The sequence below is a fragment of the Oncorhynchus clarkii genome, chromosome 13 (genome assembly GCF_045791955.1).
Source record: "Oncorhynchus clarkii lewisi isolate Uvic-CL-2024 chromosome 13, UVic_Ocla_1.0, whole genome shotgun sequence".
NCBI classification, from domain to species: domain Eukaryota; kingdom Metazoa; phylum Chordata; class Actinopteri; order Salmoniformes; family Salmonidae; genus Oncorhynchus; species Oncorhynchus clarkii.
This window is the reverse complement of record NC_092159.1, coordinates 16140706-16212794: the sequence shown is the minus strand read 5'-3', so window position 1 is coordinate 16212794 and position 72089 is coordinate 16140706. Positions and strand designations below refer to the sequence as shown.

Sequence of the window (72089 nt, the reverse complement as noted above, 5' to 3'; positions counted from 1 at the left end):
AATAACAACTCACTAACTCATCATCATCAACACACTCCCAGTTCCCTACTAACAACTCACTAACTCATCATCACCATCAACACACTCCCAGTTCCCTACTAACATCTCACTAACTCATCATCATCAACACACTCCTAGTTCCCTACTAACAACTCGCTAACTCATCATCATCAACACACTCCCAGTTCCCTACTAACAACTCACTAACTCATCATCATCATCAACACACTCCCAGTTCCCTACTAAAAACTCACTAACTCATCATCATCAACACACTCCCAGTTCCCTACTAACAACTCACTAACTCCTCATCATCATCATCATCAACACACTACCAGTTCCCTGCTAACAACTCACTAACTCCTCATCATCATCAACACACTCCCAGTCCCCTACAAACAACTCACTAACTCATCATCACCATCAACACACTCCCAGTTCCCTACTAACATCTCACTAACTCATCATCATCAACACACTCCCAGTTCCCTACTAACAACTCACTAACTCCTCATCATCATCAACACACTACCAGTTCCCTTCTAACAACTCACTAACTACTCATCATCATCAACACACTCCCAGTTCCCTACTAACAACTCACTAACTCCTCATCATCATCAACACACTCCCAGTTCCCTACTAACAACTCACTAACTCATCATCATCATCAACACACTCCCCCTTTTCCCTACTAACAACTCACTAACTCATCATCATCATCAACACACTCCCAGTTCCCTAATAACAACTCACTAACTCATCATCATCAACACACTCCCAGTTCCCTACTAACAACTCACTAACTCATCATCACCATCAACACACTCCCAGTTCCCTACTAACATCTCACTAACTCATCATCATCAACACACTCCTAGTTCCCTACTAACAACTCGCTAACTCATCATCATCAACACACTCCCAGTTCCCTACTAACAACTCACTAACTCATCATCATCATCAACACACTCCCAGTTCCCTACTAACAACTCACTAACTCATCATCATCAACACACTCCCAGTTCCCTACTAACAACTCACTAACTCATCATCATCATCAACACACTCCCAGTTCCCTACTAAAAACTCACTAACTCATCATCATCAACACACTCCCAGTTCCCTACTAACAACTCACTAACTCCTCATCATCATCATCATCAACACACTCCCAGTTCCCTGCTAACAACTCACTAACTCATCATCAACACACTCCCAGTTCCCTGCTAACAACTCACTAACTCATCATCAACACACTCCCAGTTCACCACTAACAACTCACTAACTCATCATCAACACACTCCCAGTTCACCACTAACAACTCACTAACTCATCATCATCATCAACACACTCCCAGTTCCCTACTAACAACTCACTAACTCCTCATCATCATCATCAACACACTCCCAGTTCCCTACTAACAACTCACTAACTCCTCATCATCATCATCAACACACTCCCAGTTCCCTACTAACAACTCACTAACTCATCATCATCATCAACACACTCCCAGTTCCCTACTAACAACTCACTAACTCCTCATCATCATCATCAACACACTCCTAGTTCCCTACTAACAACTCACTAACTCATCATCATCATCAACACACTCCCAGTTCCCTACTAACAACTCACTAACTCCTCATCAACACACTCCCAGTCCCCTACTAACAACTCACTAACTCATCATCATCATCAACACACTCCCAGTTCCCTACTAACAACTCACTAACTCATCATCATCATCAACACACTCCCAGTTCCCTACTAACAACTCACTAACTCCTCATCAACACACTCCCAGTTCCCTACTAACAACTCGCTAACTTCTCATCATCATCAACACACTCCCAGTTCCCTACTAACAACTCACTAACTCCTCATCATCATCAACACATTCGCAGTTCCCTACAAACAACTCACTAACTCCTCATCATCATCAACACACTCCCAGTTCCCTACTAACAACTCACTAACTCCTCATCATCATCAACACACTCCCAGTTCCCTACTAACAACTCGCTAACTTCTCATCATCATCAACACACTCCCAGTTCCCTACTAACAACTCACTAACTCATCATCATCATCAACACACTCCCAGTTCCCTACTAACAACTCACTAACTCATCATCATCATCAACACACTCCCAGTTCCCTACTAACAACTCACTAACTCCTCCTCATCATCATAAACACACTCCCAGTTCCCTACGAACAACTCACTAACTCCTCATCATCATCATCATCAACACACTCCCAGTTCCCTGCTAACAACTCACTAACTCATCATCATCAACACACTCCCAGTTCCCTACTAACAACTCACTAACTCCTCCTCATCATCATCAACACACTCCCAGTTCCCTACTAACAACTCACTAACTCATCATCATCATCAACACACTCCCAGTTCCCTACTAACAACTCACTAACTCCTCATCATCATCAACACACTACCAGTTCCCTTCTAACAACTCACTAACTCCTCATCAACACACTCCCAGTTCCCTACTAACAACTCACTAACTCATCATCATCATCAACACACTACCAGTTCCCTACTAACAACTCACTAACTCATCATCAACACACTACCAGTTCCCTTCTAACAACTCACTAACTCATCATCAACACACTCCCAGTTCCCTACTAACAACTCACTAACTCATCATCATCATCAACACACTCCCAGTTCCCTACTAACAACTCACTAACTCCTCCTCATCATCATAAACACACTCCCTACTAACAACTCACTAACTCCTCATCATCATCAACACACTCCCAGTTCCCTACTAACAACTCACTAACTCATCATCATCAACACACTCCCAGTTCCCTACTAACAACTCACTAACTCCTCATCATCATCATCATCAACACACTCCCAGTTCCCTGCTAACAACTCACTAACTTCTCATCATCATCAACACACTCCCAGTTCCCTACTAACAACTCACTAACTCATCATCATCATCAACACACTCCCAGTTCCCTACTAACAACTCACTAACTCCTCATCATCATCAACACACTCCCAGTTCCCTGCTAACAACTCACTAACTTCTCATCATCATCAACACACTCCCAGTTCCCTACTTACAACTCACTAACTCATCATCATCATCAATACACTCCCAGTTCCCTACTAACAACTCACTAACTCCTCCTCATCATCAACACACTCCCAGTTCCCTGCTAACAACTCACTAACTCCTCATCAACACACTCCCAGTTCCCTACTAACAACTCACTAACTCCTCATCATCATCAACACACTCCCAGTTCCCTACTAGCAACTCACTAACTCCTCATCATCATCGACACACTCCCAGTTCCCTACTAACAACTCACTAACTCCTCATCATCATCAACACACTCCCAGTCCCCTACTAACAACTCACTAACTCATCATCATCAACACACTCCCAGTTCCCTACTAACAACTCACTAACTCATCATCATCAACACACTCCCAGTCCCCTACTAACAACTCACTAACTCATCATCATCAACACACTCCCAGTTCCCTACTAACAACTCACTAACTCCTCATCATCATCAACACACTCCCAGTTCCCTACTAGCAACTCACTAACTCCTCATCATCATCGACACACTCCCAGTTCCCTACTAACAACTCACTAACTCCTCATCATCATCAACACACTCCCAGTCCCCTACTAACAACTCACTAACTCATCATCATCAACACACTCCCAGTTCCCTACTAACAACTCACTAACTCATCATCATCAACACACTCCCAGTCCCCTACTAACAACTCACTAACTCATCATCATCAACACACTCCCAGTTCCCTACTAACAACTCACTAACTCCTCATCATCATCAACACACTCCCAGTCCCCTACTAACAACTCACTAACTCATCATCATCAACACACTCCCAGTTCCCTACTAACAACTCACTAACTCCTCATCATCATCATCATCAACACACTCCCAGTTCCCTACTAACAACTCACTAACTCCTCATCATCATCATCATCAACACACTCCCAGTTCCCTGCTAACAACTCACTAACTTCTCATCATCATCAACACACTCCCAGTTCCCTACTTACAACTCACTAACTCATCATCATCATCAATACACTCCCAGTTCCCTACTAACAACTCACTAACTCCTCATCATCATCAACACACTCCCAGTTCCCTGCTAACAACTCACTAACTCCTCATCAACACACTCCCAGTTCCCTACTAACAACTCACTAACTCATCATCATCAACACACTCCCAGTTCCCTACTAACAACTCACTAACTCCTCATCATCATCGACACACTCCCAGTTCCCTACTAACAACTCACTAACTCCTCATCATCATCAACACACTCCCAGTCCCCTACTAACATCTCACTAACTCATCATCATCAACACACTCCCAGTTCCCTACTAACAACTCACTAACTCATCATCATCAACACACTCCCAGTCCCCTACTAACAACTCACTAACTCATCATCATCAACACACTCCCAGTTCCCTACTAACAACTCACTAACTCCTCATCATCATCAACACACTCCCAGTCCCCTACTAACAACTCACTAACTCATCATCATCAACACACTCCCAGTTCCCTACAAACAACTCACTAACTCCTCATCATCATCATCATCAACACACTCCCAGTTCCCTACTAACAACTCACTAACTCCTCATCATCATCATCATCAACACACTCCCAGTTCCCTACTAACAACTCACTAACTCTTCCTCATCATCATCAAAACACTCCCAGTTCCCTACTAACAACTCACTAACTCCTCATCATCATCAACACACTCCCAGTTCACTACTAACAACTAACTAACTCCTCCTCCTCATCATCATCAACACACTCCCAGTTCCCTACTAACAACACACTAACTCCTCCTCATCATCATCAACACACTCCCAGTTCCCTACTAACAACTCACTAACTCCTCATCATCAACACACTCCCAGTTCCCTACTAACAACTCACTAACTCCTCCTCCTCATCATCAACACACTCCCAGTTCCCTACTAACAACTCACTAACTCCTAATCATCATCATCAACACACTCCCAGTTCCCTCCTAACAACCCACTAACTCCTCCTCATCATCATCAACACACTCCCAGTTCCCTACTAACAACTCACTAACTCATCATCATCAACACATTCCCAGTTCCCTACTAACAACTCACTAACTCCTCATCATCATCAACACACTCCCAGTTCCCTGCTAACAACTCGCTAACTCTTCATCATCAACACACTCCCAGTTCCCTACTAACAACTCACTAACTCCTCATCATCATCAACACACTCCCAGTTCCCTACTAACAACTCACTAACTCCTCATCATCATCAACACACTCCCAGTTCCCTACTAACAACTCACTAACTCATCATCATCAACACATTCCCAGTTCCCTACTAACAACTCACTAACTCCTCATCATCATCAACACACTCCCAGTTCCCTGCTAACAACTCGCTAACTCTTCATCATCAACACACTCCCAGTTCCCTACTAACAACTCACTAACTCCTCATCATCATCAACACACTCCCAGTTCCCTACTAACAACTCACTAACTCCTCATCATCATCAACACACTCCCAGTTCCCTACTAACAACTCACTAACTCCTCATCATCATCAACACACTCCCAGTTCCCTACTAACAACTCACTAACTCCTCATCATCATCAACACACTCCCAGTTCCCTACTAACAACTCACTAACTCCTCATCATCATCACCATCATCATCAACACACTCCCAGTTCCCTACTAACAACTCACTAACTCCTCATCATCATCAACACACTCCCAGTTCCCTACTAACAACTCACTAACTCCTCATCATCATCAACACACTCCCAGTTCACTACTAACAACTAACTAACTCCTCCTCATCATCATCATCATAAACACACTCCCAGTTCCCTACTAACAACTCACTAACTCCTCCTCATCATCATCAACACACTCCCAGTTCCCTACTAACAACTCATCTAACTCCAGTTCCCTACTAACAACTCACTAACTCATCATCAACACACTCCCAGTTCCCTACTAACAACTCACTAACTCCTCCTCCTCATCATCAACACACTCCCAGTTCCCTAGTAACAACTCACTAACTCCTAATCATCATCATCAACACACTCCCAGTTCCCTCCTAACAACTCACTAACTCCTAATCATCATCATCAACACACTCCCAGTTCCCTACTAACAACCCACTAACTCCTCCTCATCATCATCAACACACTCCCAGTTCCCTACTAACAACTCACTAACTCATCATCATCAACACATTCCCAGTTCCCTACTAACAACTCACTAACTCCTCATCATCATCAACACACTCCCAGTTCCCTGCTAACAACTCACTAACTCTTCATCATCAACACACTCCCAGTTCCCTACTAACAACTCACTAACTCCTCATCATCATCAACACACTCCCAGTTCTCTACTAACAACTCACTGACTCCTCATCATCATCAACACACTCCCAGTTCCCTACTAACAACTCACTAACTCCTCATCATCATCAACACACTCCCAGTTCCCTACTAACAACTCACTAACTCCTCATCATCATCAACACACTCCCAGTTCCCTACTAACAACTCACTAACTCTTCCTCCCGTTCATCATCAACACACTCCCAGTTCCCTACTAACAACTCACTAACTCCTCCTCATCATCATCAACACACTCCCAGTTCCCTACTAACAACTCACTAACTCCTCATCATCATCACCATCATCATCAACACACTCCCAGTTCCCTACTAACAACTCAATAACTCCATCAATAACTTCCCTTTCCTTCCAGGTCTGCATGCAAACAGCAGACTAAGGTGATGTGAATGTTTAAAGATACTGTACATCTCTATTGAGAGTTTCAATATTATAATCTAACTCCTTCCGATTCACCTTGGTGAGTTAAGCACCATCAATGCTTCATATTTCCCCCATCAACTGTGAAAATAGGCCCAGGGCTGAACCACTTCTCAAACAGAAAGCCTAAGGCGACAGAGACCCTAAAACCCTAAAGGTAGGACAATGGGTTGTTATGACGAGCTTGTCTTGACGGACACCCCGCCACAGTGCCACTGTTGAGCAGCATGTAACAGGTAATCAGATTTAAGTCAATTAATCAAGTGGCAATGGAGTGATTTTAACACCAATTGTAAAATATGTGACTTGTGTGACTTGGTTTGTTTATGTGTTTCTTAATGGTTTAACACTGTATTAAGTCATTTGTTTACTGCAGCACAGTACAGCACCTAAAGTAAGTAGCATTATAAACAGCTACTCTATTGCAAGGTGGTATATTATGTAGCGACACAGTATTAATTTATGAACGGAATCGTTTCCCTCCACCTCTTGGCCTCCCCATTAATACATGGGCATTAACAGACTTTATAAACACCCTGTTAATTGTTAATTGTTATTAATTATTAATTGTTGTTTAACATGCTGCAGGCTGGCCACGGTGGCTTTTCACGGGGCAGAGACCCTGCATGTGTCCCAAGTGGTACACTATGTCCTACAGGTCTCTGGTCAAAGGTAGTGCACTATACATGGAATAGCATGACATTTGGGATGCATAACCTGGATGTCCGCAGGTGGCCGTGGATCCGATCCCCATAAGCCCCCTTCCAGATCATCAGGCCCTGGAAAGATGATGCCCTTGAGGACAGGACAAATGGATGGCCTGCATTCACATCCATAAATTCACAGCTTTTCTAACTATCTCATTCATCATACGCCACACACTCTCTCTCGGCAGCGTCCCAAAATCCCAAAATTCACCTTGGAATGCCTGAATCGCTTGGCTGAGGGAACAATATTGTCTCTCCTATTCCCCAAAATAAGTGGTCAAAATAAGTGGACTATATAGAGAATAGGGTACCATTTGGGAAGCTTCAGCATATCTCCACACTTCTCCTAACGGGTTCTCTAGTCCCCATATGTTTGAATTTAGTCAGGTATTTAGAGAGATAGGCTAGAGAAGCAAACGGTGCCATATTGGGTTTTCAAATAATTCACTTTCTGTGTGACTGAGGATCCAAAGAGAGTCCAAAGGCAATGCAGAATACATTATGTCTTCATCCCAAATGCCATCGTATTTCCTAAATAGTGCACTACTTTTGACCAGAGCCTTATAGGCCCTGGTTAAAAGACGTGCACTATGTAGGGTATAGGGTGCCATTTGGGATGAAATCTAAAGCAACACCTGGAGAGGGAATGTAAGACACAAACAGGACAAGGTACAAAACACCGGTTTGGCGTCAAGGTGCAGGTTGAGATACATATGATGATTTCATTGCATAAATGTAATGTCTCTTTTTTTCTCCCTTGATCTCTTGTTACTTCCTCTCTCCCTCTCTCTCTCTCTGACTGCAAATTAATTTATGGACAAAAGACAATAGCAGACGGTCTGAATAAAGTAAAATGTATTTCATTTCCACCAAATTTTATGTCATTTCATCCTATTCCACCATTTCAATATTAATTATGTTATCTCTGAAATCCATCTTAATTAGTCTTTGCAATACGGGTCTGGCAGCTGGCTCATAGAATATACTGAAAGAAGGTCCAGCCTAGTGTTTAGTGAAAACGAGACAAGGACAATTGGCTGTCTCACGACCGCCCCCAAGTGGCTGCTGTGTGTATTGCAGCAAAGGGAAGTTAAAACGGTGGAAGAGGAGCATCAATTGAAGAGACTGATTCACTACCCATTTATCATATGATAAGACCGCACTCTACTTTCCATAGTCATGAGATACAGTTGGACTGGAGACAACATGAATGCCAATTTCATACCCTCTGAATGCAATAGCAAACTAGATATTGTATATGAATATATTACCATGAATTTTTATATGTAGAATATTTGAATAAATAAAAAATGTGAATAACCTTCATAACTCTTCCTCAACCTGTACACAAACACAACTGACTTTGACCCTGATTAACGTTGCCACGGTAATACAAGATGACGAACAGGTCAAACGGTAGCAAGGTTTACTAAAGCTTCCCTCACTTCATTTATATGTGTTAAATTTAATGTTTTTCTCGCTAATGCCTCCAGGTTCAAATAAATGTGCAGGATTTAATACCACCGGCCATAATGTGCCATTCCCACCGTTGTATTACGGCGCAGAAGTACGTTTTAGTCCCCTAGGCCGCGCTGCGATGATGACATGTACAGGTACTTTGGTATATTGTCAGAGGAATAAGAAATAAGGTGTGGTGGTGCAGGAGACAAATGTTCATAGATAATGCTTTGACGCTACTATGATGAACTGTTTTTAGGAGAACTGTGTTTGTTGAGAACGTGGAAGGAGCTTCCTGTTATTTCTGGTTAACTTCCTTCAGTAAATAATACCATAGAGAACTCCCAAAATACTTTCCAGAACTCTCAAACGTTCAGATCCATATTCATATGCGTACAGAACAGACGTCACAAACCCAGGCACGGAAACATCTCAGTGCTGAGTCTCTTTTATACCCAGATAAAGGAGGCCAAGATAGCAGACTTTTTGTTTCAGTATTAATGTATTCCATTTGTTGCTCGTATGAGTGCAAATCCCTCTACTGGCATTCTTATGGGTGCTGCTCCCCACGACATATGGTGCTGTGTGTGTCTGCCATCAGGGGTTTCCGACCTCTGGCACCCAAACCCAGCATGTGGTTGCAGGGGCGCGTCATGGACACCAAAGATCTGAAGGGTCACAAAGCTGTGGCCCCCGTCCATAAATTGGGGAATTTTGTATTTTTCAAACACCTGAAACAGCCGTTTCCTGCCATCTAGAGCCATAATCGTTATGCTTAATTCTACGTTTTAAAAAAAATGCATATTTTTCTGCATATCGAAGCATACCTCATGAGCGGTCTATGTTTCTTTTTTAAAGAAACTACATTTGCATCTCTGCTAAAGTCTGGGTAAAAGATTGAAAGGAATTTCATTTGGGGAGTTTCTCCCATTCTTCTCTGCAGATTCCCTCAAGCTCTGTCAGGTTGGATGAGGAGCTTTGCTGTACAGCTATTTTCAGGTCTCTCCAGAGATATTCGAAGTTGAAGTCCGGGATCTGGTTGGGCCACTCAAGGTCATTCAGAGACTTGTCCCGAAGCCACTCCTGCATTGTCATGGCTGTGTGCTTAGGGTCGTTGTCCTGTTGGAAGGTGAACCTTCGCCCCAATCTGAGGTCCTGAGCGCTCTGGAGCAGGTTTTCATCAAGGATCTCTCCGTACTTTGCTCCGTTCATCTTTCCCTCGATCCTAACTAGTCTCCCAGTCCCTTCCGCTGAAAAACATTCCCACAGCATGATGCTGCCACCACCACGCTTCACCGTAGGGATGGTATTGGCCAGGTAGTGAGCAGTGCCTGGTTTCCTCCAGACGTGACACACTCTTTGGCATTCAGGCCAAAGAGTTCAATGTTGGTTTCTTCAGACCAAAGAATCTTGTTTCTCATGACCTGAGAGTCCTTTAGGTGCTTTTTGGCAAACTCACCCGAATACGCAATTTGACTGGGCGGCCAGCCCTTGGAAGAGTCTTGGTTGTTCCAAACTTCTTCTATTTAATAATAATGGAGACCGCTGTGTTCTTGGGGACCTTCAATGCTGCAGAAATGTTTTGGTACAGTTCCCAAGATCTGTGCCTCGACACAATCCTGTCTAGGAGCTCTACGGACAATTCCTTCGACCTCATTGCTTGGTTTTTGCTCTGATATGCAATGTCAACTGTGGGATCTTATATAGGCAGGTGTATGCCTTTCCAAATCATGTCCAATCAATTGAATTTACCACAGGTGGACTCCAATCAAGTTGTAGAAACATCTCAAGGATGATCGATGGAAACAGGATGCACCTGAACTTAATTTTGAGTCTCATAGCAAAAGGTCTGAATACTTATGTAAATTAGGTATTTATGTTTTTTATCTTTCATAAATATGCTAACATTCCTAAAACCCTGTTTTTGCTTTGTCATTTTGGGGGTTATTGTGTGTAGATTGATGAGGGAAAATGTATTTAATACATCCTAGAATAAGAAAAGGTGAATGGGTCTGAATACTTTTCGAATGCACTGTATATCCCTTTCATACTAAGATGTTTTTCTGCCAAGTTTACCATACCACCAAACGTTCTTTATATCGGAAAGGTATTGCCGGTATCAAAGACAAAACTTTTATTTCCGCCAAACAAGCTAGCAATCATTTCGGTAATGTTGAAAAGTGGCATGCACTACCCTCTTAAACTCCTGATGGTTGCTAGGCAGTTTTACCATCGTCCTGGCAGTTCTAAACTTTGCAAAGCATGTCACTTCGCCCATCTATTCACATAGCCCACCACTAAGCATTCACTGTTTCTTTTACCTCAACTTGATGGATCCATAAAGAACTAAAGACGAAAATATTGGAATAAAGTAGGCTAATGCAATTGAAGGCATGTATTCATTTCTTTGCTTAGTGAAACTCCCAGTCATCCAATCCACATAGTGTGGTCAACTAGATTATCATTTCAGAACCGATTTGATTGGGACAGAGTCATTATGCTGATTTGTGACAAGCATGAATATAGGTTAGGATATTAGCTAGGCTACAATTAGGCCGGGAAAATGTTAGTTCCTGATCATCTTGTCTAGTAGGCTCATTTTTTAGAACATTTTGCCACGTTATGTATATTTTTCTCATTCTGCTTATATGCCCCCTGACTTGGTGTGCAGGGAGAATACTGTAAGAACGGCCCATGTTCTGAATACTGTTGCTGTACATTTCAAAAGTGCTGAACAAATAGTTATATTGACTACGTCTGTCCTAGCTCGCTCATTAATGTCTTAATCGAAATTAGGGATTGCCTCTTATCCACTCTTTGTCTCCTTATGCCACAGTTTGTACATCTCAATTGTCAGTAGAAAACACATTTGTTTAAGCAAATCAGCCATATCAGCTGTTTTTTTTTAAAAGCATTAAATGAGGCTGAATTAACTGTTTCGCTGCCAGACAAGGCTCCGCTGATAGCCAGGTGTAGCAGTGGTAAGGTGTTGGGACTGCTGTTGGGACAGCTTTATGTAGGCCCTAACAGTTTGTGGGAACCGTTTGTCACCGTTATAGTGCAAATAATATATTGTTTAGTGTTGTGGCTTTGTTTTACCCCACCAAGATTTACATGCTAAAATCGCCATTGGCAATAATGCAGCCTAAATCAAGAGTAGGCCTAAGCCTATTATTTTGCTCGACAGGCAACTCCAAAATCCTGCAGAGGTTGTGAAATATGAACAAGAGACTCACATGCTTTTAAAAATAGGATTGCTATTATTTTGTAATGGTATCATGACAAATATATGACCAAATGCCTGCTCCCTAACAAAGCGGAGTGAGGGGAGGAAAAAGATGAACCGCGGATCAAAAAGGCATGGGCTTGGACTCCGTTTCAAAAGATCATTTATATGACAGCGATTCCACACGTTACAGCCAAAATACAGAAAATCCTATGTGAAAGCAGTATTATTCAGTACATTTAGTTATTGCTTGCATTTCTAAAGTCTACCAACCTTACCAGCAGGCTTGCCAGCTAAGATAGTTAGACAAGCTACTTACACTAATTTGATTGATAGCCTGGTATGGCTTCTTGGTAGCTAGTTATGAGGTTGATAACCTATCTGGGATAGCTAAAGCCAACTTCATAAAATTGCTAAGCAGCTAGTATTTCTTTTTTTTTACAGGACAAATCTGAGGGGCCACGTGCCTGTGTGGTTGGTTGCTATTGTGCTCAAACGGTCCCACGTTGGATCACAGCATACACCAGCAGCTGGGGGTTTCATCATTCCTGATTTCATGGTTTCTATTGGTCCTGCCAAAACGTTGTGGAGTTTAGCTTCCAGGTCAAGAGAGAACGAAGAGTTCATTGCGAGCAACTGATTATAATAATACACTCGATACTTTGATAAAGCCAGGAAGATAATGACTCTTTAGTTGGTTAATATTTTCTGTGAGCAATAGGAGAACGGACCCTGTATCCACCTCCAGGATGACCCTGGACTTCTCATCGTGGCCTTGTCATGAACATGCACCCCCTTGCTAAGTGGTGTAAAACCCCTCATCTCTCTTTATCTCTCTCTCTCTGAGCTTGGACACCCGTGTCGTGTCCCAGCCCTCCCTGGGCTTCAAAGCAAAACAGCAACAAAGACTTTGGTTGTCCTCTTTACGGGGACCAGCGCATAGTGCTGTGAACCCATGAGGGAGCAAGACAGTCTCTGTGCACTTAGCCCATATAACATTGTCATCGTGCACTGTGTGCTGCTACCCAGCACTTTGGCGCAGATGCATTAGCTGTACCCTTCTACACCAAGTCTGGCGTAGGCTGCTAGGTTCACAACAAGCGGGCTCTGGGGTAGGAGAGGTTGGGATGTCTGTGTCCCATCGGTGAGGTAAAGTGGACAGCGACAGATATTCCACATCGTGTCGTGGGAAAGTGCTGCTTTTAGCTGTAAAAATATACACCAAGGACCAAGCCACCAGACGATGCGGACAAATGTCAAAGATTTGTCCTTTAAGAAAATAAGGAACTCATTTTATGGGTGCCTTTGCAGGAGACTGGATCTAGGGCTTTTTGTTGTGCTCCACTTTCAATGAATCCAACACAAGTTACAACAAACTCATTACAGTACAGAAACATCATCCATTCCCACTGGGGCACACCCTTCCAAACCATCCATGAATAGGAGCACTCAATATTTCATGGAATGGCAGCATCGTGGAGCAACACACCTTCTGCAGTAAGCATGAGGGACTTCCATTGGAGCTGACTTGAAAAGACCTGCCATGATTGACACTTTCAGACAGTTGCTTCCCATTTCCCTCCAAGTCTTCCTGCCTACCCAGGCAATCAGGCTATTTTATTTCCTTGACATGACCAGACCAGGAAATCCTCCGCCGAGATACAGCGTATATAACCAAGGACCCATATACAACTGATTCAGCCTCACTTGATGCTAGTGAACAAACGCTGGACTGAAAGTCTACTTTGCATTACAAAATATGCCTGTTTCTTGAAACTGTAGCTTAAAATGCTTCGGAAGAGGTAGAAAGCTGCTCCCTGCCTGCTCACACTAAGTAATTACTACAGTGCCCGAGGGCAAGAGAGGGAAGGTTTCAGACTTCATTTAGTGTGAATCCAGTAATTCATTATCCACATCTGGGGCAGCTATAATGGGGGAGGTCAACCCTCCAGACGCATTTTCAGAATTCAGCTAAATAATTGTGGAGGCCACAACTGAATCCCAGGAACACTGGCTCAAATTGCCATCTTGCACCGACACAGCTTAACTTCAAGATTGATAACAGACATCTGAATACTGTGCTCTGAATACCACACCGGAAATATACTGAACAAAATTATCAACACAACATGTAAAGCGTTGGTCCCATGTTTCATGAGGTGAAATAAAAAAAATCCCAGAAATGTTCCATTACGCACAAAAAGGGAGTATTTCTCCTTTGCCAAGATAATCCATCCACCTGCCAGGTGTGGCATATCAAGAAGCCGATTAAACAGCGTGATCCTCAGGTGCACCTTGTGCTGGGGACAATAAAAGGCCACTCTAAAATGTGCAGTTTCGTCGCACAACGCCACAGATGTCCCAAGTTTTGAGGGAGCGTGCAATTGGCACACTGACTGCAGGAATGTCCACCAGAGCTGTTGCCAGTTAATTGAATGTTAATTTCTCTACCATAAACTGCCTCCAAAGTTGTCTTATAGAATTTTGCAGTACTTCCAACCGGTCTCACAACCGCAGAACACGTGTACCTGCACCAGCAAACGACCTCCACATACGGCTTCACCTGCAGGATCGTCTTGAGACCAGCCACCTGGATAGCTGATGAAATTGAGGAGTATTTCTGTCTGTAATATAGCCCTTTCGTGGGGAAAAATCATTCGGAGTGAGTGAGTCTTGAGTGAGCCTTGCCCACCCCTGGCTGCACACTTTCTGAGTCATAGAAACCCATATATTGGAGCCTAATTAAATTATTTCAATTGATTTCCTTATATGAACTGTAACTCAGTAAAATCATTGAAATTGTTGCATGCAGCGTTTATAGTTTTGTTCAGTATATACAACATGTAGTATTGGTCCAATGTTTCATGAAGTGAAATAAAAGATCCCAGAAATGTTCCATATGGACAAAAAGCTTCTCATTTTGTGCACAAATGTGTACATCCCTCCTAGTGAGAATTTCTCTTTTGGTAAAATAATCCATCCACCTGAAAGGTGTGGCAGATCAAGAAGCTGATTAAACAGAATGATCATTACACAGGTGCACCTTGTTCTGGGGACAATAAAAGGCCACTAAAATGTGAAGCTTTGTCACAACACAATGCCAGATGTCTGAAGTTGAGGGAGCGTGCAATTGGGACATTCCTGTAGTCAGCATGCCACCAGAGTTGTTGCCAGAGAATTTAATGTTTATTTCTCTACCATTAGCTGCCTCCATTTTAGAGATTTTGGGGCCTCAACCACAGACCAAGTATATGGTGTTGTATGGGCGAATGGCTCACTGATGTCAACGTTGTGAACAGTGACCCATGGTGGCAGTGGCGTTATGGTATGGGCAGGCATAAGCTACGGACAACAAACACAATCACATTTTAAATCGCTGGCAATTTGAATGCAGATACAATTACGAAAGATCCTGAGGACCATTGTCGTGCCAATTATCTGCGCAATCACCTCATTTCAGAATGATAATCCACAGCCCCATGTCACAAGGATTTGTACACAATTCCTGGAAGATGAAAATGTCCCAGTTCTTCCATGGCCTGCATAGTCACCATGCATGTCACCCATTGAGCATGTTTGGTATGCTCTGGATCAACGTGTTCCAGTTCCTGGCAATATACAGCAACTTCACACAGCCATTGAGTGGGACACCATTCTACAATCAACAGCTTGATCAACTCTAGGCGAAGGAGCTGTGTCGCGCTCCATGCGGCAAATGGTAGTCACACAAGATACTGACTGGTTCTGAACCACGCCCCTACTGTTTTTTTAAAAGGTATTTGACCAACAGATCCATCTTTGTGAAATCCAGATTAGGGCCTAATGAATTTATTTAAATTCTCTGATTTTCTTATACGAACTCAGTAAAACCTTTGAAATAGTCATTTATATATTTGATCAGTATAAATAGACTCATTCGTCATTCTCAATGTACCAATACATAAAGAGCTTTTGACTGTAGCAATCTAAGACAAAATACAAAGTCCAGTCCACTGGATTTGGTGTTTTATTTTGCAGTTCTTTACATTTTAGAAAAAGAATCCAAGAATTTTCCCTCCTGTGTGTTTTCGTCTGGCTTCTTCATGGTCCATGATGCCAGCTGAGGTGGTCAGCACGATGTATCTGAAGAAACAGACAAGGTGTGTAAGACATGAGTTTATAAAAACACTCACGACAGGCAGACTTAAATTAATTTATGGCAAGCAGTAGGGAAATTCTAGAACAAAAGTACATTTAACATTAATAGACTAAGACCATGAAACACCAGGAACAGCTGAGACAAATCCAGTTGAACCCCTTCTAAAGCAACAGTCACTTCCATTGATGCCATACAACACTTAAACAAGCATTTCCTAACCTCATCCTTCAAAAACCTGCTAGAAACCAATTGCAGACCATCATTACCATATCAAGACAACTTAAGGTACTGTTTTGCTCTCCACTCCTGAACCACTTTTCCGCAGTAATTACGTGGCCTCCATTTATATTGTATGGAGGCCATTATGATCCTAAACATTCAATGCTTTTCCAATCAAGCAATGTTAGCAATGCATGTGGCTGTACAGATTGAAGCCTATCATAACAAGAAATGCATCACGGCGGTAAAACTATTCCTGATAGTGACTATCCAAATCACATTCAATCTTCACTTTAAGAGTCATTCTCTTAGAAAAAGCTAGATGCAACAAATGTTATGAAGTCATACAGGGGGACTGGAATAAAAGCCTGTACACCCATTAGCTCTCCTGGAGGATGGTTTACCACCCTTTATGAAAAACATTGCAACCAAATACATCTTGTGCCCTTTGAAATAATTTGCTCATTCAACATATCAAATGGCTATGTAGGCTACTAATCATTTTATTAATCTGAATCAACCCCACAACATTTATTCAGGAAATGTAGCTTTCAAGTTGTCATATTTATCTTAGAAGTGTTTACTTTGCAGGCTGTCTAGCATCTATTGAGTTTCAATGTCCCATACATTGGATGCCCAAATCAACTGCAAGTATATAGAAAACAAGTTCCTGAAAATAATGTTACGGGTTCACAAATAATCTTGATTTGAATCCCAACTAATGCAATGGCAAAGTGAATCATTTGTTTCTGCAAAAATAATTGAAATGAAACAAATTGTTAAGTGAATCAACTTTGCATGGCCTTATTCGCAAGTGTCAGAGAAAAGTTTTTTTGAACATGATAAAAACATGAATACACGCTATCCTTTGCTAAACCGTTAAGAGGGTACAAGATGTTTGGAATTGGCTACCTAGTCTGTTCTCGATCATATTTTATAGACTAGGCCTACCTGCTGCTGCAACAGCCCACACTTCTCGCACATGCAGGCGATGCTCGCAAACACGCAAGTGTAATTCTGATCCTGTCTGATGTAGACTTTTTGTGAATTGATAAAATATTTACACCATTCCTAAACAAATGACATTATCAGAAATAAAACTCAAACTTGCCCTAAACTTTTAGGATCCTGGAAAACACCATTTTAAAATGCCATGACCTTCCCAGGATTTTCATGACCATACGAACCCTGATCATGTCATCAAAATTCAGTTCCATCTTCAATAGTGCAAACCATATAAGTGCGCTAAGTCACATCAAATAAGCACCAACCAGGTCCAACAAACCCCCCCCCCCCCCCCCCCCCCCCCCCCCTCACTGGCCTGGATATGGGGTAGTTTATAAATGCATTAGACTCATGCAGGACCTAGGTTGACATGCTTTGGCTCTATTTAGCTAGTAATAGAGTCCATTTGGTTATGATGGCATATAATAAAAAGCTGTGCAATATAATGTAGCAATGCAAGACATTCTATTCTTTAAAATTGCATTAATTAAATAAAATGTTGTTTCTAAAGTACATCAATTTAAGGAATAGGACGTTGCCCCTTTAAGAGGAGGGCTTTCAAAAGAGATTGACACGGCTACAACAGGCCAGCCCAGACGAATGCTAGGTGTCTTTTTGTAGCTTTCTTTTTGCAGACCATCAATTGGTCGCCATTAGCTAACCTATTGCAATTTTTGCAGTATTGAAAGTTTACTTTAGTATATCACTTCTCCTAAAACAAGTAAGTGCAGCGAGTGGCTTGATAAATGCTTATTTTTACTCGACAGTTTGTGTGCCATGTGAACGCCTCAAGTACGGTGGAGTTCAAGAAGTTGCGAGTTGAAGTTGAATGAACTGCCAATTATATTGCTCAAATACAAATAGCATGACTCTTCCGCCTGTAGCCTCCAAAGGTTTTCTATGGCAGACTGACACGGGTAAACGCCACAGATGGAATGCCAAAATGCGCCAACTAGATGGGTTAGCTGACAACAGCAAGAGAACGATGCACATGCTTTAAACGGGGCAGAAGTCCAAGCATTGTTGTGGATGGCCAGATAGCTAGCAAGAATGACAAGAAACTGCCCTGTGGGGAATCGTGACATGTTTCAGCTAGTTCATCTCGTTCTTGATGCCATGTCTTGTTTTGACTGATTTCACCTCATTGCTAATGGCTAAAGTTTGCTAGCTAGCCAACCACTGTAACAATGTATTTGAGACACAAGTGCTTATTGTGCAAATTTAGTTTTTCAAGAAACAAAGGAGACGAAATACAGTCCCATATGTCAACAACCTAAGCCAGCCCCGTCGGTTTTTCCCCATAGTTGCGGACGAGTCATTGTGACACACCCATTAGATTTTATCAGTCCACACATATCAATAAATCTGTGACCGTGCCCTCACCACATCCACCATTGGACTTAAGTAAAGCTGAGAGCAATTTCATGCGCATAGTGATATTGTCAGTACATACTCAATCAACCATATTCACCCCCTTTCCTACATGCAGGTCAAATCCTGTTCAAGAGGTTGCAGCAATCATATTCCCATGGATGCATTCAATAGAAAGTGGGAGCACACAGAGTACACTCAGTCCCAGGGACCCAAGTTGCCCATCCCCGACTTATGATACAAGTTTTAGTTCCCGTTGCCTAGGCTGCCCTCATCTTTTCAAAGAAAGTGCATTTCAAGGACTGTTCCAATCTCCAACCCAGCCAGCTCCCAGCATCTATAAATACTAGACTAATGCTGCATTTGCTTGCTCTCAAGGCTATCGGAAGCTGAACATTCAGGCACAGAAATAAAAGGTGATTAGTTTACTTGCTTTGACATCCAAATAAACGTTCAGAGATTTAAAGTCTGTGAAACCCAGGGCACAATTTTATACACCCCAAAGGAGCACATTAACACGACATCAAGAGATGCCTTCATACGTGAAACACCGTAGCAAACAAAGTCGCCACTGATTAATACCTCCCTGTTCACAAAGTTCCACTGCACAACCGTGATACGGCCACTCCGACATTCATGCCACCATTAGGGTGCTGCTGACTGATTCTCACCCGAACTGTCTTGAGGGCAGGAGGTTGTTCTGCCATTTCTCCAGATCCTTCAACTGGAGGTCAAAACGAGGGCTGATCACACCACACTGAAATGAGCAAAAGAAAGATTAGAAGTGCCAGGTGCAAATATACAATTACGCAGGTAGGCTGATAATGCCACAATGCAGAATATGACCAAGAAAAAAACATGTCGGAGAAGATGAGCAAAACAGAGGGGTCAGAGTCTATCAATCTACCCCAATACAAAAGAGTGAAAATGAAGTAGAATGGCACTCAAAAGGTCTGATGGTAGTCCTTGTGATGCAGTATATTGAACGTTTTTTTTTACCTTGTTCAGCCTGCCAGTGAGATTGACAACAATTTTCCCAGCTCTGTGGTCGTCGATGATCTCAAACTCACCAATGTAACCTAGGGAAACAAGGGAGGCAGGGAATCAAAACCAAGTACAGACACACAGCATTGTCGACAGGATGTTACAGGGCTTGAACTCAGATCCCTCAACCGGAGGCAAGCAATTCCCCTCCTGGAGGGAAGTGGGTTATGTAGTCTCCTGGTCCTACCTGTAACTGACACCTGCACATCTTGTTGACCTCCCCCTTGACTGGACCCATACCACTTACAAAACAGGTGATACATTTCAGTAACTCACCGTGCTTCATCATGACGGTCAGGAAACGTACAATGACCTTCGAACACGGCCGGATCAGAACCTGGCGTTTCCCACGTTTCTCAGCATTGTTGATGCTTTTGAGCGCATCCGCAAGAACGTTCATGCGCACCATGATGCCTGTCGATCAGAGATACATAAAAAGTTAAATTAGTTGAAAGGCAGCCAACTACTGCTCAGCTAACTAGTTAATAGTAAACAGTCGAATAGTGGTTGGTTCTCCTAATAACATGTCGTGAAACTGGCAAGCTAACGTTAGCTGTCTAGCTAGCTATTGACTTGACAAATAAGTCGGCCAACAAACTGACTGTAAGCTTGCTCAAATGTAGGTAGATGGACATCATTGAGTATGCAATGACAATTTGAGTATAGGCTTACCTAACGTTAGCTAAGATATTGCATAGCAAAGTATTGTCCAACTAGCTGGTTAGCTAAACGTTACGTGGTTACTTTGGTGAAGAAAATAGAAGGCTACATACTAAGGTAGCAACCTCGATAGTGTGAGGTTAATAGGCATTATGCTAGCTATCCAAATTACCTGGTTAGAGTGAACCGTCTACATTTCACTGGCCAAGACATAACATTCGAATGGCTAGCGCCAACACCAACAATTTCAAAACTGGGACAAGCGTTAGGTCCTTGGATAAGAAATTAGAAGAGGTTTGCACGGCCATGCAGACACGTTTAACCACCACCATCGTGACTGTCTACCACGCATGGAAGGACTACATGTACGGGCCAAGCTAGCTAGAAGAGTTGGTTGGCAAACCAAACTGTACTGCTCAACATTTATACCATATATTGACAATATAGAAAATGTGGCGACTACTTAAGAACAAAACGTAATTAGCCTAACAGTATTGTCGGGTTTTATTCATGTTCTAGCTACCAATACAACACACTAGTAAAACGGACAGTGATGGGGACTTTACGAATCACAAGACAAAACACCAACATCTCACAACATATCGACACAATAACCATTTCATGACATTAGTACATTATTAAACGTGTATATAATTTCATAAATTGTGTTTTAGACGGCTGGATGGGTTAGATTTGGGAAAGATTGACAATGAAATTTTAGAAGGGGCCCTTACCGGTTCTGCAATATGGCGGAAAGAGGAAGTAGGAAGACCTAGCGATGCATTATGGGGAAAAAACTAAGGTTTTTTACGACTAGTTCATGCGATCACCAGCTGAAAACCACTGGGTTTATGAAAACAAAATAAGCTTGATAATTATATATATATATTATATTTATTCAGACAGTGATTTAGATGCAAATGCATCCTTATTTTACAGTCTCATTACTTTATTTACCCTTTAGTCTAATGCAAACAAACTTCCAAGTTGATAAAACAGAAGCATTCAATTCATATTGCTGATTATATTTGTGCAAGAAATAGAGATTTCTAAATTAAAGTCAAATCTACCAAGATATTTTAAATGTGTCGGTAAGCAAAATGCAAATGTAAACGTCCAAAACATATTACAGTCTTTCTGAAACATCTCTGGTGTCTCTCTTTTCATATTTACAGTAGTAGTTGGGGAGTCTGTAATCCCTTTTCAAACTATAGTATCTTATGTGGGGCTTTGTTTTAAATCTAAAGATCGCCAACTAGTGGTTGGAGTGTGGGAAATAAATACAGTATGATGTTTTACCAGTAGGTTTACCGAGTAGATTATGCTTTGTTGAAACCTGGGAATTTTCTCTTTAAATCTCAGAGCCTTAGAATTTGAGGACGAATTTGAAATATTGATTTAATAACAGGAGGTTCAATCAAAGAAAAAGTAACAAAGCTCACTCTGAACAGGGTTTCAAGGATAATCCAACCTTTTATTTATTGTTCTGTATTCAATTCAACATACATCCACTATATAATGCCTGTCAAGTTATAGTTCTGTTTACAAGGTAAATATTTCAAGCAAAATAGGGTTCATTACTACATACAATTTAAAACAGTAGCAAATCAAACAATTCTGATTATAATTACCATACAATAGATTAGATATAATCACATTAAATGATTCTTTAATGATGTAAATTATGTAGATATTACAGTACATGACACACTAGCTGAGTAGTATCGACTACAGTGTTTTTGAAGAGGAAACATCACTTAAAAGGGTCCATGGGAAGATACATTAGGTTCAAACACACTTCACGGTAAACTCAAAGAAAGAAGAGATGGTCACAACCTTCTCTTGATAATATAAAATATTAGAAAGTATGACAATTGCTCTTCATTTGGGCCACTTTTGTAAGATCAAACATCCCTTACTCCACATGCATATCAAATATATCTATATATATATATATATATATATAAAGTCAACGTTGTAATTGCAGCAGCAGTAGAAATGTGGGCAATATAAACTGTAGGATGTGTGTGTGTGTGTGTGTGTGTGTGTGTGTGTGTGTGTGTGTGTGTGTGTGTGTGTGTGTGTGTGTGTGTGTGTGTGTGTGTGTGTGTGTGTGTGTGTGTAGAACACATTCAATAAAAGTTAGAGAATAGTCTAGGCACTGCAAGTGTCCTTGCTTCATTCTCGGGCAGTGTTTGAGCTTGGACATGGATCTAAAACAGCAGACTCATATAATATATCCTTCCAGTCAACCATCTACATTAAAATGTAAATTTCCTCTGTACCAGTCCTATGTTGGCAAGATGATAAAATGTGCCAATAGCTTATTCAAAAATCCTCAAAAGCAGTACGTTTCACTTCACAAAATGTTGTTGAAGTTTTTTATAGTACATGTAGTTGGGTGAAAGTGTGTTGCAGGTTTGGTGTCTGACTGGTTAGCTACAGGTACCTGGCACTCCTCGTTCTCTCTTGAATCAAATCAAATGTGAGACACAACCCAGGGGTAAACTGGAATCACTCCCCTCCCCTCTTTAAACTGTCCAGGAGAGTGATCCTGGAGGCAAACTGTAACGTTACAGACAGACATAGTGTAAGCCCAGTGACATGCCCACCGGTCAAGACGGCATGGTAACAGTGGAGCACAACGGAATGGCTGAGCGGCACAACAGAAGTAACCAGATTCTGTACCTTTCATGGTTACGTCATAACTCATAAAAAAATGTCCCTTTACTAAGCCAGAGAGTGGGCTTCTATACTCCTTGGCTTAGCCACCGTTACTGACCATGCTAGTTATAGAGCTACTGTCCCTCCTGAGGTCCAGGCCTAGTTTCTGGAGGTCCAGGCCCATGCCCACTAACATCTGGAGCAGGGTGAGCTCCTGCTGGGTGGCCTGGTCCACCAAGGCTGGGCAGGTGGGGTTGCACTGGGGCCAGTGGCAGGTGTCAATCAGGTGGAAGGGACAGCCCTTCAGGGGGGTCTTGCTGTTACGGTTGGCTTCTTGGAAACTCTTATCCCAGCACTGCAGAGCCCGGGGCAGGGAGGTGCCTTTGACTTGAAACGTCATCCAGTTACTAATGTAAAGAATGATGGAGAGAAGGAGAAGGAGAGGGAGAGAGAGAGGGAGAGAGAGAGAGAGAGATAGAGAGAGAGAGAGAGAGAGGGAGAGAGAGAGAGAGAGAGAGAGAGAGAGAGATAGAGAGAGAGATAGAGAGAGAGAGAGAGAGAGAGAGAGAGAGAGAGAGAGAGAGAGAGAGAGAGAGAGGGAGAGGGAGAGAGAGAGAGAGAGAGAGAGAGAGAAGGGGAGGGAGATAACAAGAGGGCAGGAGAGAGAGCGAGAGAGAGAGAAAGAGAGAGAGAGAGAGAGAGAGGGAGTGAATGGGTGCCAGAGAAAGGGGAGATGATTGAAGTAGGTAACTGTGAGAAGAGAGAGAGCGTGTTGGGCCACTTGAGCTCTGTATCTTCTCACAAGCAGTTTGCCTTGGCAGGCTGCGTCTCAATTATTCCCCAGCTGTGCCCTCCTTGTGTCCAGCCTCCAACACCACCACCATATCTACCATCAACATAGCCCTGCATTAGATTACAAACTGTGAAAATATGATCCACCTACCTCACACTAGTATGATTAGGCAACCAGCACCTCCACTACAACCCTGAGCTAATCACTCCTCCCATCTCCAACCCTGCCCTTTACCGTAACATAGGCCCCACCTTCTGCCCTGTCACTGACCCTATGTCCAGCTGGAGAGGCGTGTGTTTCAAGTGTGCGTGATTTTATGAGTGTGTGTGTGTGTGTTCACTTTTAAGTGTGTATGTGTTTGCTTGCTTAAAGGGCTGAGTTTGTTTGTGCACGTTTGTGTGTATGTAGGTGGGTGGGTGGGTGGGTGCGTGTGTGTGTGGGTGTGTGTGTCCGTGCGTGTGTGGGTGCGTGTGTGTGGGTTTGTGCGTGCGGCTGTGTGTATGTGTAAAGCGTGCTGGGGGGTTAGTAAAAGTGTGAAATGTCATTCAGTGACACGCAGAATGCGGTTTGATGAACGAGCTACACAAAAAGAGTCGCATGAGCTCACTGGGTAGAGATGGGTCAGGGTAGGGGCGAGGGGTAGAGGGGACAGTGGATGTGCTTTTCAGGGCCCCCAGGGAGTCAGATGTCCTACCTTTTAGTGATCAATGTGTGGGACAGGCAGGAGGGTGCGAACACAGCCCTGCAACACACACCACAGCATAACGTCAGCACTGAGCTGCGTGACACATTTCATAGTGTTGGGGACATGTGGAGAATATTGCTGTTGATTCATTTTTGCTAATTTCCCATTTCAGCTGATCAATAGTATACACTGACAGGAGAAAACATTAGGAACACCTGCTCTTTCCATGACAGACTGACCAGGTGAATCCAGGTGAAAGCTATGATCCCTTATTGATGTCACTTGTTAAATCCACTTCAATCAGTGTAGATTAATGGGAGGAGACAGGTTAATTACTTTTTTGAAGCCTTGAGAAAATGCTAACATGGTTTGAGTAAGTGTGCCATTGAGGGTGAATGGGCAAGACAAAACATTTGAGGTGCTCTTACTTGTTTTGATCACGAAACGTAGGTTTTGTGAATTCTTAGCCTATATGTCATGGATCAATCCCAAGCTCAGCTGTCTACCACATTCCACGGTCACGTCTGTCGCTGCAGCTACACACTTACGTGACATCTTTGAGTGAGTTCTTGATATCCTTTCCCAGGTTCTGCATGTAGGTCCACTGCTGTTCTGACAGGGTCTGACCCCCCAGGTAGATATTCTCCACTCGCAACTGCTCCTCATCAAACAGCCACTGCACCACAAACAGAGGGGCTATGACACACACACACACACACACACACACACACACACACACACACACACACACACACACACACACACACACACACACACACACACACAGTACACACACAGTTCACACACAGTTCACACACAGTTCACACACACACACACGCACACACGCACACACACACACACACACACACACACACACACACACACACACACACACACACACACACACACACACACACACACACACACACACACACACACACACACACACACACACACACACACACACTATGAGAACAGAGTTGGGGTGTTGCTTGTACCTATAAGTGTTTTATTGAGTAACATGAGGGACGTAACATTTATTGGTATCTTGATGGGTAACACGATGGACATAAAGTTTACTAGCGTTCTGATTCATGACCCTTCAGCTTTGATAGATGAAAGACACATTCTTACAAGATGATGGTAGGTAGTAAAGACACTCACAGGTCAGGGAGGAGTAGAGTTTGTGGCTGAAGAAGCACTGCCACTCCTCTCCTTTCTTGTACTGCTGCCGACACTTGTCTGGGACCACCCCGTTCCACAACCTAAGGAAACAGCCATTGGAGAAAAATGGCTTCCAGTGCGCATTGAACATAGACAGGGCAACTGTTATATGCTAAAATGATTGGTGCACTTCAAACCAATGGAAATAAAGCTACACGTGTGATGAGATGCAATGCTTTGTTCAGGGCATCTGTCATTATAAGGTCATAGAGACATGGATAAGCTGAAGGGAGAGAGACAGATGTGTTTTACTTGAGTCCTCTCTTGATGGCGTCTACAGGTGAGCAGGAGACACTGTCTGGGCAGTCAGGAACCCTCTGCTGTTTACTCTCCAGAAACCAGCCCGAATCCACCAGGCCTCGAACCTGGGCCTCTGCCCCCAGCTGCTCCAGCTGACTGGACACCCTCTCAATGTTCAGCAGCACTCCTGTCCCTCCAGCACTGCAGGGGAGCAAAGAAACTGGGTATAAAGTCTGTGTCTGTGACCGTTTCCCAACATTGGCACACTGCCAATTGGAGCCAAAATGGCCGACAGCTAGCCACAATAATGCTATGCTGTCACAGTCAGACTTAACTGTGTGTTCTTGTTTTAGTCCTCAGGGTGTCTCACCAAACATGTTGCTAACCTGGGAAGAATCTCCAGAACTGTGTCATCCTTTATGGAAGAGGCCCCTAATAGACATGATGTCATTGTCCCACACTCTACGGCCAATACAGGACAGCAGGGCTCGTAAACATCTTTATGGTAGACAACAGTAACAGGACGTCCTAAAATAGACTCACTCTGTCAATGTGTGTGAGTGTGTGGAGATGGGTAGCGGAGACAGATGGTGCCAGACAACGGGGCAAGATTGGGAACAGACCCAAAGCAGAGGAGAGGAACTCACCTTGTGCCAGCCAGCATGACAACCTTGGCCTGTTTGATGCCTTTAGGGACTAGGTCTTTGATGACCTCACGGATGATCAGGGAACCCATGAAGGTATACTCAACTGGAGGGAAACATAGATATGCAATCAATAGAACAAACCACCGTATTGAAATGGCTTTGGTGTTGAGGAAAATAATGAGGATCTGCTGGTGGTGAGAGGACCTACTGGCATCTTTCTCCTTCTCTTTTCCCGGGCCTCTCTTCTCCTTGGTGGCTGTGGGCCCTGTGCCACTCCACACGTCGCTGGAGCAGTACGGGATGAATCTGCAGAAGAGGAGATACACAGCTGGGTCAGAGCCACACACACACTCACACACACCCACACACACACACACACACACACACACGCACGCACACACGCACACACACACACACACACACACACACACACACACACACACACACACACACACACACACACACACACACACACACACACACACACACACACACACACATACGCACGCACGCACACACGCACACTCTCACACGTACTCATGTACATATGTAATAGTATTAATGGGACTCCATCCCTCATTGTGAAGCAACCTGTCATGTTTGATATTCATCATCTCAGCCTGCAGTTGGCTTCTTCAATCACACAGATCCTGAGAACTTTACTTAGCAGTGCAGTATGAGCAGTACAGTATGTAGGACAACATGTACCGGTAACATACAACAACCAGCGTGTTAACAAGCATACTTACACAATATTACTGTTATACCAATGAGGGTTTTCTTCCGCCTGGGCTGACAATATTCCACTTCCTGTAAAGCAACCAATAGAAAGTCAAGCAGAGACAGTGGTGACCTCTCATTGGATATACAGTAGGACACAACATTGATGTCATATGACAATCAACAACCCATGACACAATGTATATTGGGAATGGGACCAAACATGGACGCCCATGTAAAACATGTATGATGAATGACGAGGACGCATTCTAAAACAGTACTTACCTTTGCGCGTTTGGGGCCAGTCGGATGAGGTCATGAGTCGTGGGATATTTTTATATCTGGTATCGCAGGAGTCTTTGTTGTAGCAGCACCAACCGCCTAAAAATAAGACACTAATATTAGCTTCTCACATCCGGTTTCAGAAGCTCAGAAAGGGAGACCCCCTTGTTAGCCCATTTCAGAGGCCTGAGAGGAATGGGGGTTGGGAGGAATGGGAGAGGGAGGGTAACTGAGGCATCCACCTGCAGCTCCATCGGCTAGCCTCTGGCCAGGCTCCCGAACTGAGGGAGTGTCTGTGGGGTCTGATGCACATGTATGGCAATGGACTGTTGAATAGAAACGGCAGGGATATAAATTGGTGGCTGTTATGTGACTGCTTCCTAAAATCCCACCTGGGGTCCATTAATGGTTGAGTTATAATCTTAACCATACCTATGCTTATATGCATATTTAACATGTAAATCAAATGTAAGTCAAGCCTTTTGGAGCCGTACCACCTGCTGAGAAAATAAACAAATGAACAAACTGTGGCATTTGTGACCTAATCAGATACTTGCCCTATAAAAGAGTGGATATCTTGGTACACTGATGTAGGATATGTACGCTGTGACATTTCAACCTGCTGAAATGTTTGTTCTTAGAGGATGTGACACATCCGGTTCTAGGTCTCAGAATACACGTGGGATGTCACAACGCAATCCTCATAAATATCCCATAGCGACGGAGGGGCGAATGCCAGAGGAGGTGTCCAATCAGAGTGACAGACAGTCGCCGAAAAAGACGAAAAAGGGAAAGGAGACTTACCACCGGTCCAGATGCCGATGAGGGCGTCGCGCAAACATGCCACGCGCTGACCTCTCAAGATCAAATTAACCAGAGGAGTTTAAAATACACACCTTCCAGAAATATCAGCCATCTCTTACTCCCTTTGAAGTCCTTTAGGTAAAACCTGTGGACCACAAATAAACATGGATGAAGGGCTGTGAATGGTGAAACCTAGAGAACACTGCTGTAGAGTGTCATGTGTTGGCCGATCTTCCAACCATAATCACTCATCATTGTAACCCCTTATCAACACAATGATTCTAAGTACCATAAAGTACGTGACAATTCCTGAATTATTTATTTCCTTCAAAGTTCAACCACAAACTCTAATTCAAAGTCCTTTGATAGTAATTAAAACCATTTACCCCTTGCCGTCACCAACTTAGATAACTGAGGACTAGATTACTACTTTATATAATATCAAAACACATTACAGTGTAATTACAGCTGTAATAGCACTGACAAATACAAAAAACATGAACAACTGATTAGTTATTTCAGTGTTTTCACGGCACTATATGATTCCTTATCACATCCAATTTTGCTGAAATTGATAGATTGTCTTATGTCCTGAGTACAATCTCTAGAGCTTTTTTGTTATCTAAACAGCCATCATTTGCCTCCATAAATAGTTTTCCAGAGCATCTTACCCTGCCGCTGTTCCATCGTTGCATGTGACCTGAGTATTCTTGAGGACATGCAGCTTCATATCATCTGAAGCCTTGTTGTTCTGTGAAGCTGACTGCTGGGCTGTCGCCCGACCTCCAGAGTTACCCTCCCTGCCCGACTCCACTGGCCCAGAATGAGGCTCATCTTCTGGGGCCGACTGGGCTGCCTCGGCCCCCTGGTTCTGGTTCCCCTGGTTCTTCTTAGATGACTTGCCACTAGGTTTGGCATTGCGGTTGTTCTGGCAACAAATCCCTCCTATCAGCAGCAGGAAAACCACATGGCCCAGGATCTTCATAGTCAATCCAGCCTAAGAGTTTAGCACAAAACATGCTACATGAAACACTCAACTCATAGACACTGAAACACACCATCCTTACTCAATGGTATAGGCGAGAGTTAGGTTTAGAGTAATTGGGCACCAGCATTGCAAAACAAATGAAGGTTAATGATATGTTAGGCAAATTGACTTAAAATACCAAACATCCTTCTCAAAAGTTAAAATAGATTAAAGAAATGATCAATAACAATCAGGATCCATTAAATGCCACAGAAAATCAACATACCCCTTTCAGTATCCAGTCCTGAAGAAGGTCACGTGTGAGGAAGGATCTTGGGTAAAACAGAGCAGCGATGCTACTGAGGAGACAGGTGAGGAGAGACTGTAGGTGAATGGATGCTGGCGTTGAGGACGGCTTGGCCAGTTTTTTGGTGAAGGCTCGGGGTTGGCGGTGCACTTTATAGTGCCACCATATGGATCCTATTTCCCAGCATTCCCTTTGAGCTGCCGCCAGGTTCTGACTGTGCGATGTGACGACACGCTAAGGGTGTTGGATGGTTAGTGGCGAGGAGAAAAGATAACACACGCTCTGCTGAACATATTTCAAGCGCCCCCACCAACTCCCGACTCACACCCACACATCCACCCACCTGACCCAGTCCCACAACAAGAAAAAACTATGCCTCCCTCATCCCCTCCTCTCATCCACCCCTCTCCCCTCTGTTCGCCTGTGCTTTGATTTAAACACCTACATGGCTGGCATATCTGCAGCATAATCCTTTCGTGTGCCGTGTACCCCGGAGGTCAGTAGAGCACAAAGCTCAGACACACTCCATAAGACCGCCCCTGTGTGTTGACCTCACGTTGAAAGATCCAGAGGACACACACAAAGGTACAGAGTGGTTGATACTTTGGGTGGAAAACGCACGTGGTGGCTGTCTTGTTGAGCGATGGGTTTCCAGCTTAATGATATCAGATAGAAGCTCCAAATGAATGTTTATCAAGCTGCACTTTACCCCTTGTGCCGCAAATGTTCAATTTGCCAACTGAAGGAAATGTGTTGGTAAACAAATGACCTCAATAACAGTTATGTGAAGTATATGTGTTTAAAACGGCAAAATCAATCCACTACAGTAAAACGTTTAGACATAACAATAAGAAAGTGTGTTGAAGGAAGGCTATTAATGTTAATATATAAAGTTATTATAAATACATTGATTCAAAGTTTACAATTTGTGCAATTGAATTTGCTATGTATGTTTTTTTCTTTTAGTCAAATCCATCGTCATTTTATGACAGAATTCAAATGCAAAAGCCTCGAGCTAAAGCCCTCCAAAAAGCATTGCGTGCAAAACACCGCCATCAAAAACCTTTTCTAATCGTGAAGGGTTGTTCATCTTCAAACATTGTCTGGCTTGAAACACTCTAAATGCTTGAAATATAACTGTCCAGAGTATAAATCATCGTTGCTGTTATTACTGCACCTGCTGGGGTAGCCTATATTGTGTGAGACTTGAATAGGACAAGTGACAGTTAAAACCGTTAGGAAATGACTCATACGAATGATAAAGACCCCCCCAGTAACCTATAGTACAACAAATATAAGGATAATCATCAGGAAATTGAGAGATAAAACCATTGAGGGTTGTGGATTATTTTATCTTGTATCCGGCTCTGTATTTACATATAGATAACATAGGGTAAAGTTATAACATTATTGTTTACTACTAATAATAATCATTTGTTTCTTTGGGATTCGTTAAAGCAAGAAACGTTTTGTATAATTTGGTAGTTACCAAATCTGTTTACAGAAGCACCAAAAAGTACCCACTGTGACCGCAATATCTTAGTATATCATTTCCAGGCAAATACTTGTTGAAAAAAATAAAGCATCACCAGTAAAATACCCAAATCCCCTTTACACCCTATGCAATATATTCTCAAGATATATATTACAGATCTCAGCATACGCACAGTACAGAAGTAAATCCAAGTTCTACACGATGTGGCGGTAGTCGACCGGCTGCGAGCTGCTTTACCTTTCGCTGTGCTCCTGCGGGGGCCAGGTTGGGCTGGGGGCTCCTGGACAGGACAGAAGGTTTGCCACTGAGGGAAGAGGCAGGGTATTTGAAACCAATCTCACGTCCCCCCTGGGATAGCTGTGGGGTGACGTACTGATCAGTACAGAAGAAGTTCACGAGCCCGGCCTCTAAAATTCTCATCAATGAAATGCACACCATCCTGACGTGTCAATCAAGTCCCTTAACGAGGCCCTGGGACTGGGAGAGACAGCAGAGAGGCTGGGGTTAAGGGACTGGGATAGGGGCTAGGGATTTTGGGGACTGGGGCTAGGGACAGGGAGGGAGGCATGGGATAGTTGCATACGATACTTGACACAAAAGCATTGATCGCAGCACTAGGCAGCCTAGACCATTAGCGTTTCGACTACCTACAAAACACTCTCACTATTCTTAACTGAGCGTCGGGCACCTTCATCTAAATGGCTACGGGTTGTGCTATGTTTGGACACTATACACCAAACAGTTACAGCAGACAGTAATCCAGTTGTATCTACAACACAGAAATTATATCCAGAAATGTTGGTATTTTGGTACTGGTATTTATTAGGATCCCATTAGCCGCTGCAAAAGCATCAGCTACTCTTCCTGGGGTCCACATAAACATGACATAACACATAGTACAGGACATTATTCGTCAAGGACATCAATTATATCCAGAAATGTTGGTGTGTTTAGTCTCGTAAATGAAATGTTATGTATAAAATCAGACATTTATAGTTAGTGTTATTGCTTTGGCACGTTCTAGAAAGTGTTTAAAAAAAAAAAATCTCATTCTGATTCACATTCTCACTTCTCAATAGAAAGCTTCTTCTAAAGCATTTTTTTTTTACTTTCAAGTTATGCCAGAAGGAACATACGTGAAAATATGTCTGTGAGAACGTATGTGTCGAAACAATAAAGTGAGATCTAATGACACTGCTATTCTGAACTTGATCTACTGAGCTGAACAATTTCTTCATTCCTTCGGTCGTCTTGAAAGCATGCACACAACCATCTGTCTTCCCAGAAATCAATGCAACAATCTGTTTAACAGATACCTCAAATAGCTGAGAAACGAAAGAAAAAACCTGTTGTAAATCTATCACCTTTTCGCTAGAACGCCTTGAGCAGAGCGCTCGAGATGGCATTGCTGCTATTTTGTTTTCTTTGATATGGGATTCGACAGATGATCATTTTTTTTACGCACCGACGGGCTTCAGATCAATAGCGAAAGCACATTCAATGTTCTCGGCTCCCCATGTTGGTTTCAACTCTCTGAACCAGCTAGAGGTCAGGGGCCAAGCCTCTACAAACCACCGTGAGGACACACACACATCTCCGAGGTCCATTACCTACTGCACTTTACTTGTACAGAAAAACATTTAGCATAACCTCACACAGAATGTGCCGAGGCCGTAAAGACCTTGCTGAACTTAACACTAGCAGGGTTAGAAGCTTGACCCCTGAGCACATAAGAGGCATACTTTCTCCCTGTGTTGTTTTTCTCTCACGTACCCTACGCATCTTCAAGGTCAGGCTATAGACACCTAAAGCTTGGGTGGTCCAGGGCACTTTGTCTGCTGAGCATGTGTGTCATCACCAGTGTCAGGGAGCTGATGGCGAGCTAGAATATCTGTCGGCAGAGAGCATCAAAGAATTGACATACACCACATTTTATGGGGACACACCACAACACAGAAAAGGTTATGACCCACTGGTAACAACTTCAAAATGAAGCACACGGGCGGGCATTAAATTACCACCATATGCTGGCCACATGGGTGTCCGTCGGTGAACAGTATTCATAGCAGCTTGAAGTCAACTTGTAAGAGGACAGAATACAGAAGCTCTGTGGGTGTGAATACTGGCCGCAGTGACATATAAACCACACAGGAGCTTAAATTGGCAATCTGCTACCACATCACCCTGATATCAGGGTTGTCACCAGCGTTGTAGGGCATCGGTGAGGGGAGAGGGCCCGTGACTGATGAGCCAGGAGAGTGGCATGTTTACGAGCTGCATGAAAGCCGGGCTCAGCGGAGAGCAATGGAGTTCAGTGAGAAAAAGCATTGCCAGGACACACCCTTCAATCAGCCCAGTCGACAGAAGGGACTTGACCGGGATTGGTGCAAAGTGTGAAATGGCCACTAAAGAGGACTAACAGGTGGGGTGGGCAACGCCCTCGACTAGAGCCAGGTGTTTAGAGGCCATGCGTGGCAACCTTCTGCAAACTGTCAACCAGTCAGCGTGATGGATGGAGAGGACCGATAGCAGTGAGAACGGGATCGGCTTCAGGAGCAGGGTAATGTAACGGCCATAGACACGGTGGCATGACATACTGTAGGCCCATAGGTATGGTGGGTCCGCGAGAGGCCACAGAGGGGTGCATCTAATGCTCCCACCTCTCAGCCCATCGTCGGCGTGCCTGGCGCATCTTTGCCAGAACAGATTTCATCAGTAGATGAACTGCACAGCCCCTATCCTCCAGCTAGCAACTGTAGTGCGAGTAAAGAACGAGGCAAGACAGAGAGAGGGGGTATAACTCCACGACTTCAGAAGAACAGGCCTCTTTGGTCTCATGCAACATACACTGGAACCTAAATGTGTGAAAACAAATGACATTTTGAAAGCAAATACTTTTGTCAAAAAAAAAGGTTCAAAAATGTATCAATTGGGTCTTGAAAGGAGCCCTGTGGCACACCGTTTACCAAATAACACCCTATAAACCAAAACAAACTCAATGAAAACACAATAAAATACCAATTTTGTCTGACGCAACATACACTGGACCGAGCCCTGTGGCACACATAGTACCAAAAACACCACATTAATCGGAGAAATTGTAATTGCAAACTTACTAGCAGAGTATTGCAGAGTCCATGAACGGTCTCCTGTTGCCCAGGTCATTGTCCTCTTGCCAGGGTCCCAGGGGGGCCTGGGGACATGCTTCAGTGGATAGCTTGAAGAGTCGTTGGGGCTCATGACACGGAGGAGCAGCAACGTGGCCTGGGAGTCATGCTTGAGCGGCCGAGCACCCAGCCTGTCACTGTGCTGATGTATGTGCCCGCAGGGTCACGCTACGCTCAGAGGGAAGCAGGCAGCAGGGCCTTGGCCCTCACATAAGCCTCTCCCCAGCTGATCCACAACGCAGGGTGCCAACTGCCAACACAGCTGCCCAGGCCTGGCTGCTGAGGACAAGCACACGTAATGATTGCTACCACCAATGAATAAGAGAGCTATCGGAGTCTTGGTAGTTAATGTTAATGTCCTGAATCTGTAAAAGTAGATTCATGTTAATATTAAACCTAATTTTCACATAGTCATCCACTATGACTATGTGACCCTGCTAAACGCTTCATAGGCAACATATAACCCAGATACAGAACATGACCTTGGCTGGATTTCTCTGGATCTGGTAGGTGGCGGTCTTGCTCATGTCGGGGCGGCAGTAAATCAGGGATTCCTGCTGAGGTGATGTCAGTCCTTTACATCATGTGTTGTGGCTCCCCACTGTGTGGACACGTGGGCACAGCTTTTCTAGAGCGCTTTCACAGGGGGAGGGAGGGGACCCACCAGTCTGACCATTTACTGGAAAGAGAAGTCAGTTTATATATGTGTGTACGGTATGTTTCAAAAAACATGTGAGCCCCGCTTGTCATCTTTCACTCCCACGTCCAGCTAAAACAGGCAGTATAGATAAATGTTTTTTTTTATTTTTTACTTTGACAACCAAATTTGTGTACAGAATTGGCCACTGGCCAACACCATTGTGTTCAGTGCTGCACTGGCTCAGATCAAGCTAATGGCCCCTCGCTTCTCAGAAGCTCTTATAAAGGTTAAATGCATGAATGCTGTGACAAACAAGAACAGAATTCAAACATACAAACACTGCGTAGGAATTCTGCTTGAATTTATGGTAACGTGACAGCTAGCATCTGCGCTAGTACGCTCTGATAATAAATGAGGGACTCTGCCACTGGGCTGACTGATGTTATACAAACAAAACAAAACATGATTGGCTAGTTGCCCTTGTTATAGTCTTACTCTATCAATGCAACTGTTACAATATATGTTATATATGTGTTTAATTTTAAAGTCAAATCAGTCTTTTGAAAATAATCGTGAATTCTTTTTTTAGGTCAGTAAAACCCTCATTACAGTACCAAGCACTCGCACCTGGTTTTGCAATGTTTAAAACAGATCAAATCCAATAACTTAACGAAGAATACAGAAATTAACCAGACAAATGTACACAAAGAAGACAGATAGGAGGAGCTACTTTTTATTTCACATCAGAAGCATAGGTTTGTTCGGCATAAAAGTCAAAGTCCAAAAAGTATCAACATACAGCATTATGGGAAAGTTGAACATGTTATTTTGATACAAAGTTTATTTTTTTTACAAAGAACCTCAAAGAAACAACATTTGTATTTATTATTAGGGTAAATACCAGGTATATAGCAGGCTGGAAAATACCAATCGCCTCAAACCTTCTATTACATTTTAGGAAGTTAAGACGGCCCATTGGGAAGCCTCTTGAATCCACAAATAAATGAACGGTGTCTTAACCTAACGAGTGGCTTCTTCATATCAAGAGACTCCGGTTATGTTCCAATATCCACACATTCTTTCTTAGTATGATAGTGTGGGTTTCAGACCTGAGCTCTATTGTGATCCTGCTGAGAGAATGGCACCGTATGATAAATGTCAGTCAGATTTTATCCCAAGGCGGGTGATGGACAACCCTGTAGATCTAGGTCAAGAAACAATATGCTCTGCATCCGAAAGATTTTATGACTTATATGAATTTATATTGTCCACATGCACAAAATTTAAAGCCTTGATTATTCACGGTCCCATTCGGGAGTTTTATTGCTATTTTCAAATTCTTGTTGCTGATTTCTCGGTCGATATATCAGCAGATTCCTTCTGAGGTGAATCTAGGCGAAGAAGCCGAACATTTCAACCACAGTTCTCCCGATTGCCATGTTTGGATGCTAAAAATAGCTTCATAATATTATGTCAAATGTCAATGAAGAACGTTACGCTGCGTCATAAAAAAAGATGCATTTCTGCTTGAGTCGTAGACTCGTAACGAAATCCTACTGCTTATCGAGTATCGTTGCTAATTTAGAAAACAGGTGCTAATTTAGACGTTGGGTTTTATGGTTAACTGTTATTAACACCTGCATCATGACGGAGTCGTCACTCATGTTTTTATTTAACAGCAAGTTTGTCACCCAAAGCTGTGCCAAAAATGCAGTTGTACACTTGTTGCTTTTTTAAAAGACTTGCATCTTGTCTATAAAGCTGTCAACACTATTAATCTGGAACAGAAATAATATGTGACGATCAAACTTTAGATGCAAAAAGCCCCCCCCCCACCAAATGGGTAATGTATCTTATTGATAGAACCCAACTGTCTCATGCAGCTTATCTATAGGTGGTAACTTCCTGTTTCAATAAATAGTATGCAACATACTTTTTATTTCTCGCTGTGACAAAGAAAGATTTCATTCCACAACATCAGGTATCCTAAGCCTGCTAAATATACTAAACTCAGCAAAAAAAAGAAACGTCCCTTTTTCAGGACCCTGTTTTACAAAGATAATTCGTAAAAATCCATATAACTTCACAGATCTTTATTGTAAAGGGCTTAAACACTGTTTCCCATGCTTGTTTAATGAACCATAAACAATTAATGAACATGCACCTGTGGAAAGGTCGTTAAGACACTAACAGCTTACAGACAGTAGGCAATTAAGGTCACAGTTATGAAAACATAGGACACTAAAGAGGCCTTTCTACTGACTCTGGGAAAACACCCACAGAAAGATGCCCAGGGTCCCTGCTCATCTGCATGAATGTGCCATAGGCATGCTGCAAGGAGACATGAGGACTGCAGATGTGGCCAGGGCAATAAATTACAATGTCCGTACTGTGAAACGCCTAAGACAGCGCTACAGGGAGAAAGGAGAGACAGCTGATCGTCCTCGCGGTGGCAGACAACGTGTAACAACACCTGCACAGGATCGGCACATCTGAACATCACACCTGCGGGACAGATACAGAATGGCAACAACAACTGCCCGAGTTACACCAGGAACGCACAATCCCTCCATCAGTGCGCAGACTGTCCGCAATAGTCTGAGAGAGGCTGGACTGAGAACTTGTAGACGTGTTGTAAGGCAGGTCCTCACCAGACATCACCGGCAACAACGTCGCCTATGGGCACAAACCCACCATCGCTGGACCAGAAAGGACTGGCAAAAATTGCTCTTCACTGACGAGTCGTGGTTTTGTCTCACCAGGGGTAATGGTCAGATTCGCGTTTATCGTCGAAGGAATCAGTGTTACACCGAGGCGGAGGGTCCGTCATGGTCTGGGGCGGTGTGTCACATCATCATCGGACTGTGCTTGTTGTCATTGCAGGCAATCTCAACGCTGTGCGTTACAGGGAAGACATCCTCCTCCCTCATGTGGTACCCTTCCTGCAGGCTCATCCTGACATGACCCTCCAGCATGACAATGCCACCAGACATACTGCTCGTGATTTCCTGCAAGAGAGGAATGTCAGCGTTCTGCCATGGCCAGTGAAGAGTCCGGATCTCAATCCCATTGAGCACGTCTGGGACCTGTTGGATCGGAGGGTGAGGGCTAGGGCCATTCCCCCCAGAAATGTCTGGGAACTTGCAGGTGCCTTGGTGGAAGAGTGGGGTAACATCTCACAGCAAGAAGCACATATGGTGCAGTCCATGAGAAGGAGATCCACTGCAGTACTTAATGCAGCTGGTGGCCACACCAGATACTGACTGTTACTTTTGATTTTGGACCCCCCTTTGTTCAGGGACACATTATTCCATTTCTGTTAGTCACATGTCTCAGTTGTTGAATATTATGTTAATACAAATATTTACACGTTAAGTTTGCTGAAAATAAACGCAGTTGACAGTGAGAGGACGTTTATTTTTTTGCTGAGTTTATTATCAAATTCCAATGATATTCAACTCCTAATTGTTGCACAAAAAAACATGAAACCATGTGCAAAGCTGCAAAGCCATACACTGAACGAAAATATAAACCGCGACAGGCAACAATTTCAAAGATTTTACAGAGTTACAGTTCATATAAAGGAAGACAATCAATTGAAATAAATAAATTAGGCAGTAATCTATGGATTTTACATGACTGGGAATACAGATATGCATCTGTTGGTCACAAATACCTTAAAAGTACCTAATGTGACCACCATTTGCCTCATATAGCGCGGCACATCTCCTTCGCATGGAGTCGATCATGATGATGATTGTGGCCTGTGGAATGTTGTCCCACTCCTCTTCAATGGCTGTGCTAAGTTTCTGGGTATTAGCGGGAACTTGAACATGCTGTGTACACGTCGATCCAGAGTTGTGACATGTCTGGTGAGTACGCAGGCCATGGAAGAACATTTTCAGCTTCCAGGAATTGTGTACAAATCCCTGCGACATGGGGCCATGCATTATCATGCTGAAACATGAGGTGATGGTGGCAGATGAATGGCACGACAACGGGCCTCGGGATCTCGTCACGTTATCTCTGTGCATTCAAGTTAACATCATAAAATGTCTTTGTCTTTGTTGTCTGTAGCTTACGCCTGCCCATACCATAACCCTACCACCACGGAGCACTGATAACGCTGACATCAGCAAACCGCTCGCCCCCACACGACGCCATACACACTGTCCGCCATCTGCCTGCTACAGTTAAAATCGGGATTCATCCATGAAGAGCACACTTCTCCAGCGTGCCAGTAGTCATCGAAGGTGAGCATTTGCCCACTGAAGTCAGTTATGACACTGAACTGCAGTCAGGTCAAGACCCTGGTGATGAGTGTGTGTTTATAGTGTATTTTTGTTTGGTGTATATTAGTAGCTAATTAGCAATTCTCTTGCCAGATATCCGTAAGCCTATTAGCAGCGTTTGCCAAATGCACGGCTTGCAGAGACGCTTTGTTTGTCCAACCCTCAGATTTATAGACTGTTTTGCAACAAGAGCTAAAGCAGGAACTTTATGATTGATGATGGGTAGCCTATAAGTCAGCGTTTATTAATACTGAAAGAGACTCAGTGGCGGTTCAGATAGGTACACTTGTATCTTTATGCTGTGATATCATAAGGTATTAAAAGGTACATGAGAACATAGTACCAAGGAAGAGGGGAAGGGGGTATGGACTAGGTCACAGAGCAAACCAATCCATGTCAGTCTGTGTATCCCATCATGCCAAAAAAAAGACTTCACCTACATACATACAGTTGAAGTTGGAAGTTTACATAAACTTAGGTTGGAGTCATTAAAACTTGTTTTTCAATCACTCCACACATTTCTTGTTTACAAACTATAGTTTTGGAAAGTCGGTTAGGACATCTACTTTGTGCATGACACAAGTAATTTTTCCAACAATTGTTTACAGACAGATTATTTCACTTATAAATCACTGTATCACAATTCCAGTGGGTCAGAAGTTTACATACACCAAGTTGACTGTGTCTTTAAACAGCTTGGAAAATACCAGAAAATGATGTCATGGCTTTAGTAGCTTCTGATAGGCTAATTTACATAATTTTAGTCAATTGGAGGTGTACGTACTGGTAGTCTGGTTCATCCTTGGAAACTATTTCCAAGCGCCTGAAGGTACCACGTTCATCTGTACAAACAATAGTACGCAAGTATAAACATCATGGGACCACTCAGCCGTCATACCGCTCAGGGAGGAAACACGTTCTGTCTCCTGGAGATGAACGTACTTTGGTGCGAAAAGTGCAAATCAATCCCAGAACAACAGCAAAGGCCCTCGAGAAGATTCTGCAGGAAACAGGTACACAACTATCTATATCCATAGTTAAACAAACATAGACATAACCTGAAAAGCCGCTCAGCAAGGAAGAAGCCACTACTCCAAAACCGCTATAAAAAAGCCAGACTACAGTTTGCAACTGCACACGGAGACAAAAGATCGTATTTCTTGGAGAAATGTCCTCTGGTCTGATGAAACAAAAATAGAACTGTTGGCCATAATGACCATCGTTATGTTTGGAGGAAAAAGGGGGAGGCTTGCAAGCCAAAGAACACTATCCCAGCCGTCAAGCAAGGGGGTGGCAGCATCATGTTGTGGGGTTGCTTTGCTGCAGGAGGACTGGTGCACTTCACAAAATAGATGGCATCATGACGGACAATTATGTGGATATATTCAAGCAACATCTCAAGACATCAGTCAGGAAGTTAAAGCTTGGTCGCAAATGGGTCTTCCAAATGGACAATGATCCCAAGCATACTTCTAAAGTTGTGGCAAAATGGCTTAAGGACAACAAAGTCAAGGTATTGGAGTGGCTATCACAAAGCCCTGACCTCAATCCTGTAGAATATTTGTGGGCAGAACTGAAAAAGCTTGTGTGAGCAAGGAGGCCTACAAACCTGACTCAATTACACCAGCTCTGTCAGGAGGAATGAGCCAAAATTCACCCAACTTATTGTGGGAAGCTTGTGGAAGGCTACTCAAAACATTTGATCCAAGTTAAACCATTTAAATGCTATGCTACCAAATACTAATTGAGTGTATGTAAACTTCTGACCCACTGGGAATGTGATGAAAGAAATCAAATCTGAAATAAATCATTCTCTCTACTATTATTCTGACATTTCACATACTTAAAATAAAGTGGTGATTCTAACTGACCAAAAACAGGGATTTTTTACTAGGATTAAATAATTGTGAAAAACTGAGTGTAAATGTTTTTGGCTAAGGTGTATGTAAACTTACAACTTCAACTGTACATACATGCGCGTCTCTGTTTGTGTCGTCATAAGTCATTGCGGACTGCTAATAGTACGCTGGGTGAACGGGTAAGGTTTAAACAAAGTGTTCCCGGTATAGGACTCGTAATATGTTTGAGTAGTTTTGTCCATCTTGGGGTGTGTGCCAGCCGGCCCGCTCGGTGATTTACATGAGGGGGAGGGGCTATTTTTAAGGCAGAGGGCACAAAAAGAGCACAGTTACAGCATGTTAACCTTTAGGGTCAGGTCTGATACGTAAACCCACCCCATCTAAAAAAAACTCCTCTGAACTCATGCTGGGGAAAATAACTCCCTGCCTGAGAACCAGCAGCCTGGCCCAAGTGAGAAATTACTCCTTAGTGGGCCGGTAGGGGCAAAAAACAGCTGGGGTACAGGTGGCGAAACACACATTGACACACACAATGCCTAGTGAAGTTTAAAGGGACGTTACACTTCCAAATGAAAGTTTGTCAGATTTTTTCAGACAAAAGCACGTCTCTCGACATTGGGGCAGAAAACAGTTCAGTGGGCTGTTCATGGGCCTTGGTTGGGGGCGGAAACAGTTCGGCGGGCCGTTCATGGGCCGGCAGGGGCAGAAAACACATAAGTGGGCTGTGGCTTGGATGCCAGAGGCACCCTCGCATACAAGGCACAGAGCCAAAGTAGGATCGGTACTGTTGAAGAATAATACAGTGCCTTGCGAAAGTATTCGGCCCCCTTGAACTTTGCGACCTTTTGCCACATTTCAGGCTTCAAACATAAAGATATAAAACTGTATTTTTTTGTGAAGAATCAACAACAAGTGGGACACAATCATGAAGTGGAACGACATTTATTGGATATTTCAAACTTTTTTAACAAATCAAAAACTGAAAAATTGGGCATGCAAAATTATTCAGCCCCCTTAAGTTAATACTTTGTAGCGCCACCTTTTGCTGCGATTACAGCTGTAAGTCGCTTGGGGTATGTCTCTATCAGTTTTGCACATCGAGAGACTGAAATTTTTTCCCATTCCTCCTTGCAAAACAGCTCGAGCTCAGTGAGGTTGGATGGAGAGCATTTGTGAACAGCAGTTTTCAGTTCTTTCCACAGATTCTCGATTGGATTCAGGTCTGGACTTTGACTTGGCCATTCTAACACCTGGATATGTTTATTATTGAACCATTCCATTGTAGATTTTGCTTTATGTTTTGGATCATTGTCTTGTTGGAAGACAAATCTCCGTCCCAGTCTCAGGTCTTTTGCAGACTCCATCAGGTTTTCTTCCAGAATGGTCCTGTATTTGGCTCCATCCATCTTCCCATCAATTTTAACCATCTTCCCTGTCCCTGCTAAAGAAAAGCAGGCACAAACCATGATGCTGCCACCACCATGTTTGACAGTGGGGATGGTGTGTTCAGCTGTGTTGCTTTTACGCCAAACATAACGTTTTGCATTGTTGCCAAAAAGTTCAATTTTGGTTTCATCTGACCAGAGCACCTTCTTCCACATGTTTGGTGTGTCTCCCAGGTGGCTTGTGGCAAACTTTAAACGACACTTTTTATGGATATCTTTAAGAAATGGCTTTCTTCTTGCCACTCTTCCATAAAGGCCAGATTTGTGCAACATACAACTGACTGATTGTTGTCCTATGGACAGAGTCTCCCACCTTCCAGAATGATCATGGGCCTCTTGGCTGCATCTCTGATCAGTCTTCTCTTTGTATGAGCTGAAAGTTTAGAGGGACGGCCAGGTCTTGGTAGATTTGCAGTGGTCTGATACTCCTTCCATTTCAATATTATCGCTTGCACAGTGCTCCTTGGGATGTTTAAAGCTTGGGAAATATTTTTGTATCCAAATCCGGCTTTAAACTTCTTCACAACAGTATCTCGGACCTGCCTGGTGTGTTCCTTGTTCTTCATGATGCTCTCTGCGCTTTTAACGGACCTCTGAGACTATCACAGTGCAGGTGCATTTATACAGAGACTTGATTACACACAGGTGGATTGTATTTATCATCATTAGTCATTTAGGTCAACATTGGATCATTCAGAGATCCTCACTGAACTTCTGGAGAGAGTTTGCTGTTCAGTTTTTGATTTGTTAAAAAAGTTTGAAATATCCAATAAATGTCGTTCCACTTCATGATTGTGTCCCACTTGTTGTTGATTCTTCACAAAAAAATACAGTTTTATATCTTTATGTTTGAAGCCTGAAATGTGGCAAAAGGTCGCAAAGTTCAAGGGGGCCGAATACTTTCGCAAGGCACTGTATATGTCAAAAACATGATATCACACTGTTCCTTTAAACCCTCTTTGTTGCACCAACAACAACGCAGCTACTTTGTATTCTCTCTTTGCTACTTTACATTCTATCGTAGACATTGCACGTAGAATGGAGGTCAATACGTCTCTCTGTGCTAACTGATGTGTACTATAGCCTGCATCGGAAGTGGCTAGGGCAGATCTCAAGCATTAGGTCAGTACAGAACATACTTTAAGGACACTTCAATCCCTATAGTCAATACAGGGGTCTCTGGGGAGTAAACTGAACCACCGGAACCCTTTTCTCTGCAGCGCTGAACGGCATAGATTAGCTAGACCCCCCTGCCAGCACCCGTCAGTTGTCAATCCTTCTTTCACTCTGATCTAATGTACTGGAACAGCTGTGTAAGAGGCTTAACCATTCATCTGGACTGACAAGCCATTGTTCATTGTGATTTATGACACATAATGTGTGAAAGAGGATAGTTTGTTGAAAGGTATGGTGATGGCATAACAATGTGCCAATATCGATATGTCCTCAGTAGAGATATGTTAGATATTTATCTTTCGGGGAATTACAAAGGCACCGGGGGGGGGGGTTGCAGTGGAAAGGTGATTAGTCATTCAAACAATTAAACCTAACAGATAGGTAATTACAGTATGTAGTATATTACTTAGTATCAATGATGTTACAAAGTAAACTTGATAAGGAAGGTAGGTTCCAGCTCTGTCAGTGATGACCACAATACCTTAGTATAGCAGGATAACACACTATCCCCATCACCTAGACCAGACAGAGGGTAGAATTACACCAACTTTCCCACCAATATCTCTTTGACAACTTGCTTAATCTAGGATGCCAACTCAGAGAGGTTTCAGCATTGAGCTGGTACCTATATGGTTTGGCTGCTAGTGCTAACGTTGAAGTAAATGACAACATCTTGGTTACAATTGGACAAAAACACAACTATTTTTAATGGGAGTGCACTGACTATTACATTGTATAAAGTAGCAAGGTTCACTTTACTAATACAATTTACAAATCCATTTACATCACTTAAATCATTATATTTTTTAGAAAACCATCTTTGAGAAACTGAATTAATTATTACTTTATAGGCGCTGAGACACAAATATTGCGGCTGTGCAGCCAAGTTGTATTGCACCCTTCAAAACCTTGTATCCGGTTAGCTGAAACAAAAGAAAGAAAACCTTTATCAGAAGAGTTCAAAGCACATGATGTTTGACAGTAAGCAGTGAAGGAATGTAACACCACAGTGTTCCCAAGCCGCACGCAATCTTTCCCACCATGACCCAGTTTTGGAGGAATCAAAGCATTTGAGTGGGAGATAATGAGACGGAATCCATTCCTTGTTTTTATGGAATAAATTTAAAGGAAAACCCATAATGATCCAGGGACAATAAACCACAACATAAAAAGACTGGGAAACACTGAGACATCCCTATGCAACAACAACAACATAACACAATAACATTATTATTGACCGATCATGATATATTGCTTGCTTGATTTTTGCTCGAGGCGCTTTGAGATTCTATGGAAAGCACTTTAGAAATGTAACAAATTATGATTCATTATTATTAGAACTGAACTCAATTAAGGTTCACTCCACCAGCCATAGCTGTTGTCAATAACAGCGTAACAACAGAAGCTTAACCAAAGGATTAAATAGAGTAAAACCTAAAGATCAAAGTGGGAAAGAGGGCTTACAGATTCAGCATCGTGCTCCAGTCCTGTATCATGATGTTCCATCTCATCATCTCGGAATTCCTTTATTAACTGTATGGAAAATAAATGGCCACATTCACTTCTCAGAAATCAAGACAAACACTAAAGACAAAGTACAGTATGCATTAGTAAATTATAGGGGTAGGGTTTTACCTGACCAGGAAAGTACGAGGGTCCTCACTAGCTACTATAGCCATAAGTCATAAATCCCGCCCATTTCTACAATTTCTCTCCTTGAAATCTGATTTTAAAACTTACCCTAACCACACTGCTAAATTTATGCCTAACCTTAAATGAAAGACCAAAAAGCCTACATTTGGACTTTTTGGCTGTGAAATCTGACTTTGCGGCTATAGAAGCTACTGTAAACCAAGTAAGAGCCCTAGCTGGGGCACAGAGTTTTTCTTGATAGAGCCCAGAGATGTTCCTGGTCAGGAAAAACTCCAGGGCCCATGGTACGAGGGATGGTTCATTATCTTACTTTTAACAGCTCTACGTATCTGTCTGGGTCCTCCTCCATGAGGGCTCTGATCTGGCTGTTGTAGTGCTCTGAGATGCTCTCCTCCACAGCCACAGTACAGGCCATGGCCCCTTCTTTACCCAGTAGAGCAGTGCCCGCTCCTGCGGGGACACACCACAGAATATGGTCTATCCCCCAAGTGCCATATGTATCACACTGTTGTATTGGATTATTGTCTCATTGCAACAGAACTCACAGACACAGTGTAAGTGTACATTACAATGGCACTTAAGTACTTACCTACAGACCCATTTTAAGTCATTAAATCTAGGCTACGTATTTTAGAATGTAAAATATACATCCATTCCCTTTGTTTGTTTGTCAGGCATATGTGACAACTGTTGACTGTATGGAGTGAAGCCTTGTTCCTTACCAAGTAAAAAACCTGCAACGTTCCAGAGGGGCAACAGCAACGTTGGGCGAACTCTGTTCTCTGCAAGGATCTCATTGAATTTGGCAAGATGCTTCTTCTCTTGATCCCACATTTCCTTGAAGCATAGTGAAAATGAATATAGAATTGAGGATGCTGGAATGTCAACATTTTGTTTTTGTGGGTCACCAAGCACTGACAACATGATTACATCCATTCACTTTAATTGTTGTCATAAAGTTAACTTTGGGGATACTGGAATGGTAGCCAATCATCTAAAAAACAAAACAAGTAGTTAGGCTATTGTCGTCTGCAAGAATGTAAGAAAAGTAGCTACATCTGTGCATGTGTAATGCAGACTACTTATACCTGAATAAGCGGTCCTGTCTGTGACCTTCCCAACACTGCCATCTGGCCGGCGTAGATGCGGTTGGCACCGTATTCCCCTGCGTGGTCCACCCGCAACATACTGTGCAGCAGAGCCTTCTCTGCTTCGTCGCGCGGGGGCGGTATCACACTGTATGCCCGAGAATTGAGCTGTACTGGTAGTGCTTCAAACAGGACGAAAAAGTGTATTAAAATATGTAGCTATTTTACTTTGCAGTTGAACATGTCACCTGCATTACATTTTTTTCTGCAGATCAACATAACTGTTAGCTATAACGACTGAAGAGCCTCACACCTTACAAAAGCACCATGAAAACTAAATGTGAAATTGCCAGCTAGGTTAGTTAACGTTAGCTAATAACTAGCTCTAGCTGCAAAGCTCACTTGAGCTGCTATGAGGATGCAAGCAACACAGAAACTGACCACTTACAAATTATATATTCGTAGGTCAGCATTCATGTATGAACACTGAGCAGACTTGTTTTTAGCATTGTAGCTAGCTAAACAGCATTGAGTGCCTACCTCTGTGCTTCAAACAACATTGTCGTATCCTCAAAGGACTGAAAACATGCGTCCAGTCATGCAATGCAATATGTGCGAAAACTGCTCGTTGCATTGTTATGTGGCTCTATTATTCTGTAATGAATATATGTTACATATGCAGGTTGTCATTGAAATGTGCCTGCTTGTGGAGATGGCGCGGTCAAATGACGTAACTTCTTCTATGGTTTAATAGCGGCCCGCAAATAAAGGTTTAAGGTGCATGCTGCCACCTACTGTCCTGGAATGTGTGGTCAATCACGGTTTACGTTTAACTCTACATTGTTATATACAGTGCATTCGAAAAGTATTCAGACCACTTGACTTTTTAAACATTTTGTTACGTTACAGACTTATTCTAAACTGGATTAAATGCATGTTTGTCCTCATCAATCTACACACAATACCCCATAATGACAAAGCAAAAACAGGTTTTTAGAAATGTTTGCAAATTTATTTAAAAAAAAGTAAAACAGAAATACCTTATTTACATAAGTATTCAGATCCTTTGCTATGAGTATCGAAATTGAGCTCAGGTGCATCCTGTTTCCATAGATCATCCTACAGATGTTTCTATAGCTTGATTGGAGTCCACCTGTGGTCAATTCAATTGATTGGACATGATTTGGAAAGGCACACACCTGTCTATATAAGGTCCCACAGTTGACAGGGCATGTCAGAGCAAAAACCAAGGCACGAGGTCGAAGGAATTGTCCGTAGAACTTCGAGACAGGATTGTGTCAAGGCACAGATCTGAGGAACGGTACCAAAACATTTCTGCAGCATTGAAGGTCCCCAAAAACACATTGGCCTCCATAATTCTTCAATAGAAGAAGTTTGGAACCACCAAGTCTCTTCCTAGAGCTGAACCACCGGCCAAACTGAGCAATCAGGGGAGAAGGGTCTTGGTCAGGGAGGTGACCAAGAACCCGATGGTCACTCTGACAGAGCTCCAGAGTTCCTGTAGAAATTGGAGAACCTTCCAGAAGGACAACCATCTCTGCAGCGCTCCACCAATCAGGTATTTATGGTAGAGTGGCCAGACTGAAGCCACTAAACAGTAAAAGGCCCATGACAGCCGCCCGCTTGGAGTTTGCCTAAAGACTCGTCATTATTTATGATGAGAAACAAGATTCTCTGGTCTGATGAAACCAAGGTTAAATTCTTTGGCCTGAATGCCAAGCGTCACGTCTGGAGGTAACCTGGCACCATCCCTATGGTGAAGCATGGTAGTGGCAGCATCGTGCTGTCGGGATGTTTTTCAGCGGCAGGGACTGGGTTACTAGTCAAGATTGAAGGAAAGATTACGGAGCAAAGTACAGAGAGTAACCTGCTCCAGAGCGCCCTAAGAACACAGCCAAGACAAGTGGCTATTGGACAACTCTCTGAATGTCCTTGAGTGGCCCAACCAGGTCTGAATACTTATGCAAATTAAATATTTACGTTTTTGATTTTTAATACATTTGCAAAAGTAAAAAACAAAACTGTATCAAGAACTACTTAGTAGATCACTCCTATTAGATTTGCCAGAAGATAAATGAATAAATACATACAGTATCTACACTGTGCTAACAAACCTCCAAACGAGCTTCAACGCCATACAACACTCCTTCCGTGGCCTCCAACTGCTCTTAAATGCTAGTAAAACTAAGTGCATGCTCATCAACCAATCGCTGCCCGCACCCCCCCCCCCGACTAGCATCACTACTCTGGACGGTTCTGACTTAGAATATGTGGACAACTACAAATACCTAGGTGTCTGGTTAGACTGTAAACTCTCCTACCAGACTCACATTAAGCATCTCCAATCCAAAATTAAATCTAGAATCGGCTTCCTATTTCGCAACAAAGCCTCTTTCCCTCATGCCGCCAAACATTCCCTCGTAAAACTGACTATCCTACCGATCCTTGACTTTGGCGATGTCATTTATAAAATATCCCCCAATACTCTACTCAGGAAAGTGTATGTAGTCTATCACAGTGCCATCCGTTTTGTCACCAAAGCCCCATATACTACCCACCACTGCGACCTCTATGCTCTCGTTGGCTGGCCCTCACTACATATCCGTCGCCAAACTCACTGGCTCCAGATCATCTATAAGTCTTTGCTAGGTAAAGCGATTCTGTCAGCACCCCATTCATATAACCAGAGTCCGAGCACATAAGATTCACCACCTTCTTACACTTTGTTTCAACATCTATGACATGATCTTTCCATGTATATCTCTCATTGAACCATATACTCAAATATTTGAAGGTAGAAAGACTACCGATAGGCTGTCTATTCAGAAACAACTGTATATTAATCAGCAACTTTCTTCTTTGAGAAGAACATACAGCAAGACGTAGCCACTGACAATTTAAAACCACAGTCAATCGACCATCTTTCAACAGCCACTATAGATTGTTGAATAGATTTGGTCACGAGAGACATTCCTTCCTCTCTTCCAAATAGCTCTAAAGTCAGCATATAGGGAAGCCCCAATGTACCTACCCACATTCGTAAACACATTGTTATTCATAATATTGAATAGGACTGATAGCACTGCCTTGAGGAATACCATTGTCAACTCCATAGGCATTGCATAAAATGGATCCTATTTTAACTCGAAAACAGAGATTAAATATGAAGGCCAAACCCTAGTTATATAACCTCCCACCAATAGCCAGTCTCTCCACATTGTGTCGTAGGCCTTTTCAGTGTAAAAAAAAAAAGAAGACCGTAGCCATTGGGCTACTATTTTCATTACCAAAGTTTTTTTCAACTACATTGCTCACCTTTACTAATGCATCCAAGGTAGATCTACATTTATGGAATCTACTTTGATATTGACTCAATAAACCTCTATGTTCCAGGAAACAGGACAGTCTGACTATCATCTTTTCCGTCAGTTTACACAAGTTAGAGGTCAGTGCTACTGGTCTGTAACTATCAGCACATGAAGGATCCTTACCAGGCTTTACAAAAGGTAATATGACTACATGTTTCCATCCAGAAAGTATAACCCCCTCACTCTAAATCTTATTAAATAATTCCAGGAGAACATGTATGACCTCATCAGGTAATAAAATGACATCACGTTCGCAACGCACATTTATTACCCTCCAAAAATAGCCCAATCAAATCATTTTTAGCAGTCAAATAACAAAGAAATAAAATATTTACATACAAAAACATTGTTATCTTCTTCCATGAATACATTTTTCTTTTGTGAATACCCTTGCTAGGGGAAAATATAGTATCAGTAATCTCATTCAACAATGCAATAATTCACCAATAATGCATTGGGAATATAACTTAAACTACCTGTATGTCAGTGGAGGCTGCCAAGGGGAGGACGACTCATAATTGTCACGCCTGCTCCCACTCTTCCACCCTGGCGCTCAAAGGCACCAGGCTTCCCAGCATTGCGCACTCCTGACATCATCATTACGCCCACCTGCCTTCCCCCGGCACACACGTCAGTGATTATTGGACGCAGCTGTAGTCAATCACCTCTGTCATTACCTTCCCTATATCTGTCTAGTTCACCGCTCTGTTCCCTGGTTCTGCATTGATTGACATATGTCCTTGTTTACCTGTGTGCTGACGCTGGTCCTGTCACCTGTCTGTTCGTCATTAAATGTTCAACTCCCCGTACCTGCTTCTGATCCCTGGCGTCAGTCCTTGCAATAATAATGGCTGGAATGGTATCCATGAGGTTGACACCATTCCACTGACTCCATTCCATCCACTATTATAAACCATCCTCCTCTCAGCAGCCTCCCTGTTATCAAGGACTCTCTTTGCTGTTTTGTTTGTTATGAAACAATAATCAGAATTTCCCTATTTGACCCATAGATGGCAGTCTTATACAAACATATTAGGCCACACAACTTGGGACAACTTCAGAAGCCTAGAAATATCCAATAACTTTCATTTGGTGTGGATCAACAATTCAAAGTTTTGCCACAGTGAATGATCATCATATACAAACATCCAAAACATTGCATTGATATTTTATAGAGAACCCCACCAACCAACAGCACCTCACACATATGCAACTTCATGAATCGGGCCTTTTATGAATTACACGTAGACCGGCATGCAGCAGTCAGTCAGACACCTTCATTCTGCAGGTTTATAAAAGAATGTGCAGAGACATCTGAGGAATGGTGAGGCTGACTGCGATGGCCCAGGATAAACAGGGATGAGACTGGTGCCGTTAATGGAATAGCTGAGGCTGGCTGTGAGGCAGACTGAGATTGGGGCAGTTAGAGCTGAGGCTGGCTGTGAGGCAGACAGACTGGGGCAGTTAGAGCTTGAGGCTGGCTGTGAGGCAGACTGGACATGGGGAAGGCAGCGTGGTTGTGTGTGGGGCTGACTTGGACTGAGGGGTTTGGGCTAGGGATGTGGGGCTAGAGCATGGGGCTAGGGAAGGCAGGGCTGAGGTGAGTGATGTGGTGCTGAGGAAAACGGATGGGGCTGGAGCTGCGGGGGGTAGGCTGTGGCGGTGGGAGGTGTAAGAGGTAGCAGGCACTTGGTTTGGAGTGAAGGAAGACAGCTCTGTTCCTGCTGTCAGGCTGCCTGGCTGGTAGTGGTGTGCCATGGAGCATCAGTCTAGTGCTGGAGGACCAATGTTCATTGTCCTTGCTAGATCCACATACAGTGGCAAGAAAAAGTATGTGAACCCTTTGAAATTACCTGGATTTCTGCATAAATTAGTCATGCAATTTGACCTGATCTTCATCTAGTCACAACAATTAACAAATACAGTGTGCTAAAACTAACAACACACAAATTATTGTATTTTTCTTGTCTATATTGAATACATCATTTAAACATAGGTTGGAAAAAGTATGTGAACCCCATAGGCTAATGACTTTTCCAAAAGATAATTGGAGTCAGGAGTCCACTAACCTGGAGTCCAATCAATGAGACAAGATTAGAGATGTTGGTTAGAGCTGCCCTGCCCTATAAAAAACACTCACAAAATGTGAGTTGGCTATTCACAGAAGCATTGCCTGATGTGAACCATGCCTCAAACAAAAGAGATCTCAGAAGACCTACGGTTAAGAATTGTTGACTTGCATAAAGCAGGAAAGAGTTACAAAAGTATCTCTAAAAAACTTGATGTTCATCAGTCCACGCTAAGACAAATTGTCTATAAATGGAGAAAGTTCTGCACTGTTGCTACTCTTCCTAGGAGTGTCCGTCCTGCAAAGATGACTGCAAGAGCACGGTGCAGAATGCTCAATGAGGTTAAGAAGAATCCTAGAGTGTCTGCTATAGACTTACAGAAATCTCTGGAACATGCTAACATCTCTGTTGACGAGTCTACGATACATAAAACACTAAACAAGAATGGTGTTTATGGGAGGGCACCACGGAAGAAGCCACTGCTGTCCAAAATAAACATTGTTGCATGTCTGAAGTTCGCAAAAGAGCACCTGGATGTTCCACAGCGCTTCTGGCAAAATATTCTGTGGATAGATTAAACTAAAGTATGGATTTGTTTGGAAGGAACACACAACACTATGGGTGGAGAAAAAAAAAGTCACAGCACAGCACACCAACATCAAAACCTCATCCTAACTGTAAAGTATAGTGAAGGGAGTATCATGGTTTGGAGCTGCTATGCTGCCTCAGGGCCTGGACAGCTTGCTATCATCTACGGAAAAATTAATTCCCAAGTTAATCAAGACATTTTGCAGGAGAATGTTAGGCTATCTGTCCACCAATTGAAGCGCAACAGAAGTTGGGTGACGCAACAGGACAACGACCCAAAACAGAAGTAAATCGACAAGAGAAAGGCTTCAACAGAAGAAAATACGCCTTTTGGAGTGGTCCAGTCAGAGTACTGACCTGAACCCGATTTAAAATGCTGTGGCATGACCTCGAGCGGTTCACACCAGACATCCTAAGAATATTGCTGAACTGAAACAGTTTTGTAAAGATGAATCGTCCAAAATTCCTCCTGATCGTTGTGGCAGGTCTGATCCGCAACTACAGAAAACGTTAGAGATTATTGCTCCCAAAGGAGGGTCAACCAGTTATTAAATCCAAGGGTTCACATACTTTTTCCATCCGACACTGCAAATGTTTACACGGTGTGTTCAATAAAGACATGAAAACATATTGTTTGTGTGTTATCAGTTTAAGGAGACTGTTTGTCTATTGTTGAGACTTAGATGAAGATCAGATCAAATTTTATGACCAATTTATGGAGAAATCCAGGTAATTCCAAAGGGTTCACATACTCTCTCTTGCCACTGTAGGTAGAGGCCCCGTCTAGCCTTATCTCCTGGTGTATTTGTAAGAAGGCTTTGAACTTTCATTGGTGTATTTGTGATTGTGAACCTGACCCGAGCATCAAAGGATTATAGGACAGGTGCTCTCATTTCAATCAGGACTGAATCTAATCAAATGTTATTTGTCACCTGCTTGGTAAACAGGTGTAGACTGACAGTGAAATGCTGACTAACGGGTCCTTTTCCAACAATGCAGAGTTATATAATTTTTTTTATAGTGACATGAGGTATAAATGCACAGTGAATAACGAATAACGAGTACAAATAACATGACTATATACAGGGAGTACCAGTACCTAGTCGATGCGCAGGGGTACGAGGTAACTGAGGTAGCTATGTACATATAGGTAGAGGTAAAGTGACTAGGCAACAGGATAGATAATAGACAGTAGCAGCAGCGTATGTGGTGTGTGTGTGCATGTTATGTGAGTGTGGGTGTGTGTGTGTGTGTGTGTTGGGGTGTCAGTCTGTGTGAGTGTGTCCAGTGTGTGTGCATAGAGTCAGCGCGAGAGAGTTCGTTTAAAAAGGGTCAATGCAGGTGGTCTGGGTAAACATTTGATTAGCTATTTAGTAGCCTTGTTTAGCAGTCCTACGGCTTGGGGGTAGAAGCTGCTCAGGGTCCTGATGGTTTCAGACTTGGTGAACTTAAAAATAAATTCTCCCCAATTTCGTGGTATCCAATTGTTAGTAGTTACTATCTTGTCTCATCGCTACAACTCCCGTACGGGCTCGGGAGAGTCGAAGGTCGAAAGCCATGCGTCCTCCGAAACACAACCCAACCAAGCCGCACTGCTTCTTAACACAGCACGCATCCAACCCGGAAGCCAGCCGCACCAATGTGTTGGAGGAAACACTGTGCACCCGGCGACCTGGTTAGTGTGCACTGCGCCTGGCCCGCCACAGGAGTGGCGCGATGAGACAAGGATATCCCTACCAGCCAAACCCTCCCTAACCCAGACGACGCTAGGCCAATTGTGCGTTGACCCGTGGACTTCCTGGTCACGGCCAGCTGCGACAGAGCCTGGGCTCGAACCCAGTCTCTGGTGGCACAGCTAGCAATGCAGTGCCTTAGACCACTGCGCCACCCGGGAGGCCCGTCTTTGACACTTTTTTGGGCCTTTCTCTGACACCGGCTGGTATAGAGGTCCTGGATGGCAGGGAGCTCGGCCCCAGTGATGTACTTGACAGTACTCACCACCCTCTGCAGTGCCTTGTGGTCGGGTGCCTTGCAGTTGCCTTTCTGAGAGAAAGATTGAGAGAAAGCATGAAAGAGAGAGAGCAGTTGTTTTCCCCTTGTTGTCTGCAACTGGTGAGTGGATCAGGGCTGTGTGCAGGTGCATGTGTGTGTGTGTGGGCTTGTGTACTACGCGCCTGCGTCTCTCTGTTTGTGTATGTTCACCCTTGCTCCAGGGTTCTGGTCAGACAGTGCATAGCTGTGGTGGTGCTCAGGCTAAGGACCCTTAGGCTAGAGTGAGTCAACACGTCTGTACACAGAGGGGGAAGGCTGGAAGGCAGCACTGCCTGGCTGAAGGACATGACATGTCTTGTCTGGTCTTGTACGACAGACACCCAGTTTGTTTCCTAAATGGCATGCTATTCTCTATATAGTGCACTACTTTTGGTGAAAAGTACTGCTCTATTTAGGGAATAGGACATCATTTGGGAAGCACCCCCCCCCCCCCCCCTGAGAATGTGTATGTATTTATGTATCCAAGTTGTGGGTCGTAACTCTGCTCACAGAGAGGGGCCAGGAAGGCAGCATTGCCTGGCTGCGACATGACATGTCGTGCCTGATCTTGGTCCTCCCAGTCCTGTCAGGACACCCAAAAAAAATAGAATGTGTCATGTGTTTATGTGTCCAAATTGGAGGGCATAGATTTCAAAACCCCAAGTCAACCCTCAAGTAAACAACAAACAAGTTTCGTCAATTCAACAGCTTGCTAGTCAGCTACTCCCTAGCTTGGGTTAAGATGTCGACATGTTGAGATTTTATATCGGGGAGAATGGGCTCGTGGTAATGACTCGAGCTGAATAAGTGGAATGGTAACAAATATATCAAACACACGGTTTCCAGGTGTTTGATGACATTCCATTCGCTCTGGCTCCATTCTCCCCTCAGCAGCCTCCTGTGCTGGACATTGTTGGAGCCGATTTCTCAAAAGCATCTTTCATTGATCATCTAATCTTATCTATTTTGATGGTTCTAATGATGAACTTAGCCTTCAGATGCTTTTGGGAAACCGGGTTTCGTATAGAACGAATGGGTACTTTAATTTGCCCCAAATCCTCCTCCATTACCCTCCCCCAAACCTGGTAAGGAAAACTAGGTCGACAGACAGAAAAATCAAGGGTTACGCAACATCGGCCTCATATCCAAAACTCTCAAAAAGTCAACCATTTTTATTGTTGTAGTGGTATCCCTCTGGAGAAGACCAAGTTGTCTCGTAAAAAGCGAACAATTCATTTTCAGATTTACATTTCCGTCTCCCCGAAGCCACCCAACCCTTTTTATAGAGGCCTTTATAAGAATAAGAACTGGTGGAGAGTGATGTTTCTGGCATTATTGAAGTTCTGACACTCAAGAAATCGTTTATTTTTGCGTTCCTCGGCACTCAGACCTTGTTAAAGCACTGTAAACAGACTGTTTTCATGAACATTGGCGATCCAGTGTGTTTTAATGTAGCTATGTCTCGGGTTGAGCAAATAAGCCATTGCCTGTCTGAAAGTGTCGCTCAAGTCGTAATTTTCTCAGGAGAAATGCAGGCTCAAGGCCTTATCCCTCTGTAGAGGTAAGGTGTGTGTTGAGCTGCACCTGTAGATGAAGAAGTTCATGATTTTTCATGTCAGGACATATCTCACCCAGGTAGGACATTGGATGTCTCAATGAAACCACCCTTATTATAACTGCTATTACAGAGGAAATCATTGGGCTAAAAAACAATGACTTGATTTGTTTTTGTTTGGTTTCTATGGCACTCCTAAACAGATCTCCAACTCTAGGGTTTACACAAGTGGAAGAGAGAGATAGTCGGAGCAAGTTGCAGATCGAGGCAAGCGGGAACATGTCAATGGTTTTACAGGAGAAACTAAAGTTCTTCATGAAAACATCAACCACATGCAATGCTCTTGAAGGTTGATAGACCTCAAGCTGATATAGTATGAATTATCAATGGAACACACATTAAAAGACCTGTATCAACAAGCATGAGGTATTCTTTTTTTAATCTTAATCGTTTTGAAGACAGTTTTTTAAACTTTAATAACGATTGATCCATTACTTAATGCAGTGGTTTTGCTTTTGCAGTCTAGTAATGTTCAACATCAGCATACATAACATTGAGTTGAGCCCTAAAAGAAGCCACATTTTTCTTTCATATTTGTAAAGATCATCAGTGCTAACATTACACTAGCTAAGTGCTGAAACAGAGAGAACTGTAAGCTCAGGGCAGGGCCAGGGTTAAAGGGTTGTGATGGCAAACCAGACCTATTTATCATAAAACCTAGCATTTACCTAGCATTACCTGTTCCTGTTAGTCACAGGATGTGGTCATCATGCTGATGTCTGCAGTGGTGGAAAAAGTACCCAATTTTCATACTCGAGTAAAAGTAAAGATGCCTTAATAGAAAATGACTCAAGTAAAAGTCACCCGGTAAAATACGACTTGAGTAAAAGTTTTAAAGTATTTGGTTTTAAATATACTTAATTATCAAAAGTAAAAGTATAAATCATTTCAAATTTGATTATATTATGCAAACAAAATGGCACAATTTTCTTGTTTGTTATTTATTTACGGATAGCCAGAAGCACACTCCAACTCTCAGACGTCAGTGTACATTTTACAAACGAAGCATGTGTGTTTAGTGAGTCCACCAAATCCGAGGCAGTAGGAATGACCAGGGATGTTCTCTTGATAAGTGCATGAATTGGACCATTTTTCTGTCCTGCTAAGCATTCAAAATGTACTCTTGGGTGTCAGGATAAATGTATGGAGTAAAAAGTACATTATTTTGTTTATGTTATGCAGGGATGCACACATAAACCCATGTGTGTGTACCCACATACACACACGCATGCGCACAAACACACCTGAAGAATCCTGTTGGAATCCTCCTCATCTTCAGGCTCAGACAACATTTGTGAAGAGGCCTTTGTGGTTGAGGAGGTAGATGGCTCCTCATCCTGGCCTGTGCCAGAGGTTGCTCCAAAATATTTGATAGATTCCCCCACTCCCCCTACCTTGGGCTTCAAGTGGGGAGACCTGAGGTCAACCTACCCCCGGCCCCCTCCCCAACTCGTACTTCTGAGTGGGAGACCTTCCCAGGCAGTACCCTGCCTAGCTCACAAACTAGAATCAGGGCGCCGACTCCGACAAGGTTAATTGACCCACAGTCCCACACGGTGACATGATATCGTTGACGTGACGTGCAAATAGCTTATCAAGCTAGCTAAAACCTTATTGGTTGAAGAATTGGTCCGACTTCAAAAGCACTTCAAAACAGTCATGTCGGATTTACAACTTCCCACTTCACTTCTCAGCCCAAATCCCAGCAACATAACACCCTGCTAGCTTGCCTCTGAAGCTAAGCAGGGTTCGTCCTGGTCATTCCCCTGGATGGGAGACCAGATGCTGCTGGAAGTGGAGTTGGAGGTCCAGGAGGAGGCTGGCCCTCTTCCCTCTGGTCTAAAGAGATCCCAAGGCAGTGAAGGGGACATTGCTCTGCATAGGGTGCCATCTTTCAGATGGGACGTTAAAACAAGTGTCTAGACTCTCTGTGGTCACTGAAGATCCCATGGCAGTTATCGTAAGAGTAGGTGTCCTGGCTAAATTCCCAATCTGGGCCTCATACCATCATGGCCACCTAATCGTCTCCAGCTTGGCTCAGTCATCCCTGCTCTTCCCCAGGTCATTGCTATAAAAGACAACATGTTCTCAATCAACTTACCTGGTAAAAGAAGGTTCAATGAATAAATAAAAGCCCAATAGGCCATAGGGTGCACATACTGTATATATGTCACATGTTTATTATTACGGTGAATTTGAGGCAGGAAGTGAGTCCGAGATGGTCAGAATATAGGGGGAATTAAATGTGCATTGTTGTTTGTGTTTTTAATTAACATCATTTACATCAAATTTTACACAACCTTAATGTGTTAAATAGGCCAGTGAGTGGGCTGGTTTGTTTTGGGGTGGAGGGGATAGGGCGCCTTCATTTTTTGTTTAGGAAAATGACTATACGAGAGGTTGACTGGGCTATCCTGGGTTGGTTCTGTATGAAAAGATATTGGTTAAAAACATTTAAGAAAATGGCTCTGGTGTTATTTTGCCACTTTAATCGAGGGTAATTGCTGTGTTTACACGTCGCTTCGCTGCTGTTCTTGTGCAACAGGTTGCAGAGGCACATATGGGAAACAGCTGCAGACTGAGAGAGGAGAGAAGGAACCAACAGGAGTGGACCAGGAAGTTCGACAGACCAGATAAATGATTCCCTTCTTCAGTCAGACAGAATCAAATCAGCTTGATGCAATTCAAAGCAATAACTTTCCTAAATGTACCTTCTTAGAAAAGGAAGATCCCAGATAACGAATTACAGTATTAACATTAAGATTGACATTAAGATATTACGCATAGAGTGGGACATTTCAACCGAACAACTGAACATATCTTACACCTAGATAACCCAAGTTTAACCCACTTTTATATTAATTTTCCCAGACAGACTCCAGACAAATCCGGTTTCCCTAGTCACAACCCCACAATCACATAATATACCATAACCCGCATATATAGCACAGTTGGCTAAGTAAAGCTGAACCCACTTTTTGGTTTGTTTCCCAGACAGATAGGGTTCTCTAGTCTCACCTCCCTCTATAGACAGGAAGTGATGACGATGAGGAATGATGTTGTGATTACACCGTTGAAGAAAACCACAGTCTTGCGGAGGTACGGCAGCCAGTAGAATGGAGGTGGTGAAGACTCATCAAAAAATGGTTGTCTATTTTTTTAGCCTACTAAAGGCTCTTAAAAAGTATCTGACAAGTGGAAGCTGTGTTAAATAAATCTTTGATACAGTAATTAACCTACGCTTTTCTTTTCTTTCTTCACATTTCTAAATCCTCACACTACAGTGTGAGTACCGAGTCACACAGTGTGTGGCAAACTCTTCTTCCTCTTGAAGCTTGTCAGGATGCATATTCCTTTGTGTCATATTTCATAAAGTACATTAGTGACATCATGGCTAACTGTTGTTGCATTTAGCTTTCCCCACATTAAGCCACACAGTGTTTACATGTATCTTCTCTATCCCTTCTACTGTCGCTATCCGCTAGGTGTGTGAATGAAATTGGGATCCTTGACGTTAAGAAACATCACAAACCGAAAAATGATCCACATCGACAGGGCTGTTGTGGAACAGGTCGAGAGTCCACATCACTAAGGAATTAACATGGTCCACACACCAACACAGTTGTGAAGAAGGCACAACAATGCCTCTTCCCCGTCAGCAGGCTGAAAAGATTTGTCATGGACTCTCAGATCCTCAAAAACTTCTACAGCTGCACCATTGAAAGTATCTTGACTGGCTGCATTACCGCTTGGTATGGCAACTGCTTGGCATCTGAGCGCAAGGGGCTATAGAGGGTAGTGCAGCCAGTGTGCCGAGCCTGCCACCCAGGACTTTCCTGTCAGAGGAAGGCCCTAAAAATAGTCAAAGACTCCAGCCATCCAAGTCATAGACTCTTCTCTCTTCTACCGCATGGTAAGCGGTACCAATGCACCACGCCTGGAACCAACAGGAACCTGAACAGCTTCTACCCCCAAGCCATAAGACTGCTAAATAATGAACCCAATAGCTACCTGGACTATCTGCGTGGGCACTCCTTTGCACTAACTCTTTTGACTCATCACATACGCTGCTGCTACTGCTTATTATCTATCATGTTGCCTGGTCACTTTACCCCTAACAACAACATCACACTTTACCCCTACCCACAACATCACACTTTACCCCTACCCACAACATCACACTTTACCCCTACCCACAACATCACACTTTACCCCTACCCACAACATCACACTTTAACCCTACCCACAACATCACACAACCCCAGTGGGTTTGATTGCCAATAGATAGGCCTAGTGCACGGTTCTGACTGTCTGCCTGGTGGCCGACCTGCCTATACTGTGCCCCTCCCCTCTCTCTCAATCCCTCGCTAGTTCGCTATGAAACATGTGAATGTTTGTGTTCTCGGAAGTACTGCAACTAATCAGTCTCTTCAGTTCCAAAAATACTGAATCTTAGGAGTCGACACTCAGAAATGGGAGTTTACACCCGGAGTCGACACTCAGAAATGGGAGTTTACACCCGGAGTCGAAACGCAAGGAGTCGAGGAATCAATTATTTTGGAGTCGACTCTCCACCACTACATCTCCGTCGTTAACAGTTGGGAAAATGACAAAGAAAGGCAAGCGACCGCAGCGAAGTTCTGTATTGTAATACTTTGACAAGTTAAATGACAAGCAAATGCAAACTTTGCGAGGTGGAATTGAGGTACAGTAATGGTAGTACAGATGCAATGCTTAACCAGGGTCGTACCGTGAGACCCAAAATAGTAAGAATGTGACCCAAACTGTCACATTCCTACTATCAGTCTCTTCGCCCATCTGCCTCGACTGAGTCAGGCAAGTCTTTCAGTAAACATTGCTCAATTCCGTTAACAATGCTGTGGCTTTGGGGAGAAAACTCAAAACAGACCCGGGTCCAACCTAAAATAGCATCAGTATGGAAATCGTCAGGATGGGGATGGTCTCCCCATCATAATGCCCAATAACTTTGGAGACTGCTCCACTCGTCCTAATGCGGGCTGGAGCCCCTCCACCCACTCAACCGGGCTTCCCTGACGTAGGCAGGCTCCACAACGTCACAACGAGTCACGACACAGCGGTGTGGCGGTGAGACACTCTGTTGACACAGACGACCCGTTGGTTTTATTCAATGAATGGCACCCTAAGAATAGAGTCGCTGAAAACTGAGGGGGAGGCAAGAATGCGGTGAAATTTATTGGTGTGACTCCTCGGTAAAGAATACTGGGATATTTTTCTGAGAGAAAAAACAATGAATTTTATACTTGTTGCATAATACCCCTTTCCCCTAGTTGAGGCTATAATCTGGAGACCCATTCTACTTTTAGTGTATAGGTTATAGTCCTAGTTAGTCATACACACAAAAATCTTATTTCCCTCAAAAATAATGTAAAAAAAACATGTTAGTGAGCATTTCTCCTGTGCCAAGATAATCCATAGCTGTCGCATATCAAGAAACTGATTAAACAGCATAACAATTACACAGGTGAACCTTGTGCTGGGGACAATAACTCTGAAATGTTCAGTTTTGTCACAAAACATAATGCCACAGTTTTGATGGAGCGTACAATTGGCATGCTGACTGGAGGAATGTCCACCAGAGCTGTTGCCAGGGAATTGAATGTTAATTTCTCTACCATAAGCCACCTCTGTAATTTTAGAGTATTTGGCAGTACGTCCAACCGACCTCATAACCGCAGACCACTTGTATGGCATCGTGTGGATGAGCGGTTTGCTAATGCAAACATTGTGAACAGTGTCCCATGGTGGCGGTGGGGTTATGGTATGGGCAGGCATATACTATGAACAACAAACACAACTGCATTTTTTATCGATGGCAGTTTGAATGCACAGAGATGGTATGACGAGATCCTGAGGCCCATTGCCGTGCCATTCATCCGTCGCCATCACCTCATGATAATGCATGGTCCCATGTCGCAAGGATCTGAACACAATTCCTGGAAGCTGAAAATGTCCCAGTTCCTCCATGGCCTGCATACTTACCAGACATGTCACCCATTGAGCATGTTTGGGATGCTCTGGATTGACGTGTACGCAGTTCCAGTTCCCGCTAATATCCTGAAACTTAGCACAACTCTTGAAGAAGAGTGGGACAACATTGTTTTAATGTATTTTTTATTTAACTAGGCAAGTCAGTTAAGAACAAATTCTTATTCACAATGACGGCCTAGGAACAGTGGGTCAACTGCCTTGTTCAGGGGCAGAATGACAGATTTTTTACCTCGTTTTACCTCGTTTTAGCAACCTTTCAGTTACTGGCCCAAGTCTCTAACCACTAGGCTACCTGCCGCCCCAAATTCCACAGGCCACAATCAACAGCCTGATCAACTATATATGAATGAGATGCGTCGCGCTGCATGAGGCAAATTGTGGTCCCACCAGATACTGACTGATTATCTGATCCACAGTATCTGCATATCTGTATTCCCAGTCATGTGAAATCCATAGATGAGGGCCTAATTAATTAATTTCTATTGAATGATTTCAATAGAATTGTAATTCAGTAAAATCTTTGAAATTGTTGCGTTTATATTTTTGTTCAGTATATATGGTTATATACATTGGAAGGCTGCCGAGGGGAGGACGGCTCATAATAATGGTTGGAACAGAGCAAATTGAATGGCATCAACCATGTGTTTGATGTATTTGATACCATTCCACTTATTCCGCTTCAGCCATTACCACGAGCCTGTCCTCCCAATTAAGATGCCACCAACCTCCTGTGGTTATATAGTAAACACACACCCACACACAGGTAAATCCAGTCTCTTTGAACAGGCAAAGCTCTATTGCAGGTGCCAGGACAGCAGGGTGGTGGTAAATAGTTTTGGAGCATGACACTCACAGTGGCATGTGAGACAGGTCTGGAGTCTGGACCAGCCGACTGCACGCAGAGATGGCGAAAGGGAGGGCAGGAGTCCAAACTCAATGAAAGAAGGAGGCAGAGAGTGGCAGCAGGGAGGAAACGGGGAAGGAGTGAGGCGAGGAAGGGAGGGAGAGATGGAGGGCGAGCAAGCAGCGGAAGACAGAACCCAGTTATAATAGGGTTGCGTAGGCTGACACATCTGAATTTATTTTACAGCCTGCAGCTGGAGTCAAGCCACACATCTTAACACCGCTTATGAAAAAAAACCTTTTTTTTTTTTTTTTGCTCGCTTTGTTTCTTAATCGGTTTCAGCAGCCGAAAGCCAACCCTCCTCTGGTTGATGCTGCTGGTCGGATGCTATATTTATCCCCCTAGCCTAGCACCCAACGCAAGAGCCCAAAATTACACCATTACTTTTTTTTTTTTTTTTTTTTTTTTTTTTTTTTTTACCTTTATTTAACTAGGCAAGTCAGTTAAGAACAAATTCTTATTTTCAATGACGGCCTAGGAACAGTGGGTTAACTGCCTGTTCAGGGGCAGAACGACAGATTTGTACCTTGTCAGCTCGGGGGTTTGAACTTGCAACCTTCCGGTTACTAGTCCAACGCTCTAACCACTAGGCTACCCTGCCGCCCCACTTAGACTAGACTGTTTTCCCTCTGGAGGAGAGGAAGAAGAGGAGAAACGGAGGAGAGGCCAGAGGAAGTGTAGGTGACCTGGGTCTGTTAACCACCACTGGCAGGGCTGGCATGGGCACAGTTGGTACCGACACCCTCTCCTCCGCCACCTCCCTCCTCATCTCTCGCTTGGCCTCTGCCTCTGCCTCCGACTGCTAGACCATCACAGCTACTATACTCCGTAACTGCAAGTGGCCCCAGTCCAGCGACAGCCTCCCATTGGCTCGTCCCGACCTTCAGTCTCTCCCCATTGATGTAAACAGCTGGTTAGTGCGGTTTTCTATATGGTGTTGTGTTCTCTTTTCTGGACCAGTCGGTCATTTTGTGTACAGACATACACCTTGGGGCTCAGTGGTTGGTTTACACAGTCTGGCATACAGTGGTGAGAACAAGTATTTGATACACTGCCAATTTTGCAGGTTTTCCTACTTACAAAGCATGTTGAGGTCTGTAATTTTTTTATCATAGGTACACTTCAACTGTGAGAGACGGAATCTAAAACAAAAATCCAGAAAATCACATTGTATGATTTTAAAGAAATTAATCTGCAAAATCGGCAGTGTATCAAATACTTGTTCTCCCCACTGTATATCATGAAGATTGTGTAAGTGTGTGTGTGCAATGTGCACCCTTGGTTCACAGGATTGCTACACCTCCGAATCCTGACCTCCTCCACTTTCCTGTCTCTCTCCAGCTGAAACGTCTTGCTATAAGCCCAAGTCTACAGACCATAGAGTTTATTCTGGACACAACTGTAACATTAAGCATTCCTCTGGACTCCAATGTGCACCTATGATTGGCCGAGGTGAGAGCTAACGTTGTTAACGTTGACCAATGGGCTTTTATAGAGGGCAGTTACAGACAGACCAATTTCACATCGCCCGCCTGTGAGACACAAACGGTATATGAGAACCTGTAAAGTGAAGTGGCAGTCAGGTACACATTGAGCTCCTTAATGTTGCACAAATCCCCCCGAAAATAGATTGCCCCGATTTGTCCAACGCACCAGACGTTGTTTTGCTACCGTTCAATTACCAGAACATACTCCTTTGTCTGGTCTGGAGTTGATTAGTAAAGACTAACAGGCTTAGCCGCAATTCTTTTTTAAAAACGTTTTATTCCCCTGAATGAGTGTGTTTTTAATCACAGACTGGGCCAAACACAGGTTTTGAGGCCTAACTTCTCCATAAGTATCACTTCTGAGCAATTACCAGAGTGGAGTATAGTGAAATAAACATCAGACAGACGGTGTTATGGTCTCTCTCGAGGCCCCCCTAGTTGTGGTGGTGTGTGCCTTGTTATTGCCATTGGTTGACTCGGACCATGTCCTTCCCAGTGAAAACACTCTACTCAGAACTCCAAGCTCTGGAACTCTGAGACATAACTGAGACAGGTCATTTTTAGTTCTTGTTTGGAACTGGTCTGTCTGGTGGGTGAAACGGCTGGTAGGGTTTAGGGTTGACCTTTAGGGTTGAGCATGTATTTGTCTCTCTTTGCTTGATGGTCCTGTCAGAGATAATGGTATGTTGGCCCTAGTCATACTGATTAAACTACACCATACCCAGATAGCACATTAAACCTTCAAACAACCATATGTGTCTGAGAGCTTGGTGAGAGCGTGGTGAGAGCGTGGTTGACCTATGGTTATTTCCTGATTATATCCTCAAATTGTTCAGAGAACGTTAATAAAACTTTCCATAAAAAAACACAAGGAAACGTAAGAACGTTCCGGGAATGTTTAAAAAAAAACACATATACATTCCGTTCTCAGCATCAACAAAACTCTCTCTATCCTCTGTAAAGTGTGTTCAGATGTGTTGGCCGTGCCAAATAATCGGCCACACCTGATCTTAATGATAACTTGTTTCCTTTGAAATGGGGTCTGCTTTATATGTCTAAAAAAAACATGGCATGCCTGCTCCCTTCGTGTGGAACAGTGGACTAATTCCATGGATAGAAACCAGAAGATCATAGATTCAAATCCCACTGATGCCGTCTCACAATAAAAAATAAATGTGTTTGCATGATTGATGCCTCAGGAATTGAATTGCCATGTGTCCTATCTGTGCTTGCAGTTTAAAAAAAATCCCCAAATAGCATTGTTATTAAAAGTTTTAAGGAAGTTATTAAAATACCTCCAAATAACAAATAATTTCCATTCTCAGAGTGTTCATACATTTTTCAAGGAACCAGAGTAAAAGGTTCTCAGACCCTCACTGCAATCTACAAATAAATGTTCCCAGAAACACAGTGTGTATATACAGTGCATTGCGAAAGTATTCGGCCCCCTTGAACTTTGCGACCTTTTGCCACATTTCAGGCTTCAAACATAAAGATATAAAACTGTATTTTTTTGTGAAGAATCAACAACAAGTGGGACACAATCATGAAGTGGAACGACATTTATTGGATATTTCAAACTTTTTTAACAAATCAAAAACTGAAAAATTGGGCGTGCAAAATTATTCAGCCCCCTTAAGTTAATACTTTGTAGTGCCACCTTTTGCTGCGATTACAGCTGTAAGTCGCTTGGGGTATGTCTCTATCAGTTTTGCACATCGAGAGACTGACATTTTTTCCCATTCCTCCTTGCAAAACAGCTCGAGCTCAGTGAGGTTGGATGGAGAGCATTTGTGAACAGCAGTTTTCAGTTCTTTCCACAGATTCTCGATTGGATTCAGGTCTGGACTTTGACTTGGCCATTCTAACACCTGGATATGTTTATTTTTGAACCATTCCATTGTAGATTTTGCTTTATGTTTTGGATCATTGTCTTGTTGGAAGACAAATCTCCGTCCAAGTCTCAGGTCTTTTGCAGACTCCATCAGGTTTTCTTCCAGAATGGTCCTGTATTTGGCTCCATCCATCTTCCCATCAATTTTAACCATCTTCCCTGTCCCTGCTGAAGAAAAGCAGGCCCAAACCATGATGCTGCCACCACCATGTTTGACAGTGGGGATGGTGTGTTCAGGGTGATGAGCTGTGTTGCTTTTACGCCAAACATAACGTCTTGCATTGTTGCCAAAAAGTTCAATTTTGGTTTCATCTGACCAGAGCATCTTCTTCCACATGTTTGGTGTGTCTCCCAGGTGGCTTGTGGCAAACTTCAAACGACACTTTTTATGGATATCTTTAAGAAATGGCTTTCTTCTTGCCACTCTTCCATAAAGGCCAGATTTGTGCAATATACAACTGATTGTTGTCCTATGGACAGAGTCTCCCACCTCAGCTGTAGATCTCCGCAGTTCATCCAGAGTGATCATGGGCCTCTTGGCTGCATCTCTGATCAGTCTTCTCCTTGTATGAGCTGAAAGTTTAGAGGGACGGCCAGGTCTTGGTAGATTTGCAGTGGTCTGATACTCCTTCCATTTCAATATTATCGCTTGCACAGTGCTCCTTGGGATGTTTAAAGCTTGGGAAATCTTTTTGTATCCAAATCCGGCTTTAAACTTCTTCACAACAGTATCTCGGACCTGCCTGGTGTGTTCCTTGTTCTTCATGATGCTCTCTGCGCTTTTAACGGACCTCTGAGACTATCACAGTGCAGGTGCATTCATACGGAGACTTGATTACACACAGGTGGATTGTATTTATCATCATTAGTCATTTAGGTCAACATTGGATCATTCAGAGATCCTCACTGAACTTCTGGAAAGAGTTTGCTGCACTGAAAGTAAAGGGGCTGAATAATTTTGCACGCCCAATCTTTCAGTTTTTGATTTGTTAAAAAAGTTTTAAATATCCAATAAATGTCGTTCCACTTCATGATTGTGTCCCACTTGTTGTTGATTCATCACAAAAAAAGACAGTTTTATATATTTATGTTTGAAGCCTGAAATGTGGCAAAAGGTCGCAAAGTTCAAGGGGGCCGAATACTTTCGCAATGCACTGTATACAGTTGAAGTCGGAAGTTTACATACACCTTAGCCAAATACATTTCAACTCAGTTTTCACAATTCCTGACATTTAATCCTAGCAAAAATTCCCTGTCTTAGGTCAGTTAGGATCACCACTTCATTTTAAGAATGTGAAATGTCAGAATAATAGTAGAGAATGATTTATTTCAGCTTTAATTTCTTTAATCACACTCCCAGTGGGTCAGAAGTTTACATACACAAAATTAGTATTTGGTAGCATTGCCTTTAAATTGTTTAACTTGGGTCAAACGTTTCAGGTAGCCTTCCACAAGCTTCCCACAATAAGTTGGGTGAATTTTGTCCCATTCCTCCTGACAGAGCTGGTGTAATTGAGTCAGGTTTGTAGGCCTCCTTGCTCACACAAGCTTTTTCAGTTCTGCCCACAAATATTCTACAGGATTGAGGTCAGGGCTTTGTGATGGCCACTCCAATACCTTCACTTTGTTGTCCTTTAGCCATTTTGCCACAACTTTAGAAGTATGCTTGGGGTCATTGTCCATTTGGAAGACCAATTTGCAAACAAGCTTTAACTTCCTGATGTCTTGAGATGTTGCTTCAATATATCCACATAATTGTCCGTCCTCATGATGCCATCTATTTTGTGAAGTGTACCAGTCCCTCCTGTAGCAAAGCACCCCCACAACATGATGCTGCCACCCCCATGCTTCACGGTTAGGATGGTGTTCTTCGGCTTGCAAGCCTGCCCCTTTTTCCTCCAAACATAATGATGGTCATTATGGCCAAACAGTTCTATTTTTGTTTCATCAGACCAGAGGACATTTCTCTAAAAAGTATGACCTTTGTTCCCATGTGCAGTTGCAAAACTGTAGTCTGTCTTTTTTAATGGCGGTTTTGGAGCAGTCGCTACTCCCTTGCTGAGCAGCCTTTCAGGTTATGTTGAAATAGGACTCATTTTAGTGTGGATATAGATACTTTTGTACCCGTTTCCTCCAGCATCTTCACAAGGTCCATTGCAGTTGTTCTGGGATTGATTTGCACTTTTCACATCAAAGTATCAAATCTCCTTCCTGAGCGGTATGATGGCTGCGTGGTCCCATGGTGTTTATACTTGCGTATTATTGTTTGTACAGATGAACGTGGTGTTTGGATATCAGGAGTTTGGAAATTGCTCCCGAGGATGAACCAGACATGTGGAGGTCTACAATATTTTTTCTGAGGTCTTGGCTGATTTCTTTTGATCTTCCCATGATGTCAAGCAAAGAGGCACTGAGTTTGAAGGTAGGCCTTGAAATACATCCACAGGTACACCTCCAATTGAGTCAAATGATGTCAATTAGCCTATAAGAAGCTTCTAAAGCCATGACATCATTTTCTGGAATTTTCCAAGCTGTTTAAAGGCACAGTCAACTTGGTGTATGTAAACTTCTGACCCACTGGGAATTGTGATACAGTGAATTATAAGTGAAATAATCTGTCTGTAAACAATTGTTGGAAAAATGACTTGTGTCATGCACAAAGTAGATGTCCTAACAGACTTGCGAAAACTATAGTTTGTTAACAAGAAATTTGTGGAGTGGTTGAAAAACGAGTTTTAATGACTCCAACCTAAGAGTATGTAAACTTCCGACTTCAACTGAATATATATATATATATATATATATATATATATATATATATATATATATAAACTCAGCAAAAAAACAAGCATGGGAAACTGAAGTTATTTGGATTTTTACGAATGATCTTTGAAAGACAGGGTCCTGAAAAAAAAGTTTATTTTTTGGCTGAGTGCATACACACACACACATATATATATATATAAATTAATCAGCAAAAAAAGAAATGCCCCTTTTTCAGAACCCTGTCTTTGAAAGATAATTAGTAAAAATCCAAATAACTTCACAGATCTTCATTGTAAAGGGTTTAAACACTGTTTCCCATGCTTGTTCAATGAACCATAAGCGATTAATGAACATGCACCTGTGGAACGATCGTTAAGACACTAACAGCTTACATACAGTAGGCAATTAAGGTCACAGTTATGAAAACATAGGACACTAAAGAGGCCTTTCTACTGACTCTGAAAAACACCAAAAGAAAGATGCCCAGGGTCCCTGCTCATCTGCGTGAAAGTGCCATAGGCATGCTGCAAGGAGACATGAGGACTGCAGATGTGGCCAGGGCAATAAATTGCAATGTCCGTACTGTGAAACGCCTAAGACAGCGCTACAGGGAGAAAGGACAGACAGCTGATCGTCCTCGAGGTGGCAGACAACGTGTAACAACACCTGCACAGGATCGGCACATCTGAACATCACACCTGCGGGACAGATACAGAATGGCAACAACAACTGCCCGAGTTACACCAGGAACGCACAATCCCTCCATCAGTGCTCAGACTGTCCGCAATAGTCTAAGAGAGGCTGGACTGAGAATTTGTAGACATGTTGTAAGGCAGGTCCTCACCAGACATCACCGGCAACAACGTTGCCTATGGGCACAAACCCACCGTCGCTTGACCAGACAGGACTGGCAAAAATTGCTCTTCACTGACGAGTCGCGGTTTTGTCTCACCAGGGGTAATGGTCGGATTCGCGTTTATCGTCGAAGGAATGAGTGTTACACCGAAGAGGAGGGTCCGTCATGGTCTGGGGCGTTGTGTCACATCATCATCGGACTGTGCGTGCTGTCATTGCAGGCAATCTCAACGCTGTGCGTTACAGGGAAGACATCCTCCTCCCTCATGTGGTAACCTTCCTGCAGGCTCATCCTGACATGACCCTCCAGCATGACAATGCCACCAGACATACTGCTCATTCTGTGCGTGATTTCCTGCAAGACATGAATGTCAGTGTTCTGTCATGGCCAGCGAAGAGCTCAGATCTCAATCCCATTGAGCACGTCTGGGACCTGTTGGATCGGAGGATGAGGGCTAGGGCCATTCCCCCCCCAGAAATGTCAGAGAACTTGCAGGTGCCTTGGTGGAAGAGTTGGGTAACATCTCACAGCAAGAACTGGCAAATATGGTGCAGTCCATGAGGAGGAGACGCACTGCAGTACTTAATGCAGCTGGTGGCCACACCAGATACTGACTGTTACTTTTGATTTTGATCCCCCCTTTGTTCAGGGACACATTATTCAATTTCTGTTAGTCACGTGTCTGTGGAACTTGTTCAGTTTATGTCTCAGTTGTTGAATCTTGTTATGTTCATACAGAGATTTACACAAGTTTGCTGAAAATAAACCCAGTTGACAGTGAGAGGACATTTCTTTTTTTGCTGAGTTTATATACACACACAGTACCATTCAAAAGTAAAATATTTTATAAGGCCCCCCATAGAGTTGTTTATTAATCATTATTTTACCAGGTACAGCACCAGTCAAATCTTTGGACACACCTACCCATTGAAGGGTTTTTCTATATTTGTACTATTTTCTACATTGTAGAATAATAGTGAATACATCAAAACTATGAAATAACACATATGGATTTGCCTAGTTAAATAAAGGTTAAATAAAATAAATACGTGGAATCATGTTTAAGCTGTCATCAAGACAAAGGGTGGCTACTTTGAAGAATCTCAAATTTAAAATATATTTTGATTTGTATAAAAGTTCTTTGGTTACTACATGATTCCATATGTGTTATTTCATTGTTTTGATGTCTTCACTATTATTCTACAATAGAAAATAGTAAAAGTACGGAAAAACCCTGGAGAGAGTAGGTGTGACTGGTACTATATATACACAGCATATATATATATATATATATATATATATATATATATATATATACACACCCTTATATATATATATATATATATATATATATATATATATATATATATATATATATATAGCGGTATGTACAATAAATGCACAATACATAGACATACTGTCCTGTCTATACAGTATATACAACATCCATAGAGTCATTTGGATGCATCAAACTACTTTGTCATGTTTTAGAGAATTGTAGTGCTATATCCTATTACAGACAGCATATAGCATCCGTGACCATAGACTACGTTACCCACACACAC

The 72089-nt window shown here is 43.0% G+C and overlaps 3 protein-coding genes across 4 annotated transcripts; all 3 read right to left on the bottom strand.

The window, feature by feature from the left end:
- Positions 1-16298: 16298 nt before the first annotated feature.
- LOC139424508 (small ribosomal subunit protein uS8) lies at positions 16299-20500 on the bottom strand. Its single transcript, XM_071176430.1, has 4 exons — positions 20364-20500; positions 20043-20122; positions 19715-19800; positions 16299-16432 (listed from the first exon to the last, which is right to left on the bottom strand). Exons 1-4 carry the CDS (start codon positions 20494-20496, stop codon positions 16339-16341), a joined length of 393 nt encoding a protein of 130 aa, XP_071032531.1. The 5' UTR covers positions 20497-20500; the 3' UTR covers positions 16299-16338.
- Positions 20501-22200: 1700 nt separating this feature from the next.
- Positions 22201-30200, bottom strand: LOC139423792 (carboxylesterase notum2-like). Its single transcript, XM_071175424.1, has 13 exons — positions 30060-30200; positions 29478-29803; positions 28899-28951; positions 28006-28101; positions 27750-27810; positions 27209-27306; positions 27001-27103; positions 26366-26554; positions 26054-26154; positions 25438-25585; positions 24899-24946; positions 22270-23818; positions 22201-22233 (listed from the first exon to the last, which is right to left on the bottom strand). Exons 2-12 carry the CDS (start codon positions 29789-29791, stop codon positions 23512-23514), a joined length of 1518 nt encoding a protein of 505 aa, XP_071031525.1. The 5' UTR covers positions 29792-29803; positions 30060-30200; the 3' UTR covers positions 22201-22233; positions 22270-23511.
- Positions 30201-43922: 13722 nt separating this feature from the next.
- Positions 43923-47633, bottom strand: LOC139423791 (5-demethoxyubiquinone hydroxylase, mitochondrial-like). 2 transcript variants are annotated; one of them, XM_071175423.1, is made up of 7 exons: positions 47436-47626; positions 46896-47077; positions 46530-46644; positions 46118-46257; positions 45619-45687; positions 44999-45077; positions 43923-44670 (listed from the first exon to the last, which is right to left on the bottom strand). In XM_071175423.1, exons 1-6 carry the CDS (start codon positions 47527-47529, stop codon positions 45000-45002), a joined length of 678 nt encoding a protein of 225 aa, XP_071031524.1. In that variant the 5' UTR covers positions 47530-47626; the 3' UTR covers positions 43923-44670; position 44999. The 2 variants fall into 2 exon arrangements, with proteins under 2 accessions (XP_071031524.1, XP_071031523.1); XM_071175422.1 differs by lacking the exon at positions 43923-44670 and having other exon boundaries at positions 44832-45077; positions 47436-47633.
- Between the last annotated feature and the right edge of the window lie 24456 nt (positions 47634-72089).

Coding starts and splice junctions, on each gene's coding strand:
- LOC139423791 (XM_071175422.1), bottom strand. CDS start 47,529: ATGCAACGAGCAGTTTTCGCACATATTGCATTGCATGACTGGACGCAT. Junction 46,645..46,895: donor AGACAGGACCGCTTATTCAG/GTATAAGTAGTC, acceptor CTATGCTTCAAG/GAAATGTGGGATCAAGAGAA. Junction 45,078..45,618: donor TGGAGCACGATGCTGAATCT/GTAAGCCCTCTT, acceptor CTTTTGTTTCAG/CTAACCGGATACAAGGTTTT.
- LOC139423792 (XM_071175424.1), bottom strand. CDS start 29,791: ATGAAGATCCTGGGCCATGTGGTTTTCCTGCTGCTGATAGGAGGGATT. Junction 27,104..27,208: donor AGAGAAGGAGAAAGATGCCA/GTAGGTCCTCTC, acceptor GTTTCCCTCCAG/TTGAGTATACCTTCATGGGT. Junction 23,819..24,898: donor CACACATTGATCACTAAAAG/GTAGGACATCTG, acceptor TCTTTACATTAG/TAACTGGATGACGTTTCAAG.
- LOC139424508 (XM_071176430.1), bottom strand. CDS start 20,496: ATGGTGCGCATGAACGTTCTTGCGGATGCGCTCAAAAGCATCAACAAT. Junction 20,123..20,363: donor GACCGTCATGATGAAGCACG/GTGAGTTACTGA, acceptor TTGTTTCCCTAG/GTTACATTGGTGAGTTTGAG. Junction 16,433..19,714: donor CTGCCCTCAAGACAGTTCGG/GTGAGAATCAGT, acceptor CTGTTTCTTCAG/ATACATCGTGCTGACCACCT.